The sequence below is a fragment of the Sus scrofa genome, chromosome 16 (assembly GCF_000003025.6).
Source record: "Sus scrofa isolate TJ Tabasco breed Duroc chromosome 16, Sscrofa11.1, whole genome shotgun sequence".
Taxonomy (NCBI): Eukaryota; Metazoa; Chordata; class Mammalia; order Artiodactyla; family Suidae; genus Sus; species Sus scrofa.
Genome location: NC_010458.4, coordinates 60215360 through 60276307, shown reverse-complemented (window position 1 = coordinate 60276307; position 60948 = coordinate 60215360). Strand labels below are relative to the sequence as shown.

General features: G+C 40.9%; 1 protein-coding gene across 2 annotated transcripts; it reads left to right on the top strand.

Annotated features, from left to right (window-relative positions):
- Nucleotides 2080–20767, top strand: MAT2B (methionine adenosyltransferase 2B). 2 transcript variants are annotated; one of them, XM_021076525.1, is made up of 7 exons: nt 2080–2392; nt 10263–10457; nt 12722–12836; nt 13027–13179; nt 18044–18237; nt 19199–19312; nt 19815–20767. In XM_021076525.1, exons 1-7 carry the CDS (start codon nt 2363–2365, stop codon nt 19983–19985), a joined length of 972 nt encoding a protein of 323 aa, XP_020932184.1. In that variant the 5' UTR covers nt 2080–2362; the 3' UTR covers nt 19986–20767.

The window sequence follows — 60948 nt, the reverse complement described above, 5'->3', positions numbered from 1 at the left end:
ATAAATGAAATCATATTGTTTGGTGTCTTGCTTCTTCAACTGAGTATAATGATTTGAGATTCATTTTTAAACAAAAATTAAATTAACAATTAAGTGAAGAAAAAAATTGGAGGAGTTCCCATGGTGGCTCTGCAGAAACAAATCTGACTAGCATCCATGAAGATGCAGCTTTGCTCCCTGCCTCACTTGGTGGGTTAAGGATCCGGTGTTGGCGTTGCTGTGAGCTGTGGCGCAGGTTGCAGACTGGGCTTGGGTCCTGCATAGCTGTGGCTGTGGTGTAGGCTGGTGGCTACAGCTCTGATTCCACCTCTAGCCTGGGAATATCCCTATACTGTGGGTACAGCCCTTAAAAAGAAAAAAAAAAGAAAAGAAAGAAAAAAAGGGGGAGTTTTATTTGAGCCACACTGAGAATTATAATCTGGGTGACAGACCCTCATAAAGCTCTAAGAACTGTTCTGCCAATTAGAAGTTGAAAGCACAGTCTCATATTTTTTTCTAGACAAAGGCTCATACATCAAAATGACATACTCATGTTTACATAAAGTTCACCAAAAACGATTTTTAAAAAACTACTGAGGAGATCTTGTTGTGGCTCAGGGGTTAAGAACTTGACTAGTATCCATGAGGATGTGGTTCAATCCTTGGCCTTGCTCAGTGAATTAAGGATCAGACTTGCCGCAAACTGTGGCGTATGTCACAGATGTGGCTTGGATCTGGCATTGCTGTGGCTGTGGCATAGGCCTGGGAACTTCCATATGCCACACTTGAGGTCCTAAAAAGAAAAAACACAAATTAAAAAAAAGAAAACGATTTTTTTTTTTTTTTGTCTTTTTGCCATTTCTTGGGCCACTCAGGCTAGGGGTCGAATTGGAGCTGTAGCCACTGGTCTATACCAGAGCCACAGCAACATGGGATCTGAGGTGTGTCTGCGACTTACACCACAGCTCATGGCAACACCAGATCCTTAGCCCACTAAGCAAGGGCAGGGACCAAACCTGAAACCTCATGGTTCCTAGTCGGATTCATTAACCACTGCGCCACAACGGGAACTCTGAAAACTCTTGAGTTTTAAGAGTTCTTACGTATTCTGAATATAAGTCCTTTTCAGATATATATATATATATATATATATATATATATATATATATCAAGATTATTTTTCCCAGTCTGTTTTATTTCTTCAATACTGTCTTCTGATGATCAGATATTTAAATTTTGATCAATTATGTGTATGTATATATAACATATATATGTTATATATTTTTTTGGGGGGCTGCACCTGTGGCATGTGGAAATTCCTGAGCTAGGGACTGAATCCGAGCCACTGCGGTGACACCAGATACTTAACCTGCTGAGCCTCATGGCAACTTCTAATGAATTTTAATTTATCAGATTTAAAAAAACTGTATTTTCTTAATCACTGACAGACCCTCTGCACGTGTCATAGTTCAACTACGTGCTCTGTACTTGAACTGGGTAAAATATAAAAAGTTAACTGATTTTTTTTACGCTCTATTTGAATGGCAATTTTTTGGTGGTTGTTCTTAAATTGTTACAGAGCGTCAATGCAGTGGTTCAAAATTTAACTGAGCATATTCATCACATTTTAAATCGTTAACAGTAGGATTGCTAGGTTCCATTCCTACAGAGCGATTTTTTTCCTGCTGTGCTGGCAGCTCCGGGCAGCTCATTGGTCTAGTAGTCCTTAATGCTCTGCCAAACTTGAGGCTACTCCATTTATCATTTCCTCAAACAGAGGGCAGGGCACTGTTAATGGAAAAAACCTATCAAGATTTAATTTTTGGTGCTGTTACTACCAGTGTGTTTTTACCATCCTTTCAAATAGTTAATTAGAAAGCCCTGGGGGGAAAGCACTGGAGACCTTTACCAAGAGGATTCTGTTGTAATAAACCATAACTCAATAAAATATTTCACAACAGGAATCAGTTGCATTGTCTGGGGTGCTTTCCAAAGACAGGCTCTTGCTTTTTTTTGCAAAAGAAAACTGCAACAAGTCTTCACAGACTTGTTGTATCTTTATTCCTTAAAAGAAAAAAAAAAAGTTGGTTCTCCTAATGGTTTTGATAATGGGCTCTCACTTGGCTGGCAATAAAACATGAAACTTCTCATTGGGTATTTTCAAGACTGCCACGGGGAATCAGCTGCCAGTTTACTGCAATGTGGAAAACTGCACGAGATTCTGGGATCGGACTCAAAATGCTAATTTCAAAGGTCGAATGAAGCTGTGGCTCACGTTTTCGTGTGCCTGAGCTCTCAGCAAGCAGAAGAACAAAGACCCAGCTCGAGAAGGCAGAGGCAGAGACCCATCTCAAATCTTTTTTCCTGAGATAATTTTGGAATCATGCCTGAAATGCCGGAGAATATGGAACAGGTAAGAGCTAGCTATTCAAGAAAAGAAGCATTCTGGAGTTAGAGTTTCCTTAAAAGCACCCCAATGAACAAATGATAAAAACCGAAAGGGTGTGTGAAAAAACAGAAATGAGTGTCATTCCTTTCTTTAAAACATCACTTTGGGACTTGACTTGGAAGAATGAAGTAGCTAATTATTAACCCTGTATGGAGAGTTCAGCTAAGTCTCCATTAAAAAAAAAAAAAAATCCCAAACAACAGTAGTTTCATTTACCAGATTAATGCAATGCTGTAGGTGAAAGTTATATATAAATAACGATTTTATCTTTCTTTGTTTTGGCATGGATTGAATCTGCTAACCTAAACTTTATCTCCAGATTACTCTTTTTAAATTTATAGTTTTAGCCACTAAGTGAACTTGGATATTGTCTGTATAATAATAGCGTTTTTATTTACACTGAAATTTCCATTTTTATAAAGAATGATTAAAACCCATATACGAGCATATGCCCCTAGGGATCATACCCAAGGTTCCCCTGGCGAGTATCATATCAGATTCTCAAATTTAGGCAAGTAAATTCCTTTATTCCTCTAGATAAGTCTGCTCTGAGAATCAAAATGCTAATTGCATATGCATATCCTTAAATCGTCTTCACGTTGAACAATCAATTTTTTTTTCTTTTGTAGAGATTATAACGCATCACTGTAAACTTTACAAAAAATCCTCAGTTTTTAAAGAGAGGAGGATCGGGAGAATCTTGAATCCCTCCCCCCAGTACCACCGACACCTTTTCTTTGTTGCAGATTATGCGCGGTTACTGTTGGGGCAGTCCTCTCTAGGACTCTTAACAGTGCTAATTGATTTATAGCCGGGATTGAAACAAAAATTGTAAAGTGTTGGGGGGGCCTCAGGCTCTCCTGCTATTGTTCCAAAGAAACCTGATGCTTACACAAATAAGGAAATGAGTTCTTGTGGGGGTTGGGTAGGAAAGAAAGTCACGGGACTGAGACGTGGAAAAACTTTTTTTAAAGGCTGCTTGCCTAGTGTTCAGCTGGAAGATGAAACCAAAAAAAGCTTTTATGCAATTAACGTCGTTTTAGAAGAATCCAAGCAGTAATCAACATTTCTGGGCGACTTTTATTAGAGTCTCTGTCTTCTGTGTGTCTGGACAAAAACACTCAGACTGTTCAGTGGAAAGCTGGTGAACCCTACACGGTCCATGCTCGGATTTTTTCTGAGTAAATTTCACCGGCATCCCGGCTGGCATGGGACGTTTTGGTTTTAAACTGAAAGAAAATACGGTTGCGTGCTAGGTCAGCTTCAATGCTTAGGGCTGTTTTAATTTGTTACTTTAAAAAAAAAAAAAAAGGGTGATACAGGTGGTAGAAGATCCGTTGGTCTTTTTCCCCTTTGGTTCCTTTCATTTTCCGAGGTAGCAGAGGCGCCGCTGTGTAGCCAAATGCTGCAGCCTGTAAGGCGGTGCTTCTCAAAGGGTGGTCTTGACTCCAGTTATATCCCCTAAAATGTGGAGCCCCAGGCTCTAGTTCCACAGCTCATACTGAAGTTATTGGTAAAGTACGAGAACGTACGTTTTAAAGTGGCACCCAAACAATTCACCCCCAGACTCCCACACCTTTTTATTTTTAACTAGTTAAAAATAGTTTGCCATTTTTGGAATTTCACACGTACTACCTTTGTGCATCCCAGAAAGACAAATGGGTTCTTCAGAGGCTGATGACTCAGATGTCAACACATTTATTTTTACTCCTCTCTTTATAAAATCTCTCTCTCAAAAACAAAGATCCCTCATTGCTCTAGGGATACATGTCCAATTGTGCTTCCTCTTCCCTTGCCTCATCCCTCCTACCATATCTTTAAAATGTTTTGTTCCACTTTATGTTTTACGTGCCCAGTTAATCCTTATGCACTGCGCACAGTCTACAAACTTGGAAGTCCAGGCGATCCAATTCAATTCTTACCTAGTCGAAAAGGGAAAACTAAATAAACATCCCCAGTTCCTCCTCCCAGCCCGCAAACAAAACTCAAGAGTCCCGGTTTAAAGCTGAGGCCTTTGTTTCAGGTAGCCCTTTAAGAGTCGGCGCGTGGGCTGGGAGCGTCCTGAGCGCGCCCGCCCCCTTTTTGGGGCGTCGGTGGAGCGTGGCCAATCAAGAGTGTCGGTCTTGGCGGCGGAAGCCGGAAGCGGTGGGAGGGGGCCGGCCCGGACCAGGGGAGGCGGGCCTAGGGCGTTGGAGCTGCGGCTTACGGCGTTCTTGGGCTGGAGGAAGTGGCGGACGCTGCGGCGGCGTCGCCAAGACGGCGGGCATGGTGGGGCGGGAGAAGGAGCTCTCTATCCACTTTGTTCCCGGGAACTGCCAGTTAGTGGAGGTGAGGGAATCGGCCCCGGGTCTGGAGGCGGGGTGGGGGGGGGGGACGTCTCGTGGGAACCGAGTGAGCGGAGGGGGACGAATCTGGTGGTGGGGCTGGAGTACTTTTCCAGACGCATTCAGTCGGAGCTGAGGCCCCGGGAGGCTGGGGCGGCGCCGCCGAGTTTGTTTATCTCGGTTTCTGTGTCTTTTCTTAGCAGCTGCGACAGGATAAGTTGAATTTCATTTTCAAGTTTCCTGTCTCCCCTCCCAGGAACGAAGAGGGGTTTTCGGAGATGTTTCGGTTTTGATTTTTTTTTTTTAATCTTTTTTGTTTTTATTCTCCGATTTTAATTCCTATCTCTGAAAAGGGGCCGGGTGGCCTTTCAGAAATAGGAACAGGATTGGAGATGAAGAGTGAGTTCTTAGTTTAAAAACATACAACTATATTATGCACTTTACGTACATTATTTACTTTAATCCTTATAACTGTGAGTTTCTAGTTTTGCTCCATTTTACAGGTAGGAAAACTTGGGGCTTAGAGGGCGAGTACTTGGCCCAAGTGCATTTAGTACGGTTGCATCCGGAATTCAAATACAGGTCTGTTTCCCAAGCTTTGAACCATTGCGGAGGTTGCATAAACGAAAGCTGTTAACTGTGTTTGGAGAGCCCCCTTCTCTACCGTTTCATTCCACGCCCCCCAGCATACACCAGTTCACAGAATATATCTAGCTCTGGGAATAAAGAGATTATTAATGCCCAGATCGATATGTCTTAGAAGGTTCAGGTGAAGGCTATCTCTGATAATGCAAAATTTTTACGCTTCCGGAATGTAGCATATTTAGTGTTTTCAAATCACTTTGGGACTTAGGGGGTAGAGTTAGGGTAGATAGCCTATTTTAAACCTCGATATTGTTTCTGTGTATCCCAAGCAATGCTGAGTAGTAACATTACATATCGTTTATGTGCATTCTCGCATATGAATGTATATGTGTGTATGTAAAGCTTGATAAGTTCTCACAGTAGGGGTTCAGTAGACCAGTGAAAATGGATTTTCCTTCGTTAAAATTGTAGCCAAAACTTGATGTATTTTTGCTGCTCTCAAAACCTATAAAATTGAACCTCACTCGTGAGAATGAAGACGAAGTTTATGTTAGAGAATGAGATGTAGTGGTTACTGGTAATAATACTATTTGTAGGGTACAGAAGGGTGACAGTGGATGTTAGACTGGTGTCACCTAGGTATCTTAAAAAGTTTCTTAAAGTCCAGGAGTATTTATTCAAAGATCTTTCTCAAGGGGGAGGGTTGTGAGAAAGAAATCAATGTGAAACTTTGCCACATTTAAGAGCTTCTAAAAATAGCCAAGTATAATTGTGTTTGCAACTAAAATTTAAGATTTCCTCTTTAGATAATTAGTGAAGTTTCACTCTTGACCTTTTCTAGGACTTTTTTTTTTTTTGTCTTTTTGCCATTTCTTGGGCCGCTCCGGTGGCATATAGAGGTTCCCAGGCTAGGGGTCGAATAGGAGCTGGAGCCACAGCAACTCGGGATCTGGGCCTGGTCTCTAACCTACACCACAGCTCACGGCAACGCTGGATCCTTAACCCACCGAGCAAGGCCAGGGATGGAACCTGCAACCTCATGGTTCCTAGTCAGATTCCTTAACCACTGAGCCACGACAGGAACCCCCCCTTTTTTTTTGTCTTTTTAGGGTGACACCAGCACATTTGGAAGTTCCCAGGCTCAGGTTTGACTCTGAGCTACAGCTGCTGGCCTGTGCCACAGCCACAGCAATGCCCAGATCCAAGCCATGTCTGCAACCTACACCACAGCTAACAGCAAAGCTGGATCCTTAACTCACTGAGTGAGGCTCACTTCCTCATGAATACTAGTCGCCACAATGGGAACTCCTTTGGGATACTTTTAGTAGAAGTTAACCCACATGTGCTAAAGTAGAAGTCACTGTCCCAGAGGACTTGTTGAACCATCTTGAAAGAACCATTTATCTCCTATTAAGTTTACAATTTGGTATTATTCCGTGTACACGTCTCCCATTATGTGTATGACTTCGTAGCATAAGAGCTACAGCTCTCTATTTATATATATTTGGTTTTTCAAGGGTTTTTTTTGGGGTGGGGGGCCTTTTTTGGTTTTTTTTTTGTCTTTTCTAGGACCGCTGCTGCGGCACATGGAGGTTCCCAGGCTAGGGGTCTAATCGGAGCTGTAGCCACTGGTGTACGCTAGAGCCACAGCAGTGCAGGATCTGAGCCCTGTCTTCGGCCTACACCACAGCTCACGGCAATGCTGGATCCTTAACCCACCGAACAAGGCTAGGGATCAAACCCGAAACCTCATGGTTCCTAGTGGGATTCGTTAACCACTGAGCCACGACGGGAACTCAAGTTTTTTTTTTTTTTTTTTAAATCTTTTTAGGGCTCTATTTGCGGCATGTGGAGGGAGTTTCCCAGGCTAGGGGTCAAATCGGAGCTATGTTGCCGGCCTACACTACAGCCACAGCCCAGCCACGTGGGATCTGACCTACACCACAGCTCACTGGCAAGGCCAGATCCTAAACCCACTGAGCAAGGCCAGGGATCAAACACTTAGCCTCATGGATACTAGTTAGCTTCCTTAGCCACTGAGCCACGAAGGGAACTCCTATTCCTTCCTTTGAATGAAGGAAAGTGAGAAACTCAGGAAACCAGATCACAGCTCTTTTATAGCATTTTCCCAGGAATCTTTTTGGTATTTAACTTGTGTAAATTGTTTTCTGATTATATCTCTACTAGACTTGGCATGTTTTAACCTCTTTACAATTACCGTCTTTATAGAGTTGTTTTCTTGCCAAAAATGTAAGAGAAAATATTTTGCTGGCTGAAATCCTTGTTTTCAGAGATCAGTTGGTATAGAGCCAAGTTTTTTTTCCAACAGAGAGCCTAGATGCATTTTTCTTCAACCTCTAAAATGTCTTGAAATTGGTTGAACTAAGGAGAAAATATCTTTAAGAACTGATACCGTCTCTGCCAGCCCTTTCATCTCCTGTTTTTCCTGTGATAGATATTATTGGGTGTCCTTTTTTTATTTTGCTTTTTAGGACTGCATATGGAAGTTCCCAGGCTAGGGGTCAAATCGGAGTTACAGCTGCTGGCCTACACCACAGCTACAGCAACACCAGATCCAAGCTATGTCTGGGACCTACACCACAGCTCCCAGCAATGTCAGATTCTTTTTTTTTTTTTTTGCCTTTTTAGAGCTGCATCTGAGGCATATGGAGGTTCCCAGGCTAGGGGTTGAATTGGAGCTGTAGCCAACGCAGGATCCTTAACCCACTGATCCTGAGTCCAGGGGTCGAAGCTGTGTCCCCATAGATACTAGTCAAAATTTGTTTCCACTGAGCCACGTTGGAAGCTTCCCCCCCTCCCTTTGTAAATGTATAGTCTGCTAGGTTACTCAGCTAAATTAAGGGCTAGAAAAAAATGTCTTTGGTTATTGTGTGCATATTTAAGGTTTTTGACAGCTCAGAATTAGGTGCCTTATAACAGCATTTGAAATATTTGAAATAAAAAGGCCTCAAGTTGATAAAATTTAATACATTTTTTGTTTTGTGTTTAATAGTAAATGTTGACTTCATTCAAGAATCTGTTAGGAAATTTGGTATTACCTGTTAGGGGAAGAAGGGAAATTTTTGAAACTGTGCCTTGAAAACATAGAATTTAAATTATTTCCTAAATAGTAGTTTCCTTTTAATTTCGATGTGAAAGGAATTTTTATTTTCTCACAATAGCAACGCAGAGCAGTTTAAAGTATTTTTTCTTATTCTCTATTAGTTTTCACTGGTCTATGTAGGTAAACTTATATTTACATAGATTTAATGCAGGAATGTTTACCAGTTTGGTTAAACTTTGAATATTAGTACTATAAGGACCAAATTTATTTTCTTCCACTTCAGTTCCTATGAAATGTAATTTGGAACTATCACGATATGATAAAATCATTGAGATTTGAAAGAAAACTTGGAGATAAAACTGAAGACCAAAAATGTCAACTTGTAAACATTACTGGTAGAGTATAGAGTATATCTTTTTGCCTTTTCTAGGGCCGCTCCTGCGGCATATGGAGGTTCTCAGGCTAGGGGTCCAATTGGAGCTATAGCCACTGGCCTACGGCACAGCCACAACAACTCGGGATCTGAGCTGCCTCTTCGACCCACACCACAGCTCACGGCAACACCGGATCCTCAACCCACCGAGCAAGGCCAGGGATTGAACCCACAACCTCATGGTTCCTAGTCGGATTCGTTAACCACTGCGCCACTATGGGAACTCCTAGCCCAAATATTTAATCAGGCTGTAAAGGAGTTCCTGCACAGGGGCTTAAGAATCTGACTGCAGTGGTTCTAGTCGCTTCGAAGGTGTGGGTTTGATGATCCCAGGCCCAGCACATTGGGTTAAAGGGTCTGGTGTTGCCACACTTGCCTCATAGGTTGCAGCTGTGGCTTGATTTTAATCCCTGACCTGGCAACTTCCATGTGTTGTGGGTTCAGTCATTAAGGGAAAAAAAAAAAAAATCAGGAAGTTCCTATTGCGGCTCAGTGGTAGGGAACAAGACTAGTATCTATGAGAACTTGAGTTCATGGTGGGTGTGGCCATAAAAATACAAAAATATAGTAAATAAATATAGCAATAAAGTCCCATTTAAAAAAAAAAAGGCCATGAAATAAGTAAGCTTAAAACTAATTGTGCCTTTTTAATAAATGTGAGATAATGCATTTCCTGTTTATTACTCATTTGGACATTATTGATCATAAAAATAAGGTTTTTTTCATTGCTACTACTTTTTCTTTTGGCCATGTGCTTGGAATATGGAAGTTCCTGGACCAGGGATTGAACCTTCACTGCAGCAGTGACCCCAACAGATCATTAACCTTAGCCATCAGGAAACTCTAGGCTTTTCATTATTAACACAGAAAATCTAAATCTGTTTGACTAGGTAATTTCTTTTTTTGTTGTTTGACTAGGTAATTCCTTTTTTTGTTGGTTTGTTTTTTGTTTTTTAGGGCCACATCTGTAGCACATGGAAGTTCCTTGGCTAGAGGTTGAATCGGAGCTGCAGCTACCAGCCTACACCACAGCCACAGCAACTTGGGATCTGAGCTATGGTGTAGTTTACGGACGCCGAAGCTTATGGCAATACTGAATCCTTAACCTCCTGGATGAGGCCAGGAATTAAACCTGGGTCCTAATGGATACTGGTGGGGCCCATTACTGCTGAGCCACAATGGGAACTTCTTGACTAGGTAATTCCTTGACGTATGTCTTAGGTTCTTTTTCTTGGGTAAGATTATTAAACTTAAAATGATACACTTGATGAGTTTGATTAATTTTTGTCCTGATGGAAGAATTGGTTTATAGATACAGGACATGAAGCAAACAACTTAGACTTGAAGTATTTAGTCAGTGGTGATGGTGACTAATTTTGCCGAAAGAATATTTTCCAAGCAAGTAGTTCTTTCCTCTCACCCTTTTAGGAGGAAGTTAACATCCCCAGCAGGCGGGTTCTGATCACTGGTGCCACTGGGCTTCTTGGCAGAGCTGTGTACAAAGAGTTTCAGCAGAATAATTGGCATGCTGTTGGCTGTGGTTTTAGAAGAGCAAGACCAAAATTTGAACAGGTTAATCTCTTGGATTCGAATGCAGTTCATCACATTATTTATGATTTTCAGGTATGGTTTATTTTAACATGTAAGTAAACTATTAAGAATTGTCTGAGTTGTATAAAAAAAGTTCTTATTCTCAAGGAAGTTACTTTAAACAACAATAATATATAGTGCACTTTTTTTTTACACGTGACAAAGTGTACATCATCCTTAAAAAAATTAGGTTGAGACAGAGATGACAAAAGGCAAAAGATGAAGCATTTTATAAAAAGCTTCTACTTGTGAATGACTCTTAAGTACCACTTTCTATGCACATTTCTTTTTATGTACCTACAACACTGCAAAATAGATACTGTCATTTCTACTGTAAAGATCACAAAGGCTCAGGGAGGTTAAACAACTTGTTAGCCATGATCACAGCAAAGTTAGGGAAAATTTAGCTGTTGTACCTCAGATCAAATCAAGAGTTCTCACATTCTTTTCAAAAAAGTGGTCCCGTGAACACCTACATTGAAATCACCTGGAAAACTTGTTTTTGGGTCTCATTCCTAGAGATTTTAATTCAGTAAGTTTGTGGTGGGGCGTGGGGCTTTCCATTTTAAGAAGTACCCCAGTTTATGCACATCCAAGTTTGAAAACAACTTTCTTAAGATCATGCTTCCTCGAGCAGTTGCTGAGAAGCAGGAAGTGTGGTATGTGGGTACACTAGCCTTGCCTGTCACTGATCTACATCTTAGCTCCGACTTGGCTTTTGTGGGAATAGATGTCCTTTCTCTACAAAGGACCCTCTGCATTTCTTTCTCTTGATGTTGGTCTTATATTGAAACAGTCTCTTCACATATCTGTTGTCCATCAGATTATGAAATCTTTGCTCTTTGCACAGTGCTTAACATACAGATGGCATACTGAGTGCTCAACTGGAATGTAATTTTCATGGATGGTTAATTTTCTTCAAATGATTGGATTAAGATTTAAATTTATGAATTTAGTTTGCAATTGATATTCCTCTCTCTTTACCATATGTTTATTAAATATGTAGGTCATGTTTTTGTTTTTGTATTTTGTCTTTTTAGGGCCGAACCTGCGGCATATGGAGGTTCCCAGGCTAGGGGTCTAATTGGAGCTACAGGTGCCAGCCTACACCAGAGCCACAGTGCCACAGCAACCCAGTGATCAAGGCCAGAAATCGAATCCACAACCTCATTGTTTCTAGTCGGATTTGTTTCCACTGCACCATGGCAAAAACTCCTAGGTCATGTTACTTTCATCAACAATTGCTCTTTTTTCCTATCCAAATTAGGGGATGAAGCTTATTTTGATTTAGAAGTATAGTTGTTGACAGTTTTGTCTGGTTTTGCCTTGGGATTGCTAAATTGCTCTTGCCTTTTTCATGGCCTATATATATTTTTAAGGAAGTTTGAACCTTGAAAAAGGGAAGTACGATGAAACTACATTAAAAGTTACAATGATTTTTTTAGTTGAAGGAAAGTCAGTTTATTTATTTATTTCTTTAGTCTTCTTAGGGCTGCACCTGTGGCATATGGAGGTTCCCAGGCTAGGGGTCTCATCAAAGCTGTAGCTGCCGGCCTATTGCCAGAGCCACAGCAACGCCAGATCCCAGCCGAGCCTGCGACCTACACTACAACACACGGCAACGCCGGATCCTTAACCCACTGAGTGAGGCCAGGGATCGAACCTGCAACCTCATTGTTCCTAGTTGGATTCATTTCCGCTGCACCCCAACGGGAACTTCCTGTTTTTTTCTTTTTTAAAATTTTATTGGAGTACAGTTGGTTTACAATGTATTAGTTTCAGGTTTCCAGCATAGTGAATCAGTTATGCATACGCATATATCCATTCTTTTTTCTCATATAGATTACTGCAGAGCATTGAGTGGATTTCCCCATGCTATATAGCAGGTCCCCTCTAGTTACCCATTTTATACATATTAGTGAAGGAATGTCAATAAATGTTTTTCTTTTCTTTCTTTTTTTTTTGGTCTTTTTAGGGCTGCACTCATGGCACACGGAAGTTTGCAGGCTAGGGGTCGAATCAGAACTGTAGGTGCTGGCCTACACCACAGCCACAGCAATGCCAGATCCAAGCCTCGTCTGCCACCTACACCACAGCTCACAGCAATGCTGGATCCTTAACCCACTGAGCAAGGCCAGGGATCGAACCTGCATCCTCCTGGATGCCAGTTGGATTTGTTACCACTGAGCCACAATGGGAACGATTAGCATTTTTCTATGAATGAATTTACTGTTGAAAGGCTGTAGTTCTGTTTTATTCCTTTTTGGGTTAAAAATACATCAATGCTTAACTTCCAGCCCCATGTCATCGTACATTGTGCAGCAGAGAGAAGGCCAGATGTTGTAGAAAATCAGCCAGATGCTGCTTCTCAACTTAATGTGGATGCTTCTGGGAATTTAGCAAAGGAAGCAGGTAATGATGACTTGATAAAATCTTCATAAAATATTAAGTGATCACCGAGTTTGTAAAGATTAAAGTTTTGTAGATTGTTTTAAGAGATTTGTTATATATATGATGAATAAGCTGTTACAAATTCCAGTGAAGAATGATGTCATATAGTAATTTAAAGATTCTTTTCTTTCTGTCTTTTTTTTTTTTGTAGCTGCAATTGGAGCATTTCTAATCTACATTAGCACTGATTATGTCTTTGATGGAAAAAACCCACCTTACCGAGAGGAAGACATGCCAAGTCCCCTAAATCTATATGGCAAAACAAAATTAGAAGGAGAAAAGGCCGTCCTGGAGAACAATCTAGGTAAGACGCATCTCTAGTATCTGGAGTTCTCCTGACTGTTTTTGAGGATTCCTTTTTGTTTATGGTGTGTGAGTATCTCTGTGTGTGTGTGTGTGTTTGTGTGTATTTGTGTGTGTATATATGTATATATATGGTTTTTTTTTTTTTTTTTCCTCTGCTTTTTAGGGCCACACGTGAGTCATATGGCAGTTCCCAGGCCAGGGGTCAAATCAGAGCTGCAGCTACCAGCCTACGCCACAGCCACAGCAATGCAGGATCCAAGCCACATCTGCGGCCTACGCAATCACTCATGGCAACGCTGGATTGGATCCCTGACCCACTGATTGAGGCCAGGGATTGAACCTGCATTCTTGGGGTCATTACTGCGGAGCCACAGTAGGAACTCCTGTATATATATTTTTTGATTTAAAAAAGGAATCAGTTGAGGAACATAAATCATTGGAGAAATACTAGGAAATGTAGTTTTAATAAAAAAGGAAAATAAGAATTTTAGAAATCCCAAAGAATTTATTAATCCTTCCAGACTTTTCTAGTAACAGTGTATAATGAATATTGTTAAAGATAGAAAACAAATCATGCAGTATAAATTTTTGTAATCTTTCAAAAAACAGTATCATTTTTCTTAGACTGTGGTATTCTGTTATTTATATTATTTTTCTTTTTTTCTTATGTGTGTTTATGTATATATACACACATAAGTGTGCTGATTATAAAAAGTATACCATCCTTGGGAAAGAATTAGAAAAAAATGTAAAATTGTAAAGAGTTCTCTTATAATGGCACCTCAAAGAGAGAATGTGGTTATGTATGGAAGCTATTTTTGGCGAATTTTTAAACGTGTGCATGTTGTTTTGTACAACATGTACATGCATTTCAATACAAATGGAGCCACCTCTAGAATATCTTTCCCATCAGTGACTTCAAAATATCTGATTTGATGATTCCTGCCTTAGATTGCTACCTCCTTGAGAAGCACCCCTAGTGTATAGACCATACTAACAGAAATTTAGCATTTTATTTTTGGATTATAAATTATCCTTCAGAAATCACCTTGAATATACATCAGTATACAACTAACCCTTGAACAATACGGGGATGAGGGTTGCCAACTTCTGCACTGTCAAAATCCATGTATAACTTTTACTTACTCCCCAAAGACTTAATTACTCATAGTCTACTACTGACTGATGCCTTACTGAAACATAAACAGTTGATTCACTCAAATTTTTTTTGGGTCTTTTTGGGCTTCACTGGTGGCATATAGAGGCTCCCAGGCTAGGAGACAAATCGGAGCTGTAGCCTCCGGCCTATGCCAGAGCCACAGCAATGTGGGATCTGAGCTGCATCTGCAAGCTACACCACAGCTCAGGGCAATGCCAGATCTTAACCCTGAGCAAGGCGAGTCCAGGGATCAAACCTGAGTCCTCATGGATACTAGTTGGGTTTGTTAGCCACTGAACCATGAAGGGAACTCCGATTTACCCATATTTATGTGTCATATAACAATTTTAAGAAAGTTATAAGAAAATGCAGTATTGTACTGTATCGCTACCATAAGTTTACTTACAAGATGAACTGCTTGTCAGTAACTACTGTGTTGTCTTTTTTTTTCTTTTCTTTTTAGGGCTGCACCTGGAGCATATGGAAGTTCCCAGCCTGGATGTCAGCTTGGAACTGCAGCTGCCAGCCTATGCCATAGCCACAGCCACAGCAACATGAGATTCAAGCTGCGTCTTCCACCTACACTGCAGCTCATGGCAGTGCTGAATCATTAACCCACTGAATGAGGCCAGGGATTGAACCTGCATCCTCGTAAATACTAAATGACTTTGTTACCTCTGAGCTACAACAGGAATTCCTTCTGTGTCGTTTTATATGATACAAGACACTATGGATATTAAAAGTATTGCTAACACTGCACAGCAAAAATGAAAAGATCTGAAAAGAAACATTTATTTACAGGTATGATTCATGCATTGATTGATAAGGAAGAAGTGTTAGTATGATTGCTTTATGGTAGCTTTGCATAATTTTTTTTTTTGTCTTTTTAGGGCTGCACCTGAGGCATGGGGAAATTCCCAGGCTAGGGGTTGAATCAGAACTGCAACTGTCAGCCTGCACAACAGCCACAGCAACAGGGTATCTGAGCTGTCTGTGAACTACACCCCACAGCTCATGGCAGTGCCGGATTCATAACCCACTGAAAGGAGCCAGGGGTAGAACCCATGTCCTCTGGATACTAGTTGGGTTCATTACCACCGAGCCACAACAGGAACGCCTAGCCTTGCATAATTTTTAAGGCATGCAGTACTATAGCCACATTCATCATACAGTGTTGGAAATACCGTTGCATATTTGAAAAGAGCACTTACCTGTATTAATAGGCTGACATGCAGTTGCTCCAGTTACGAGACAGCAGAGAGTCATGCTATATTATTATGTAATTCTTTGAAAACAAAGTTATGAAACAGAAAACTAAGACATTATTGATTTTATATTACTAGCACTCACTTTAGCCTTTGTAAGGATAGGCTATCCATTTCAATACAAGTCTTATACATAATATTCTACATTTTTACTTTTGTGTATTTATTGAAAAAAATCTGCAGATAAGTAGACCCACACAGTTCAAACCCGTGCTGTTCAAAGGTCACCTGTACAGTTGTCCAATAAGTTAATTTAAAATAGTTTTTGGGAGTTCCTTCGTAGCGCAGCTCAAACGAATCCAACTAAGAACGATGAGGTTGCGGGTTTGATCCCTGGCCTTGCTCAGTGGGTTAAGGATCCGGCGTTGCTGTGAGCTGTGGTGTAGGTCGCTGACACGGCTCGAATCTGGTGTTGCTGTAACTGGCGTAGGCCGGTGGCTACAGGTCGGATTAGACCCCTAGCCTGGGAACCTCCATGTGCCCCTGGTGCGGCCCTAAAAAGGACAAAAAAGAAAAAAAAATAGTTTTTGTCTGCTGCATAGCACTGTGAACTATATCTAGTCTTATGATGGAGCATGGTAATGCGAGAAAAAAGAATGTATGCAAGTATGTGTGACTGGGTCACCTTGCTGTACAGTAGAAAATTGACAGAACACTGTAAGCCACCTGTAATGGAAAAAAAAAAATCATTTAAAAATTAAAAAAATAAAATAGTTTTTGTTGAATTTCTGTTAAAATGTTATCTAGTCTGTTGTAATCCCTCAGTATCAACCAACATAAAATCAGAATACCTCATGATTTCGTTAGTGGTTTCAAGAACTATGTGGTGAACACTCCTATACCCAGTTATACGAGAGTCACCAACTATTTTTTCTTTCTGCTTTTTAGGGCCACACTTGAGGCATATGGAGGTTTCCAGGCTAGGGGTCCAGTTGGAGCTACAGCTGCCTGCCTATACCACAGCCACAGCAACACAGGATCTGAGCTGAGTCTTCGACCTACACCACAGCTCACAGCAACGCCAGGTCCTTAACCCACTGAATGAGGCCAGGGATCAAACCTGCAACGTCATGGTTCCTAGTCGGATTCGCTTCCTCTGTGCCATGATGGGAGAGTCACCAGTAGTTAATGTTTTGCCCTGTTTTATATATACAGTCTTCTTTCTTTCTTTTTTTTTTTTTTTTTGTTGTTGCTATTTCTTGGGCCGCTCCCGCGGCATATGGAGATTCCCAGGCTAGGGGTTGAATCGGAGCTGTAGCTGCCGGCCTACGCCAGAGCCACAGCAACGCGGGATCCGAGCTGCGTTTGCAACCTACACCACAGCTCACAGCAACGCCGGATCGTTAACCCACTGAGCAAGGGCAGGGATTGAACCCGCAACCTCCTGGTTCCTAGTCGGATTCGTTAACCACTGCGCCACGACGGGAACTCCAGAGAGTCACCAGTAGTTAATGTTTTGCCCTGTTTTATATATACAGTCTTCTTTCTTTTTTTTTTTTTTTTCTTTCTAAACTAATAGAGAATTAGTTGAATTTCACCCCAAAGCATGTAACCTTGTGTTTTCAACAAGGATATTCTTTACATAATTACTGCATAATGCAGTTAACACCCTCATGGAATTTATCATTAATAATACAGTACATAGTCTTTATAAGAATTTTCCCATTTGTCCCAATAATGTCCTTTACTGCATTTTAATTTTTTAAGCTAGAATTCAATCAAGGATCACTCCTTGAATTTAGTTGTCATGACAGTTTATTTATTTATTTGTTTTTTTTTTTTTTTGTCTTTTTGCCATTTCTTGGGCCGCTCCCATGGCACATGGATTTCCCAGGCTAGAGGTCGAATTGGAGCTGTAGCCGTAGCCGCCGGCCTACACCAGAGCCACAGCAACTCGGGATCCGAGCCGCGTCTGTGACCTATGCCACAGCTCACAGCAACACCAGAACCTTAACCCACTGAGCAAGGCCAGGGATTGAACCCGAAACCTCATGGTTCCTAGTCGGATTCGCTAACCACTGCGCCATGACGGGAACTCCATACAGTTTTATTTTTTTATTTTAATTTTTTTCGGTCGCTCTTGGGGCATGCAGAAGTTCTCCAGGCCAGGGATAGAACCCATGCCACAGATGTAACCATAGCTACAGCAGTGACAATGCCGGATCCTTAACTTGCTGAGCCAGTGGGGAACTCTGGCAGTTTTATTTTTAATAGTTATAATAATGAAGAATGCATATAATTAATATAATTATAAAAACACCCAAATGATAAAGACATTTAAAAATATTCAGGGTCACACTTGGTGAATAGGCATTATTACAAGTGAGCTGTGTCAGTTTGGTATATTACAAGTTTTCTGTTTAAATCTATTTACTTTGATTTTACAGCAAGACCTAAGAACCAGTCAGCTTTAAAATAATACTTTTATTAATCTCCAGGAGCTGCTGTTTTGAGAATTCCTGTTCTGTATGGAGAAGTTGAAAAGCTTGAGGAGAGTGCCGTGACTGTTATGTTTGATAAGGTGCAGTTTAGCAACAAGTCTGCGAACATGGACCACTGGCAGCAGCGGTTCCCCACACATGTCAAAGATGTGGCCACAGTGTGTCGTCAGTTAGCAGAGAAGAGAATGCTGGTGAACACCTATTGCTTTTTTTTTCCTTCTTTTTCTTTGTGTGGCTGCACCTGCAGCATAAGAAAGTTCCCAGGCCAGGGGTCAAATTAGAGCTGCAGCTGCATCCCTACTTTACAGCCACAGCAGTGCCAGATCCAAGCTGCATCTTCGACCTGCACCACAGCTCACAGCAATGCTGGATCCTTAATCCCCTGAGAAGTTCCCTAGGCCAGGGATTGAACCCAAATCTTCAGGGATACCAGTCATGTTCATTGCTGCTGAGCCACAGCGGGAACTCCACGACTAGTTTTTTAATACATTGAGATAAATTTTAAAAATATGTACTGTAACAGTATTTAAGAATATTATGACTAATCAACTCATCTTAAAAAATGGTTCTGTTAGGCTTCAGTTTTAGCTTCTTAGGATAATTAGAAATACTGATTAAATTGGCTTATGTTTCATAAAAAATCTGTAATCTTTTTCAGGATTCCCATAAATAAAATTGGAGCTTTTTTTTTTTTTTTTTTGCTTTTTAGGGCTGCACTGCGGCACGTGAAAGTTCCCAGGATAGGGGTCGAATTGGAGCCACGGCTGACAGCCTATGTCACAGCCACAGCACTGCGGGATGTGAGCCACGTCGTCCGACCTACACCACAGCTCATAGCCATGCCACATCCCCGACTCACTGAATGAGGCCAGGGATCATGGATACTAGTTGGATTTGTTTCCACTGAGCCACAATGGGAACTCTGAGAACCATTTTTTTATCCTCAAAAAATTCTCGAGGCTAAATGCTAGAAATTGTTTTTCATATTAGATTGGGGATGTTTATAGGAACTTGATATTTTGTGTAGAACATTCCAGAAAAGAGTGATGCATTTTATTCCCTGGACCTTTTAAAGTTAATTTTCATGTCATACCTGCCATTCCACTCAACTCAAAGTTTGAAATCGTTTTGAAATTTTTGTGTCCTTGTTAGGATCCATCAATTAAGGGAACCTTTCACTGGTCTGGCAACGAACAGATGACCAAGTATGAAATGGCGTGTGCAATTGCAGATGCCTTCAACCTCCCTAGCAGTCACTTAAGACCCGTAAGTGTATGGCCTTTAAAACCTTCTTACTCTTTGGAAGTCTCATTAATAACATTTTTCTTGTTTTTTGGAAGTGTTCGATAATTCCATTTTCTGGTACTAATCAAAGTGAACTTTGCTTGTATGTTGGCACTTTGTATTGTTAATTTTCTCTGGAATATCATATTTAAAGAAGCCCATGAGTATTGGTGAAATTTACAGAAAGAAGTATTGTGTTTTGTGTGTGGGGGGCTGTACCTACAGCATGCAGAAGTTCTGGGGCCAGCAATCAAACCTGTACCATGGCAGCTACCTGAGTTGCAGCAGTGACAATGCAAGATCCTTAACCCACTGTGGTGCCAGGGAACTCTGAAAAAGTACTGTTTTGATTATAGTATTTGCTTTTTTACCTGTCAAATCAGATTTCTTGCACAGAGAGCAAGAGCACAAAGGGAAGTATGGACTATAAAGCCTCCACATGTGGCTTTCCATTTATTTTTGATTTTTTGTTTTTGTTTTAAAGATAACTGACAGTCCTGTCTTGGGAGCTCAGCGTCCAAGAAATGCTCAGCTTGACTGTTCCAAATTGGAGACCCTGGGCATTGGCCAGCGAACACCATTTCGAATTGGCATCAAAGAATCACTCTGGCCTTTCCTCATTGACAAGAGATGGAGACAAACAGTTTTTCATTAGTGTATGTGTGTTGCTGTCTTTTTTTTTTTTTTTTTTTTTTTTTTTTTTTAATGAGAAGTTAAGTATGTGGCACTTTTTAAAAAAAAAAGGAAATAGTTTTGTATGAGTGCTCTTTAATTGTGACTCATGATCTTTCAGGTAAATGATGCTCTTGCACTAGTGAAATTGTCTAAGAAAACTAAGGGCAATAAATGCCTTGTTTGAAGTAATGATTTTTCTGTCCATTTTGTTCTGGCTTACCTTGCTCTTTGAATATAGTAAATTATGATTCTTAAATATTTGAAAGCCAGGATGAAACAGATCTGCTGTAGTCTTTTTTTTTTTTTTTTTTTTTTTTTGGATGAAATGCATTGTTCATTCCTATAAGTAACCTTTACATTTTCAGGACTTTTGCAACTGTTGATCCTTTTATGTTTTAAAGTGCGTTAAACGGTATAAAAATCATTGGTGTTCATTATTTGCTTTGCTTGAGCTCAGATCAAAATGTTTGAAGAAAGATACTTTATTTTTGCAACTTAAGTGCAGTTTTTATGCTTGAGATATTTCAGCGTGTTATGTATATTGGAACTCCTGCAGCTTGATGCCTCCTGCTTTTTGTAGCAGTGTATGGTGAGCAGTTGAGAGAGAGTATGTATGTGTATGTATTTTTTTAATATATATAAAACTGTCCTTTTCACTCCATGTCACTAAGTGGTATTTCATATGTGCAGTTATAGTAATGGGCCTTGTAAGTCTTTTGACCATTCATAAATAATAATAAATATATACTGCTGGCATGGTGATGCTTAGTTTTCTTGTATTTACTTCTCTGTTTTCATGTAAAGACTAGATATCTAAACTGTTATTTTGTTGCTTTAATTTTTTAAAGTTACCTTCTCATCATGCAACATCTGAGGCATACAAGAGAATAAAGTTAATATATATTGAGGTATAAAACACAATAATAAAGTGAACCCTGGTCAACCCACCACTTGAAATCTAGAATGTTAAAGATCCTTATTTGTGCCTTCTGATTTTTTGATTTAATGAAAAGTAAATCACTGTGTTCTTACAATATTTTTAGATAGAATGTTTCTTTTGAAGACTGCAGAGTGGAGTTCCCATTGTGGCTTAGCTGGTTAAGGACCCAGTGTTTCTGTGAGGATGCAAGTTCCATCTCTGGCTTCACTCAGTGGGCTAAGGATCCAGCATTGCCGCAAGCCACGGCAAAGGTCACAGGTGTGGCTCAGATCAGGCATTGCTATGGCTGTGGTGTAGGCTTTCAGCTATAGCTCCAGTTTGACCCCTAGCCCGAGAACTTGCATGTGCTGCAAGTTTGGCTATAGGGGAACAAAAAAAATGAAGAATGCAGAGCATTTGAGTGTGTTTTCTGCGCCAAGTAGTATTCAGGTTACCTTAGCCTCAATATTTTGGTCCTTGATAAGGAATCAGAGAGTTGGCTTTTTATTTTTGGCTTTTTAGGGCCACTCCTGTGGCATATGGAGGTTACCAGGCTAAGGGTCACATCAGAGCTGTAGCTGCCGGCCTGTGCCATAGCCACAGCAGTGTGGGATCCAAGCCACCTCTGCAACCTACACCACAGCTCACAGCAGTGTCAGATTCTTAACTCACTCAGCACAGCCAGGGATCGAACCCATGTCCTCATGGATACTAGTCAGATTTGTTAACCACTGAGCCACAATGGGAACTTTGAGATTTCACTTTTATTCAGAGTTCAGTGCAAATCCTGGTTTCACATTTTTCAGTTTCACTTGTGAAATATTCTTTCACTAGATTATGATCTTATTCTCTCATTGGACAGAAAATATTTGTTTCTAATTTCCTAATTTACTTAGAATTTTGGGTTTGCAGAGGGTCAGTTTGGGTGATTTGGTTAGAGCAGTGGTTCCCAGACCATGCCGTGTTTTATTATTCACTAGGGAAATCCTCCTGATACCTGAGTCCTATCCTGGACCCATTAAAATAGAAGTTCTGGAGTTGATGCCTGTTAATGTAGTTTGAAATGTTCCCCAGGTCCTTCTAAGGCAGCCAGCCTGGCACTTGTATTTGGCAACCACTGACACATTCTGTTTTTAAGTTATTTCCTTTCACATAGTGCAAAACTCAAGTTTTCAGAGTGAAAAAGAACCCTCCTAGCCATCTCCAGCCACTTGGTTTTTCATCTGCCAGAGAAACCAGCATATATCAGATTCCAGCCTGTTTCTAGAGGCACTGCCTGTATGAGTGTACTCTAACAGCGTATCTGTATGTGTTCACCTCTCACTACCCCCTCTGTTTACAGACGAGCACAGTACACATTTTTCTGTACTTTTTCGTTTCTTTTTTCATTTAATATGCCTTGGAATTTATATAAAGAATGTTATTTTCCTATTCATTTTGAAATTTCAGTTTCTCAGAAAAGTTGCCATAATGCCGTACAGAATGCTTGTATCTCCCCTTCCAGATTCCCCAGTTGTCAACAGTTAGCTATTCTATCGATTTCTCTATTTTTACATATATACACGTTGCATGTATTTTTTTCCTCAACTATTTAATAGTAAGTTGGAGTCACAGTGCCTAGTCATCTACTTAAATGTAAGCTTAAATGTTTGTTGTTTAAAAGTAAGAACACTTCAGAATTCTCTTATGGCACAATAGGTTAAGGGTCTAGTGTTGTCACTGCAGCAGCTCAGGTTGCTGCTGTGGTGTCAGTTTGATCTCTGGCCTGGGACCTTTCATATGCTGTGGGCCTGGTCAATAAATAAGTAAATAGAACAATTCTGGTATTGCTCCGTGGGGTCTCTTTTAGCTTCCCTGTTCTCCTATTTGTAGTTCCTTTCTCTGACAATAGGAGACCTAGCTCCCATTATTCTCAACATATTTACTCATTTGCTTGAGTCATCTGTAAGAATCATTCTTCTGATCACACCAAGGGCTCCCCTCCCTCCACCAGACAGGCCAGTTAAGCATCCCTAACTCCTGGGTTGTGGCCCTGATGCCACAGACCCTGTGGGCCACTGCACCTGGTCAAGGACAGCCCCTGACAGTACACGAGGCAGTGCACCAACAGCCATACAGTCTCCTGTGTACTAAGAGAGCACTGAAAAGGAGGTAGGTGTTTTATAGCTTTGTTTATTCTCTTGTATCAGTGAATGAATCAAAATTTATTTAATCAGTTTTTTCCTGGAGTTGCTGTCGTGGCTCAGTAGTTAACGAATCTGACTAGGAAGCATGAGGTTGCGGGTTCGATCCCTGGCCTTGCTCAGTGGGTTAAGGATCTGGCATTGCCGTGAGCTGTGGTGTAGGTTGCAGATGCGGCTCGGATCCCGCATTGCTGTGGCTCTGGCATAGGCTGGCAGCTACAGCTCCAATTAGACCCCTAGCCTGGGAACCTCCATATGCCACAGGAGCAGCCCAAACAATGGCAAAAAGACCAAACAAAAAAAAATCAGTTTTTTCCTGATGTGCTTTGGGTTATGTGGAATCTTTTATTTTTTATTTTTCATTTTAAGGGAGAACAATTTAAATTTTGTATTTATTTTGATTTTTTTTAGGGCTGCGCCTGTGGCATATGGAGGTTCCCAAGCTAGGGGTCTCATCAGAGCTATAGCTGCCAGCCTGTGCCACAGCCATAGCAATGCCAGATCCGAGCCTTTTTTCGACCTACACCATAGCTCATGGCAACGCCAGATCCCTAACCCACTGAGCAAGGCCAGGGATCGAACCTGCAACCTCATGGTTATAAAATAGGAATGAATTCTTAAAAAATGCATTACCAAGAGAGGAAAACTGCTTGAGATACAGACCTGCAATGTGTGAGGAAAATAATGCTTGTTAAGTATTTCTTAATCAGATTGTTTTTATGTTAACCTGCTTCAGCTAATACTGTCTTATCTAGATACTTGCTTAATGTCACATGGGTTGTAATCTGAAGTAATAATCACCTTAGCTACTTTCAGAAGGCCAGGAGGGAAACATCCAACTTACCGGTATAGCAAAACCTTTGGAATAAATTACTCTTGGGGTCTAAATTAAACCTTTCTCTTTGAAAACCTTACCAATAGCAATAATCTTCTACAAGATGAACACTTTTAATATTAGGAAGCAAATTTTAAAAGATTTTGAGGAAGGTAAATTTCTTCTGTAACCTTTTTAGCCTAACAACTTATGAAAGTTCTCTTCTGTATTATGCCATGGAAAAGCAAGCTGAATTTATATGCAAGTACTTGTATATCTGAAAGTTGGATGAATTAAAATTCATGTATTGACAAATGATTTATAGCAAAAGATGGTCATGGAGGGTCTGTTGTGGCTCAGTGAATTAAGAACCTAATATCCAAGAGGATACAGATTTGTACCCTAGCCTCGCATAGTGGGTTCAGGATCCAGCGTTGCTGCAAGCTGTGGCATAGGTCACAAATGCGACTCAGATCTGATGTTACTGTGGCTGTGGTGTAGACCAGCAGCTCTTTCACCCCCTAGTCTGGGAACTTCAATGTGCTTCAGGTGTGGCCCTAAAAAGAAAAAAAAAGATGGCTATGAAATTGCTCAGCTCATATTAGATTGTTTTGCTTTTCGTGGTTCCCCTCTTTATTCTCATTTCTGAAAAACATACTACATATTATTGAACTGTTGCGGTTTCCCCCTAGTTTGTTATAAAACTCAAAAAAAATGTTATCTTTGAAATGTAAACTTGGAGTCTTCAAAATGGTTTAATATCAGATACTAAAAGTTATCCAGAAGTCAAACACTTGGACATGTTGAAGGGTGAGGAATAATTTCTTTTTTTTTTTAATATAATGATTTTTTTTTTCATTGTAGGTGGTTTACAGTGTTGTGTCAATTTTCTACTGTACAGCATGGTGACCCAGTTACACATACATGTATAGATTCTTTTTTCTCACATTATCATGCTCCATCATAGGTGACTAGACATAGTTCCCAGTGCTATACAGCAGGATCTCATTGCTTATCCATCCCATAGGCAATGGTCTGCATCTATTAACCCCAAGTTACCAATCCATCCCGCCCCCTCTTCCTCCCCCCTTGTCAACCACAAGTCTATTCTCTAAGTCCATGATTTTCTTTTCTGTGGAAAGGTTCATTTGTGCCATATATTAAATTCCAGATATAAGTGATATCATATGCTATTTGTCTTTCTGACTTACTTCACTCAGTATGAGAGTCTCTAGTTCCATCCATGTTGCTGCAAATGGCATTATGTCATTCTTTTTTATGGCAGAGTAGTATTCCATTATGTATATATACCACATCTTACTAATCCAATCATCTGTCGATGGACATTTGGGTTGTTTCCATGTCTTGGCTATTGTGAATACAGCTACAGTGAACACGCAGGTGCATATGTCTTTTTCAAAAGTTTTTTCCGGATACTTGCCCAAGAGTGGGATTGCTGGGTCATATGGTAGTTCTATGTATAGATTTCTAAGGTACCTCCATACTGATCTCCATAGTGGTTGTACCAGCTTACATTTCCACCAACAGTGCAGGAGCGGTCCCTTTTCTCCACACCCCCCTCCAGCATTTGTTATTTGTGGACTTATTAAGGATGGCCATCCTGACTGGTGTGAAGTGGTATCTCATTGTAGTTTTGATTTGCATTTCTCCAATAATCAGGGATGTTGAGCATTTTTTCATGTGCTTGTTGGCCATCTGTACCTCTTCCCTGGAAAAATGTGTATTCAGGTCTTTTGCCCATTTTTCCATTGGGTTGTTGGCTTTTTTGCTGTCGAGTTGTATAAGTTGCTTGTATATTCTAGAAATTAAGCCCTTATCAGTTGCATCATTTGAAATGATTTTCTCCCACTCTGTAAGTTGTCTTTTTGTTTTCTTTTTGGTTTCCTTTGCTGTGCAAAATCTTGTCAATTTGATTAGGTCCCATTGGTTTCTTTTTGCTTTTATTTCTGTTGCTTTGGGAGACTGACCTGAGAAAACATTTGTAAGGTTGATGTCAGAGAATATTTTGCTTCTGTTCTCTTCCAGGAGTTTGATGGTGTCTTGTCTTACATTTAAGTCTTTCAGCCATTTTGAATTTATTTTTGTGCATGGTGTGAGGTTGTGTTCTAGTTTCATTGATTTGCATGCAGCTGTCCAGTTTTCCCAGCAATTTTTGCTGAATAGACTGTCTTTTTCCCATTTTATGTTCTTGCTTCCTTTGTCAAAGATTAATTGACTGTAGGTGTCTGGGTTTATTTCTGGGTTCTCTATTCTGTTCCATTGGTCTCTATGTCTGTTTTGGTACTAGTACCACACTGTCTTGATGACTGTGGCTTTTTAATATTGCCTGAAGTCTGGGAGAGTTATGCCTCCTGCTTGGTTTTTGTTCCTCAGGATTGCTTTGGCAATTCTGGGTGGGGAATAATTTCTTATTCTCACACTGTGTCACCTCCAAACTTTGTGTGCTTAGTACTTACTGAGTTGTTGAATAGTTGAAAGAGTGACATGCGGTCTTGCCTTTGCAACTGATTTTTTTTGCAGTTAAAGTTCATACTGAAACTAGAGGACGAGAATGGATGATGGAAAAAAATATGTGCTGATTGAGCTGACACCATATGTGATGGTACCAGGTACCATTATCTGTCTTTCTTGATGATGTGTCTCTTAGCAGCATGAGGGATAGTCATCTTTCATAATGTCAACCTCTAAACATTCCTAAGCTCTTAATGACTCATTACTTAAGGCTGCCAAGCCAATTTAAGCATCTCCAGCTACAGACCCAGGATAGTTTATCAGACCCAGGATAGTTATTTAAAATCTTGAAGGGTTAAGAAATCTAGCTGTGAACTTTGGTGAGTAGATTGGTTCTATCTCAGTTTTCCATTTTTTTTTTTTTTTTTTTTTTTCTTTTTTGGGTCATACCCACAGCATATAAAAGTTCCCAGACTAGGGGGAGAATCAGAGCTGTAGCCGCTGGCCTACGCCACAGTCACAGCTACATGGGGTCTGAGCTGTGTCTGTGACCTACACCATAGCTCACAGCAATGCCAGATCCCCAACCCACTGAGCGAGGCCAGGGATCAAACCTCCATCATTGTGGATACTAGTCGGATTTGTTTCCGTTGAGCTGCAACGGGAACCCCCCAATCTCCATTTTTTTTTTTAAGTACTTTTAATGGTGAAAAAAACCTATGTATAAAAGAGTGCACAAAATGTATGTATAGTTTAAAGAATAGCGATCCATAACTCAACCACTTACTACCACCCAGGTTAAGAAATTGAATGTTGCAGTTATCTTAGAAGCCCTCTGTATGCCTTTCCCTGTTGTACCTGTATTAATTAGGGTTCTCTAGGGAAGAAGAACCAAAATGATGTGTGTGTGTGTATATGTATATGTGTGTGTATATATAAAGAGATTTTTATAAGCAATTGGCTTGTGTGATTGTGAATACTGACAGTTCAAAATCTTCATGTGGGCCTGTCTTGATTATTATAGTTATTTACAATTTATATATGCATCTCCAACTATGTATTATTTAGTTTTGAAAAATGAGCAATAAGCACACAGGGAAGAAAAGGGTAATATGGCCAATGCCAAGGGACAGCTCCAAGGAGATGATTAATTGAGTGTCTCTGGCTTCAGCTTTGCTGAAGGTTCACAAAGCTTCTGGAGATTCAGTGGGCAAGGGCATGAATGAGTCTTGGGAAAATTGGGCCAACTACTGTCTTCTTAGTCTGGAAGGCCAGTAAGAATGTGGTAACAGGGCTTGGGTTGCTCTGTATTTTCTGCTTCTCAGTTCATTGTGGCCTACCTCTGCCTCTCTGGTGTATTCTTTGGAAGTAAGATGAGGATCCCTGGAGTTCCTGTGGTGGTGAAGCAGAAACAAATCTGCCTAGTATCAGTGAGGATGCTGGGGGTTTGATACCCGGCCTTGCTCAGTGGGTCAGGGGTCTGGTGTTGCCGTGAGTTGTGATGTAGGTCAGCAGCTGTAGCTCCAATGCAAGCTCTGGCCTGGAAACTTCCATATGCTGTGAGTGCAGCCCTAAAAAAAAAAGAATCCCACCGTTCCAGGCCTCAGCATGAAGGGCAGAGCAGTTATAGAAGAACCAGTTCGGCAGGGTTTAAAAAATAAAAGGTGGTAGGATTGCGGAAGCTGTCTTGGAGACAGTCCTCAACTTTCTTTAGTCATACTGCTCTAATCTGGACTTGCTGCCTTGTATTTTCTCATCTCTCTTCATTATCATCCTAGAATTTCCCCTCTCTTTTCTGTATTGAGTCTTCAGTTTCCTGTATATCATTTCTGTCACTTTATTGTGCTTTCTGCTTGTGGTTGCACATCCTTCAGTGGCTTCCTGAAAAGGGGTCCATAAGAAAAAATGTTGAGAGACTTGACTGCCTGAGTATAATGTAATGATTCCTATCATTTTGGAGTATTTTTTAGTAGAAATGATCTAAATATTCCTTGAGCTCCTGTGGACTTCTTATTACAGACTGCTGAGGCTAAGCTTTAAAATCGAGAACAATCAGTTCTCTCAAGAGCAGTTCTTCGGAGATGATTAAGGATCAGCATGGCATATTAACATTGTTGATCTAAAACAAAGCTAGTGATTTTAATATTTTACCCAATGTCCCAGTCAGTATTAATTTTGGCAAGCAGTATTTGAATTTCCATTACATAGGGTAGTACTGACTATACGCTAAATTATAATACAAGTAATATCAAATCTCTTGTATTTGGGCGTTATGAAGATGATCTCTGTATCAAAGTAGGATGTTGCACTTGAGACAGCATATTGGTTTTCTGGGTACCTTTAACAAATTAGCACTAACGTACTGCCTTAAACAACTCAAATGTATTATCTCATAGTTCTGTAGGTCAGAAATCTGACACAAGTCTCTGGGCTAAAATCAAAGAGTCTCCACCCTGTATTCCTTTCCAGAGTTTCTAGAGAAGAAGTTTCCTACTTGTTTGGGTTGTTGGTAGAATTCAGTTTCTTGCATCTGTGGGAATGAGGTCCTCATTTTGTTGTTAGTTATAAACTGAAAGCTGTTCCCAGCTTCTCAAGGCCATTACATTCCTTGGCTTGTGCCCCCACCCCTCCATCCTCAAAGCCAGCAGCATCGGGTTGAGTCCTCACATGGAATCTCTTCAAACCTTCTGCCTTTCTCTCTGATCACTGTTGGGAAAGGCTCTCCAGTTTTAAGGACACATTTAATTAGACTGCATCTCCCAGTGATGTAGAATAGTCTCCTGTGTCAAGGTCAGTAGCCTTTTTTTTTTTTTTTTCTTTTTTCTTTTATTACTCAATGTATCTTATTACATTTATAGTTGTACAGCGATCATCACAACCAAATTTTATAGCATTTCCATCCCAAACCCCAGTGCATTCTCCCGCCGGAACCTGTCTCATTTGGAAACCATAAGTTTTTCAAAGTCCGTGAGTCAGTATCTGTTCTGCAGAGAGGTTCATTGTGTCCTTTTTTTAGATTCCACATGTCAGTGATAGCATTTGATGTTGGTGTCTCACTGACTCTCTTAGCATGATAATTTCCAGGTCTATCCATGTTGTTGCAAATGCCATTATTTCTTTCCTTTAAATGGCTGAGTAATATTCCATTGTGTTTATGTACCACATCTTGAGCCACTCCTCTGTTGATGGTCATTTATGTTGTTTCCATGTCTTGGCTATTGTATAGGGTGCTGCAATGAACATTGGAGTACATGTGTCTTTTCAAACCATGGTTTTCTCTGGTTAGATGCCCAGGAGTGGGATTGCTGGATCAAATGGCAGTTCTATTTTTAGTTTTCTGAGGCATCTCCATACTGTTTTCCATAGTGGTTGCACCAATTTACATTCCCCCCAACAGCGTAATAGGGTTCCTTTTTCTCCACACCCTCTCCAGCACTTACTGTTTGTAGATTTTTTGATGATGGCCGTTCTGGCCGGTGTAAGGTGGTACCTCATAGTGGTTTGATTTGCATTTCTCTAATAATGAGTGATGTTGAACATCTTTTCATGTGTTTTTGGGCCATCAGTATGTCTTCTCTGGAGAACTGTCTCTTTAGATCTTCTGCCCATTTTTTGATAGGATTGTTTGTTTTTTTGGTATTGAACTGCAGAAGAAGGTCAGTAGCCTTTTTTTTTTTTTTCAGGGCTGCACCCTCAGCATATGGAATTTCCCAGGCTAGGGGTTGAATGGGAGCTACAGCTGCTGGCCTACACCACAGCCATAGCAACTCAAGTTCCGAGCTGCATCTATAGACTACACCACAGCTCATGGTGATGCTGGATCCTTGACCCACTGAGCGAGGCCAGGGATAGAACCCACAACCTCATGGCTACTAGTTGGGTTTGTTTCCATTGAGCCACAGTGGGAACTCCCAAAGTTAGTAGGCTTAATCACATCTATAGTTTGTTTTTCTCATGTAAGTTTCTAGGGGTCAGGATGTGTACCTCTGTGAGCAACTGTAATCTGGCCTACATTAGATACAGTTCTGTAACTGAAAAATGAAGTTATTTAGAATTGGCAGCTTGAAGACTCAAGGTAAAATGGATCTCCTAAAATAAGTGTTCCATCATTTGTTTAAATTGTTAGATGGTGGATGGCGGAAACATGGCCAGTTTTTAAGTTTTTTAATTTAAAAACAATTTTTAATTTTTTAAAAATTAAAGTGTGGTTGATTTACACTGTTGTGCCAATTTCTGCTATACAGTAGCTTGACCCAGTCATACACACATATACACGTTCTTTTTCTCATACCATCTTCTATCATGTTCTGTCCCAAGCGATCGGATATAGTTCCCTGTGCCACACAGTAGGCATTTCTTCTCCTCTCAGAATTTGGTTATTTTTGCTTTAATCTTTATTCAGTCTTTGGTTAGGATTCTTCAGAATAACAAAGACTATACATTTGTCCATTTGTGAACCATGACTGCATCTACCCCCAAAGTGACAGCCTTTGTCAAGGCTCAGATAAAAATGGAGCATTTTCTTCCTGTTATTCTTAGACACTGCCATTTATATGGAAACCAAATCAAGACAGAGATACTGAATGGTTTAAGAGGCAAATGTTGCCTTTCGTTGCTATCTCTTAGTCGAAATCTTCAGTGTGTGATCCTTAGACAGACTGGCAATATTGTCTACTGTCTTTTATCATCCTCCAAAAAGCAGTTGATTATCTTGGAAGGGCTTCAAAAGCAATTAAAAAAATCCCTTATGTCAAGTAACATTTCAGACAGGACAAATTAGATGTATGGGGAAATGTTCTGATAAAGTACTCAAGAAATAATGAATCTGTGTACAGTTTGTAATTGCTCCTAGAAAAAATTCGCAGCATAAAAGAGGCTGTTAACCTGAGACCGGAAGCTCAGAGATTTTTTTTTTTTTTCATTACAAATGCAAATGCCTTATGAAATTGAGCCCGGAGCTTTTTTAAGTGTCCAAAATGTAATTCAAAACGTTGTTTATTACATTTCTCTTCTGGCTCTTTACTGCATCGCAAGTGTCTTCATAAATGCTGGTTTTTAAGCCAGCAGGTCTGCAGTGAAAAAATGGCCAATGTGACTCATTAATGTGGAGCAGGTCCAAAGGGCAGCTGTGCTCCAGCACCAAGGGTAAGCGTTAGCACCAGTGCCACAAAAGGATGGTAATGGATGGTGATTGAAAAGACATTTAGTTAAGTGCCCATGAGATTACTGCATTTAGTTTCTACTTTATGCATTAGAGATAGATGATCGTCTATCAGCATAACCCCATCCCTGTGACTACAGAACAACACAGGCTCCCTGGATGGCCGATAATGAGTCAGTGGGGACAGGGGCTGGTGGGGTGCTGGCGGCTGGGAAAACTCTGTCAAAAATAGGTATCGGAGTTCCCATGATGGTGCAGTGGAAACGAATCCGACTAGGAACCATGAGGTTTCGGGTTCCATCCCTGGCCTGTGGGTTAAGGATCTGGCATCGCTGTGAGCTGTGAGCTGTGGTATAGGGCTCAGATCCTGCGTTGCTGTGGCTATGGCATAGCCTGGCGGCTAGAGCTTGGATTAGACACCTAGCCTGGGAATCTCCATATGCCACAGGTGCGGCCCTGAAAATACAAAAACAAAACAAAACAAAACAGGTATCATCTAGGTGGAATACTTTAATCACAATGCTGGGAAATTCAAGGCAATTTCCTTCCCTTCCCCTCCCCTCTGAGTAAAGTGAATTTCAACTCTTCCAAACTACTTGGATTTTATCACCCATTTCCTAACTTTTAAAGTATGGGTGTTTACCCGTTGCTAATTTTCCTACCGTGACAAACATTAGCAAGTGAGACGTTATTAGAGGGTTATTATACAATATTCATAAACCACTTTTATTTGTGAAGTGTTTGAAGGTCTCTTAAATATGAACTGTTTCCAAATAACCTTGGGCTCATTTTTCATCTTGATCCAAATCCCATGGAAGCAAACCAATCATGAAGCTCTCTAAAAAGTCATTGGAAGCCCCAGGCTCAGAACCCAGCTGTGGAGCATGAACTATTAGGTTCCATGCCGCTGGAAGCTTTGAGGAACTGAACCACAGGGACTGATGCTCATTTAAGAATTAAAGTTGGTACTTTGTTTCCAGAAGCCTTTGCCTGAGCGGAGGAAGGTAGACTAACTCTCTCATAGGAATACAAATTTCACTTTTTTACACAATTGCTTTTGAGATGGTTTAACAATGTGATGTCTTTTCTGTTTAAAGAATAAGGAATAATAACAGCAAAAGCAATGAAAAACAAACTTCAGGGTATTCCCATCCTCTGGACAACTCTGATTTCCAGGTTTGTCTTTATTAATGTTCTCTGCATTGGCCTGGGTCCATGTTCTCTTGGTAAGCTGTTCCCCACTCGCATCCTCACAAACCACCACAGGTCATAACTGAGACCTCCGCGTGGTTTCTCTTGATCTACCTTCCTCTGGTTTCTAGCTTTATCTTACTCCTTTCCATTTCTCATCAAAATATGTTTGTTCTGATTCTCTCCAGAGTCAGCATCTAACATAGTAATAGTATTGCTTGCTTACTAAGTACATTTTTAAGTGCTTTACTTGTATAAATCCACTTATGCTCAAAATAACTCTCTTGGGTAGTTACTTTTCTTGTGCTCATTTTACGAATGGAGGTAAGGCAGACAGAATGATGATAAATGAATAGCATGTTTAAGGCGCACAGCTGGCAGGTGGTGGAGTCAGGATTCGTGCCCAGGTGACCTGGCCCCAGAACCCAGGCTGTTCACCTCTGCTTTTCACATGGCTATCAGAATGGGGAGAACCATTTGCTGCTTTACGTCAGATCTTACAAGTAGATTCTGACCTGTTACTGGCTGTTTGACCTGGGGCAAGTAACTCACCTCTCTGAGCTTTCATTTCCTCAGAAGTAAAATAGAGTAATTTATGTGAAGAAAACAGAGATAATCCCCATAAACATTCATGGCTATGATAGGTCCTTGAGAAAGTTTAAAGTGTTAGCTAACCCTTTCTTTGCCATAACGTTCGCTCCTTAATGACATAATTTGCAAATGAAATCAGCTGATTGCTGATGTTGCTGGAGAAAGTGGTTTACCACATTGCCTATCTCTTTCGGTGACACCCAGCATTGTGCCTTTTCAGATGGACAGACGTAACACTTTAGTCCATTTAGGCAAGGGCTACATCTCTGAGTTGCACTAAGTCACATGGACATAGATGTCCTTGCTTTTTTTTTTTTTTTTTTTTTGTCTTTTTAGGGCCACACCCATGGCATATGGAGGTTCCCAGGCTAGGGGTCGAATCAGAACTATAGCTGCTGGCCACAGTCACAGCCATAGCAAAGCAGGATCCGAACCTCGTCTGCCGTCTACACCACAGCTCTCAGCAATGCTGCATCCGTAGCCCACTGAGCAAGGCCAGGGATTGAACCCGCAACCCCATGGTTCCTAGTCGGATTCATTTCCGATATGCCACTACGGGAACTCCTGGATGTCCTTGTTTTGGATCTGGAACTTTTTTTTTTTGGTCTTTTTAGGGCCACACTTGTGGCATGTGGACGTTCCCAGGTCAGGGGTCAAATCGGAGCTACAGCTGTGGGCCTACACCTCAGCCACAACAATGCCAAATTCGAGCCACTTCTGTGACCTGCACCACAGCTCTCGGCAATGCTGGATCCTTAACCCACTGAGCAAGGCCAGGCATTGAACCTGCAACCTCATGGACACTAGTCAGATTTGTTTCCACTGAGCCACGATGGAAACTCCAGATCTGGAACTTTTGTGTTTGCCTTTATGTGGTGCTCATTGATATGATCTTCAGGAAATGTTTTGGATGAAGAAATGAAGTGGAGCAGCAACCACCTGTTCGGGGGTTTTTAATCACGTCATGAAGAGCTGGTGGGCTGGTCTGGTGCTCAAAGGATGGCAATGACCCATGGAAAATGCTTCAGCAGCAGTCAGCATCTTCCCCAGGCCTTGGGGCCAGCTGTTTCCAACTATACAGTGTGTGGTGGGAAGTTCCCTTTCCAAGTTCCCTTTCTGGGAACCACACGGGCTATTAATTTTACAACGGCAAATATAACTACAGATGTCTGTGTGCAAGGCAGGGTTGCAGGGTAAACAAGATGAGTTATCCACTTTCTTGAGATGAAATGGAAAGTTACCTTTTCTGTTGCACTCATCCCAATAGCCAGAAGAATGTGCAGGCTTTTGCCAAATTTTAGTTATACTTATTTCTATGAGGTAAGAAGGGAACCTATCTAATATTCTGTGATCATCCACATGGGAAAAGAATGCATGTGTGTATTTGTATACCTGAATCACTTTGTAGTACAGCAGAAATGATCACAACATTGTAAACCAATGTGCTTCAATAAAACTTTAAAAAATGAAAAAAAAAGAGACTATGAAATGTTCATTATATTGTGTTTGAGTACTTTCTCAAATAAGTCCTCACATTATTTTCATCTTCAGTTTGGACGAATCTGTGTCTCCACCCCGTCTTTACGTGGCTTTACTGTATGTGAATCTGAGCTTGTTAATCCAGGGACATTTATTAAGATTCTACTGGGGGGAGTTCCCGTCGTGGCACAGTGGTTAACGAATCCGACTAGGAACCATGAGGTCGCGGGTTTGGTCCCTGCCCTTGCTCAGTGGGTTAACGATCCGGCGTTGCCGTGAGCTGTGGTGTAGGTTGCAGACGTGGCTCGGATCCCGCGTTGCTGTGGCTCTGGCGTAGGCCGGTGGCTACAGCTCCAATTAGACCCCTAGCCTGGGAACCTCCATATGCCGCGGAAGCGGCCCAAGAGATAACAAAACAACAAAAGACAAAAGACAAAAGACAAAAAAAAAAAAAAAAAAAAAAAAGATTCTACTGGGTATAATTTCCTGTGCACATGGGAATATCAGGAAGAACAAAGTGTGATCCCTGTCCTAAAGGATCTTGAAATCTAATAAGAGCCAAGAGAATCATGTAAAAATGCTACACAAACATATTAATATTTCCAGAACAACAGCTATTTGCAGACTACCAATTATTTAGATATTCTTCCACAGATAGCCTGTGCATAGATTGAATATATATTTATATGCATACTCTGTTTAAAAAATAACAGTTAAAGGGAGGTCCTGTTGTGGCTCAGTGGGTTAAGGACTCGACATCCTCTCTGAGGATGCGGGTTTGATCCCTGGCTTTGCTCAATGGGTTAAGGATCCAGCATTGCCACAAGCTGTGGTGCAGGTTGCCGATGTGGCTCAGATCTGGTGTTGCTGTGACTGTGGCGTAGGCTAGCAGCTGAAGCTCTGATTCGACCCCTAGCCCAGGAACTTTCATATGCTGGGGGTGAGACCATTAAAAAAAAAAAAAGGAAAAAAAGAGTTAAAAACATGCCATACATACTATTAGTAAGTTTCTTGCTTTTTCCCACTGGATAATGTTTTGTAGGTCATTTTATAACTGTACATGTGTATCTGCTCCATTATTTTTAATAGCTTAATAGGATCCCATTACATGGAAACTTATTATTATTTTCACAATAACCCTATAATGCCAGGCTTATTATCTTAATTTACAGACCATGAAACTAAGCCTTAGGTAGTTTAAATAATTTTCCGAAGATCACATAGTTGATAAGAGAGCCATAGTTAAATAGATGTCTGACCTCAAAATTTTATGCACATTAGAAAAATGACAAACAGGATAAGTAATCCATTTTATTTTCAAATGTATTTTCAAAACTCTACCTTTTTCTAGAGAAGTCTTGAGACCATACTTGTGAGTTGGGTGGAAGGTTAGAAGAAATATTGGAAAAATTAGAAAATGTTTTGGTGTTTGTGTATTATAGGCATGCAGTAGAACTCTAATTATATATGATACAGGAGGGCATGCCAATTAGTCTCAATATGGACTTCCTCTGAAAATAATTAACATTTGGCAGACAGTATGATCAAATAAATCAGATAACAGGCATTTTTTTCCAGTGGGATGGATACTTGGTTCAAGCCCTTGATGAACCTTTTTTTTTTTTTTTTTTAATATGGGAGTAGTTTAAGGAAAAGCAAACAGTAAGGCATGTTAAAATATCCATTAACTAAACACTCTGAAAGGGTATAAAAGGCCTCCAGCTGCCAAAAAACAATTAGGCTGCAAATATGCCTTTGGTTACCTAACCAGACATTCCCTAAACACTTAGTTCTAATTAATTTTCTTCATTACACAACAATGCCTCTTCTAATTACACTAGAGAAATTCTATAAACCTACTAGCTATTCAAAGTCTTTATTGCACAAATTATTCTGGTAGTTCCCTATTAGAAGCAAATCCGCACTCTCTTAATTTATACGCACCTCATCTCAGCGGACACGAGCTACTTAGTAAACCTTTGACAGCCAGGCAGATTCATCTTGTATGTGACATCTTCCAAATTAGGAATTTTAGTATGATGGAACATCAAGGCTGAATAATTTAAAACATACCAAAGTAAAGGTGAAAAGTAACAAGCTTTAGAAGCATGTAGTCTCTGAATGTATACACATGGTGCTGAAGTTTGTGATCCCTGGATCAGCAATAGAGACTGACTCAGAGCAAAAAAAAAAAAAAAAGAAAAAACGGTGCTTTCACTGAACTCAAGTGCAAAGGGTAGGCGGTGGCAATCTTCAGCTCCAGAAGCAATACGGCAAGTAAAATAATTGGACTGAACGGGTCTTAGAACTACAGCCTTTGAATGGTGGGCAAAGACTGCAAACCCATCACTCAAAATGTGAGGCAATCAAGGCCCAGTGAAGTGGTATGAACAGGGACTAGAATAGGAGTCCCAGGTCCCTGACCACGACTGTCTGCACAACACAGTGTCACTCTAGAGAGTTAGTACAGATTATCAGAGCCTATTAGCTAACTGGTGACAATATTTGTAAATTGGGCCAAAGACAGAATTCCCTCCTTTTGAAGTCAGATTTGGCTTCCTTTCCTAGACATGTGGAAATGTGTGATCTCAGGTATCCCGGTTTGGGAAGATGGCCGGTAGGCCAATCAGGAAAAATGCCTTCCCAGTACTCAGAGATCAAAGCCAACTGATGGCATTTTAGCAGCTTCGCTTTTTATGCTTGGAATGCACTGAGGAACCAACCATTTCAGCCTAGGCCTGGGGACCCTCTCTCTCTCTTTTCTTAACATATAAATATTCTCTCATGACATTAGATAAAAAAATAGTATGGAGTTTTGCTACTCAAAGTGTGGTCTATGAGCCAGCAGCATCAATATCACTTGCGAGATTTTTCAGCTCCCAAACCTGCTGAAACAATTTGCATTTTAACAGGAAACCCAGGTAAGTGATGTGTGCACTGAAGACTGAGCTCTATGGGTCTAGAGGAGTTGGTGCTCCAATTTTAGCATGTCTCAGACTCTTTCAGGGCCTACCCCATCCCCACACTTTCTGATTCACTAGTTCTGGGCTGATGCCGAGAATGTGCATTTCTCCCATCCAAGTGCTAACCAGACCCGACTCTGCTTAGCTTCCGAGATCAGACGAGATCAGGCGTGTTCAAGGTGGCATGGCCATAGACAAGAATGTGCATTTCTAACCAGTGTCTCAGGGGGCTTCTGAAACAAAATCTTGGATTCTGACATAGACTGTTTGCTTTGGCAAGGACTTTTGGAGGTTTTTTTTTTTTTTTTTTTTGTCAAAAGGTTTTGAAGATTGAATTGCTGGAGGTTTTGGTAGCCAAGGGCTCTACCCAAAAGTGTAGATTTGTGTAGTTTTTTTTTAGCTGATTCTCAAAATTCTACATATTTGAGGACAGCAGTAAGTCAGTGGTTCCCAACTTTAGAGGGAATTCCAGGTCCCCATCCCCAATCCCCCGCCCCTGAAATTAGTAGGTCTTGGATAGGGTCCAGAAAGTTGCATTTTTAATCACCATCCAGATGATTCTGAGACAGGTGGTCAATAGGCACACTGAGAAACCTTGATTTAAATGCTGAATATCTTAGGGAGCGAGCAGAATTTGTGCCCTCTCAGCAGCAGAATTGCAATGTTCTCCCAGTGCGGCAGCAAGTGCCTCTCATAATTTAGCAATTGAAGCAGTTCCAGGAAATCAGTCCACTGAGCCTTTCCCTCACAGAAGCCCCAGTAGAACTTGCTCACTCCTCCTTCTTTAATTATGTCTGGCCAGCAGTGAGCATTCCAGCCGCTCTGCTCTTTAATCTACTTATCCATCTTACAACTCCAATTAACCAGGTGCAGCCATCCATCTGGTTAATATGAGGACAAGCTGTTAATTTGTGAATGAAGAAAAGGTCCACAGACAACAAACAAACTAGCAAGGAGCTCTGGAAGATAGCATTTATCCCCATCCTTGCAAAACAGGGTGAAGGAATAGGGGAATTCATTTGTTATAATAAAAGAAGGAAATGCTTTTTGGTGGACGGAAGTGAATACAGAATTTAGGCAGTGCTGGGTAACCATGTGACTTGCCCCAGGTCATCTCTGAACATTGTATCTTCAGCTGTAAAATAGAAGGGTAATAGGACTTAATTTTCATCTCAAGGAAGTTAGGTGACTTCATGGAGATCAAAGGAGACAAAGCACTTTATAAAATGCAACAGAAATATTTTTGTGTGTATTTATTTTATACATGTATATGGGGGGCTCTTTTTTCATGCAAATTTGACAATGAATAGTGCTTTCTAGCAAATGGGTTGTATACTTTGATTACATGCTAGCTTTACTGTTTTACTGTCTTCAAGTGTTTTTTGTCTGTTTATTATTATTATTATTATTTTGTCTTTTTGCATTTTCTAGGGCTGCACCTGCAGCATATGGAGGTTCCCAGGCTAGGGGTCTAATTGGAGCTATAGCCGTTGGCCTATGCTGCAGCCGCAGCAAAGCGGGATCCGAGCCGCAACTGGCAACTGTGACCTACACCACAGCTCACGGCAACACCGGATCCTTAACCCACTGAGCGAGGCCAGGGATCGAACACGCAACCTCATGGTTCCCAGTCGGATTCATTAACCACTGAGCCACGACGGGACCTCCTTTTGTCTGTTTTTAAAATACATACTAGAACGATTTCCTCACCCCTTCCAACCCCAGTCTTAAATTTGTGTGCATTGGAATGTGTTATGGACATGTCCTCCTCAAACTCACTTGCTGAAATACTAACCCCCAATGTGATAGTATTTGGAGGGAAGGCCTTTGGGAGGTAATTAGATTAATTGAGGGTGGGGCCTCCGTAATGGGATTTCATGCCCTTACAAGAAGAGAGATCTTAGGAAAGGCCACGTGAGAATACATCAAGAAAGCAGCCGTCTGCTAACAAGAAAGAGAACCCTCTCCAAAAACCGAATCTGCCAGCACCTTGATCTTGGACTTCCCAGTCTACAGAACTGTGAGCAATAAATGTTTGCTGTTCAACCCCCCCCATCATGCCCCTGTCAGTCTGTGGTATCATGTTATAGCAGTCTTAGCTGACTAAGAATCAGTCCCTGGGGTTCTTGTTAAAACTCAGAGGTCTGGATGCACTGCCAGAGTTTCTGATTCAGTGAGTCTGGCAAGGGCCTGAGAAAGTGCATTTTTGACAAAGTCCCTTTAATTTGGCTGGTTGTAGACTGCAACCTGAGGCCCATTGCATTAAACCAAAATTTCCCCAGTATATGAAATAAAAGCTTCCTTTACTTTAAAAAGTTAATATTCTCCGCCTAATAATTCTACTCCTGGTCTCCAGTTTAAAAAGGAGTCATACTCCAGATTTAGAGCTGAGTGAAATTATATAAAATAAACACGTAGTGACCTTGGGTGCACTTTTGTCAATGGCACTGAGCTAAGCACATGTTCTCTTTTTCCATGTCATTAACAATTTTTTTTTAGAAGGCTTCCAACTTCCCCAAGAGTTTATGGCCCAGCTGGGGAGACCAAATATACCCTGTAAAACACTTTGCCAATAATTACTGAGCAAAATAAACTAAATGCAAAACAGCATTGCCTCAAGTTCTCAGGTGAGAACAACATCATATTCCTAAAAGGAGAAACTGAGATTTAAATGCTAAATGCTCAGAAAATCTACTTTATCACTTCGGCTTATTTATAGCTAGCTAGAGGCAAACGTCCTGACTTTAGTTCAGCCAGAGTTGGGGTAAAATTGTGAGACACTCCCCTAGGCCTCACTGCCCTGCGTCATTAGATAAAGTTTGGAAGCCCTGTTTCTGAGTGTGACCTGTGGGCCATCTACACCAGAATTGCCTTAGAAACCTATTCAACGAACAGATGAAAAATGACCTACTGGAGGAGTTCCCTTTGTGGCTTAGTGGGTTAAGGACCTAATGCTGACTCTGTGACGATGCGGGTGTGATCCTTGATCAGTGGATCAAGGACCCCATGATGCTGCAAGCTGCAGTATAGGTTGCAGATGTGGCTTGGATCTGGGGTTGCCATGGCTGTGGCATGTAAGGGTCTGAAGCACCAATTTGACCCCTTGTCTGAGAAGTTTCATGTGCCACAGATGTGACCATAAAAAGAAAAAAGGAAAAAAAAAAAATGACCTACTGAAAAGGAATCTTAGGAGTGAGGTTGTATAAACTTATTTAATTAGCTCCTCAGATGAATCTTTGTTTAGTTTGAGAGGATGCCGTCCAGGAACTTGTCCCCAGCTGACCCCATGCATCTAACTGTGGGATTACAACATTGCTCTTGAGACAACTCTATACAGCTGGCACACATGAACCTGACTCTGTAAGATGTTTAGTTTCAGTTTGAGATAATTCCTGGGGACACAGAAGGTCCTAGCAGGCACTCAATTTTACCAGTGACAGGAGTCTTCTCTTTGTACCTGCAAGAAGCACAGAGATCTGTAATGGACAAATGCTAGGCAAAGATGCCAAGCCTCTAATCCATAAAAATAAAAAGGTATCCAAAGGGAGAGAAGAGGATCAGGGTCTGGGGAGAGTCGGAAGAGCCATGTTGCTCTTGGCTAGGTCCTGGGAACTTGACAGACTAGGTTAAGAGGTAGATTTATTTTTTGTCTTTTTTTTTTTTTTTTTCCTAGGGCTGCACCTGCGGCATATGGAGGTTCCCAGGCTAGGAGTTGAATTGGAGGTGTAGCCACCAGCCTACACCATAGCCATAGCAACTCGGGATATGAGCCGCATCTGTGACTTACACCACAGCTCAAGGCAACGCCGGATCCCCAACCCACCGAAGCAAGACCAGGGATCGAACCCACAACTTCATGGTTCCTAGTTGGATTCATTAACCACTGAGCCATGATGGGAACTCCAGATTTATTTTTATTTGTTTTCTTAAGGAGTCCCATTTCTTAAAAAAGAATTGCTTTCATTTACCTATGCTGGCTCCAATGGGTAGATGATGATATGACTATGAGGTTAGTAAATGTAGTCCTGTGATGCAATTGTAAGTTTCAGGCTGAGGCAAAATCTTTCTTCTTGCACTCCGTGGAGCAACTTCTAATTATGAATTAATACATATTCAGTGCAGACACCTCTAAAAGCAGCAATGAGTGCAAAAAAGTCTAATCACAGCAAGTCAATCTAACAATGATTACTGAGTATATAGTGGTGTGGGATTTCAGATTATTAAATAAATGGAACCACATGATGCCTTTGCTACCTGCCATTTTTACCTAATACACACGCAGTCACTGTTTTTCCTCCTTGAAACATATTATGTTATCTGATATTTTAAATGGCCATATAGCTTCTCATTGTATTGGTATTACGGTATATATATGTTGTCACTGGTAAGATGTGGTACCTTTTGTAGTCCTGTCTATTTTACATCAGATGGCTTTTCCTAGATTTTGCCTAACAGTCAAGGACAATATTCTGACAGCAGTTGCATTTCCCTCCCTCCAGATCACTTACATTCTCATTTCATCTTTAGGAGCTTGCTGAAAACAAATTCAGTGATCTCAACACTATGTTTCATTCCTTAATTCATTGATTCATCAAATACTGAGGAAATGGTGTTGACTGCCTTTCAAGGGTTTGATTTTGGTGGCACAACTGAAAATAACTGAATAATTTAATACCAGGTAGTGAGAATCACTTAAATAGGTCTGAATCTATCACTTTTTTTTTTTTTTTTTTAGGGCTATACCTGTGGCATACGGAAGATCACAGGTTAGCAGTCGAATCAGAGCTGCAGCTGCCAGCCTACACCACAGCCACAGCCACAGCCACAGCCAACTGGGACTGGAGCTGGGTCTACGACATACAGCACAGCTCTTGGCGACACTAGATCCATAACCCACTGAGCAACGCCAGGGATCGAACCCTCATCCTCGTGAATACTAGTTAGGTTTGTAACCTGCTGAGCCACAGTGGGAACTCCCTAAATCTATTACTCTTAACTGGAAGGTCGTCTGTTATATTACAAATACAATGGTCAGCAAAGTCAGGGGAGCAAGATGAAGTCATGGCAGTCCAGGAGGGGTAGTAAGGACCCCATCTCTCAACATAACCACATTTCTTGCTCAGTCACTGATGGTTTTCCTTGTTTCCCCTTTTATCTATCTTTCAAAGAGACTATCTTATTCTTATCTTCATGGATGATAATTTTTAAGTTAGGCAGACAACATGAAGCCTATTTTCTAAAGCACATCATTTTATTTATAACAGTCTTGCCTTGGCTTACTGCCTATTGTTTTTGTGCTTGTTCCTTTGTTGTTGCCTTTTCTTTCTTTTTTGTTTTTTTTTTAAATCAGTGAAGAGCTTAGATTGGTGTGGACAGTGTTGGGAGTCTAGTTTTTCTTTTCAAGTTGAACAGAATGCTATTTATTGCGTATTTCTGGCAGTCAAGCAAATAATTAAAAGAGGCCAACAGAAGCCTGCCCTCCAGAAGGTACCAGCTCACTGAACGTACATTGCAGCAAAAGCTGGACTTTCATATATTAAGAAAAAGAGACAGACCCCCATAGTGACTGCCCTTTCAGACAACAGATGAAAAGAAGCCTGTCCAAAAAGTTGTTTTGGTCCCTCATTGAACTTTCAGATGTCCGTTCGTAGATGAGCTTCTAATTAACCAAAATCTGGCTCCCAGGAGGTCAGTAAAAATCTGACATTTTTTCAGAATTAGATTTTAGAGTGACTTTCTGGTCATTTTCCAGAGCGCTGAAGCATAAAAGCATTTTGCTTCCCAGTGAAAATTCTTTTCTGTTAGAGTCAAAGATAAAATCTCCATGATCCCTTCTGTGTTTCTCAGCATCACAGCTGAACAACTCAAAGAATTTTCCCTCAGTGTTCTTTAATTCAACCCTAAGTAGGCTTAAAGGGAGCAATCATGATATCTAGGATGGGCTTGTGCAGACCCAGATGGCTTTTGCATATTTTCATTACGTATTTATTTGGTAATCAGAAGAAGCTAGTTTGTTTCTTACATGTCCAGCTCCTCAGACAAAACCATCAAGTCAGAATAAAGTGAGCCATCGCATGTTAGGAATAGATCCTTATTAGAGGAAAATACCCTTTTAGCCTGAGCTTTATGAAAAGGGGATTAGGAAGTACAAGTTCAAAACTTGGAAGTCTGACCATTGTAGAATCGCTTTCCTTAGATTCTTGAATGTGTCATGGTTAAATTTTTGTGTGTTAAAAAGAGTGATGTGTTAATTGACTTGGGTCGCCCTAACAAGAAAATCACAGACTGGGTGGCTAACACAGGCATTGCTTTTTCTCCCACCTCTGGAGCCTGGCAGTCCTAGATCAAGGCACTATCAGGGTGGGTTTCAGGTGAGACCTATGGCTGGCAGATTGTGGGTACCTTCTTGTTGTTGTGCTTTCTGTGTGTAGCCTCTTCTCTGTGTGCACACAGAGACCATGCCCTGGTGTCTCTTCCTCTTCTAATAATGACACCAATTCTATCATATTAGGGCCCCAGCCCGTGGCCTTATTCAACCTTAATTATCTTCTTAAAGGCCTTCACTTCAGCAATCGTGGTATCATGGGTTCACCATATGAATTGGGGGGGGGGACGACAAAATTCAGTCCATATCAGATGGATCAGTTCCGAGGGATTCAGGTGGGGTCTTTCTGGAGGAGGTCTTCTCAAGTGTGAAAACCCTTGTAAGCACTGTCATTGAAATGGGTAGGGAAGGGAATGAGAATCTGAAATGAGAACTTTCACAAGTGGTGACAGAGTCTCACACCCCACCATCCATGGCCCCTGCTCGTTGATACTTTTCAATCTAGATACGTGAAGACACCTCCTCTCAAGCCTGGAGAATTTCCATAGGGTAGTGTGATACTTTAGCTCTCAAAAGTGCTATTTCGGCCAAGTTTAGCTTAATAACCTAGCCACTTTTTTTTTTTTTTAAACTTTGCTGTTAATCCACACCCCAGCAAAACACATACTTTGGAACTCTGGATTTAATGATGTCTAATGACCACTTTTGGCAAGGATTTATTTGGTCTTCCCTGCGCTTTTTGAAAAACACAGGCAAGTCCACACAATTTTTTTAAACCCCCCTCCCTCCCTCTACTTTACATATGTCAAGCTCTCAGCCTCTGTAAGGGTGTAACTGTGCTCTCTTTGGACATAAATTCTCTGGCTGTCAGTGAAAGCAGATCTGTGTGTTCAATTACCAGACTCTCTGGATGTCTACACTTGAACAGTACGTCTGATCAGTTTTGGGTCCTTTAATTTCCAGATGAAAGTAGCATGGCCAGGAGAAGAAAACTAATTTTTTTCCTGATTTAAAAAAAACAACAACAACAAGGATATTCATTCTAGAAAATGGAGGAAAAAAAGCAAAACCACACATAAAAGATAGCTCACAATCTTACCGAACAGAAAGTCATTGTTAACATTTGTCTTATTTCTGTCCAGTTTTTGTTTTAAATAAGGTTGACAAAATATTTGCCATGTACTAAGTACTTTGTTTTCACTGAGAGAGAGATTTTTTTGTTTATTTTTTGTGCGTGTTTAAACATTTTTTTTGAATAATTTTTTTTTTTTTTTTGCCACGGCATATGGAGGTTCCCAGGCTAGGGGTCGAATCAGAGCTGTAGCTGCTGGCCTATGCCAGAGCCACAGCAAAATGGGATCAGAGCTGCAGGATCCGAGCCGCGTCGGTAACCTACACCACAGCTCACGGCAAAGCCGGATCCTTAACCCACTGAGCAAGGCCAGGGATTGAACCCGCAACCTCATGGTTTCTCGTCAGATTCGTTAACCACTGAGCCACGAAGGAAACTCCTGTTTGTTTTTTTGATTGTTTGTTTTTTGTCTTTTAGGACCTCATATATAGAGGCATATGGAGGCTCCTAGCCTAGGGGTCCAATCGGAGCTGCAGCTGCTGGCCTACACCACAGCCACAGCAATGCAGGATCCAAGCCATGTCTGCGACCTATACCACAGCTCACGGCAACGCTGGATCCTTAACCCACTGAGCAAGGCCAGGGGTTGAACCTGTGTCTTCATGGATACTAGTCCAGCTTCATTAACCACTGGGCCATGATGGGAACACCTAAAAATTTTTTTTATTGTACTTGATTTACAATCTGTCAATTTCTGCAAAATGACCCAGTCATACATATATATATATATACATTCTTTTTCCTTTTCTCATATTATCTTCCGTCATGTTCTATCACAAGGGATTGGATATAGTTCCCCATACTGTACAGCAGGACCTCATTGCTTATTCATTCTAAATATAATAGTTGGCATTTACTAACTCCAAACTCCCAGTCCATCCCTCTCCCTCGCCTCTCCCTCTCGGCAACTGCAGGTCTGTTCTATATGTCTGTGAGTCTGTTTCTGTTTTATAGATAGGTTCATTTGTGACATATTTTAGATTCCATGTACAGGTGATATTATGTGGTGTTTGTCTTGAGCGGGAGATTTTGTTACCCTAAATTCTACTCTAAATTCCTAGAAAGCACTATGCCACTTGTAATGTAAGAGGGCAGTACACTCGGGCAGTTCCCATACCTCACGCCCGTTTGTGTGGATTCCTCTGGAGGAGTTTCTCTGTGCTTAATTTTGTTCAACATGATTTCATAGACATTTAATTGTGATGATAAACAATCTTTTAATATATCTAGGTCATTCTGTTTCAGGCTGTGAATAGAACATGGTGCATTTAATCACTTCCCTACTGTTGGCTTTTTAGGCCATTGGGAGAGTGAAGGGGTATTTATTTATTTATTATTATTTAATTTTGTATGTGTGCTCATGGTTTTTTGATGTTTTCGGCACATTTGTATGTTCTATCAAATCAGAACCAAAATGTCCATTTTCTGAGCCTTGAGTATTTACACTGGGCATTTTTTTTTTTTTTTTTTGACTATCTGGGAATTGTCTCGTGTGTGGGGTTATAAACAAACAGACTTTGAGCATTTCTAGCAATGGGGGAGGGGCAGTAAAACAACCCTTAAGTGTTGAGAACACACCTCAGAATCCTCAGTCCTCTGACACCGCAACCCCTTCTATCTCCTACCCATTTCATCAATTTCACACACATCTTTTGGGGGGTGTCAATGAGGTGGGTAACTTAAATTTTGATAAAATTATAAGTTTTCAAAATATGGGTAGGAATAATACAAAGAGGTCCTTTAAAAATACTTTAATAATTTTGGAGATGTTTTAGATTCACAGCAAAATTGAGGGGAAGGTACAGAGAGCTCACGTAGATCCCCCTTCCTTACACATTTACAGCTTCTGTTATTATCTCCTGCAAGAAAGTTGCCCTTGTTATAACTGGTGATTACATAGTCACCCAAAGACCAAAGTTTATTTAGGATTTGCTCTTGGTATTTCATAGTCTATGGGTTTTGGCAGTGTATAAGACAAATATCCATCATTACAGTATCATGCAGAGTAGTTTCATGATCTAAAAACCCTCTGTGCTCTGCCTAGTCATCCCTCTCTCCCTCCAATCCCTGATCTTTTCACTCTTTCCATGGTTTTTGCCTTTTCCAGACTGTCATTTATTGATCATTTTTTTCCCAAGACTGCATCCTCAGCATATGGAAGTGTCTGGGCCAGGGGTCAAACTGGAGCCACAGGTACAACCTATACCACAGCTTGTGGCAATGCTGGATCCTTAATCCACTGAGTGAGGCCAGGGATTGAACCTGTATCCTCATGGACACTATATCGGGTTCTTAACCTGATGAGTGACAATGGGAACTCCTAGGTGATTACTTTTAAGAATAGGGCACAAAAAGCTGGAGTGAGAGTAGAGGTTGTCAACTGTGAGCTTCACTGGCAATTTCACGAGGGTACCCCAATACCACTATTGTTACCAGTATTTCCTCTTTAGCTGATCAAATTCCATAGAAAGATCTTTTATTATATCCTGCTCAGAGGGTTTTATTTGGGGTGTCAATATTCCGGGCTCAGGTCGAGGAGGAAGCCTGGGAGTCTCAAGTTTTGGTATGTGACCTTTCTCCGATGCCTCCTGTTTTTGGTAGCGATCCCTGCCTTGGCCTCTCTGGTATCCTCACTGGTCCTCTGTGCAGATGAGGCAGGGACTCGGTGTACTCAACTCCTTATGAAACAGGCTCCCTCAATTTTCAGGTTTTCAGTCCCATCCTTAATCTACAACCCCAGAGATATCTAATGTGATGAACTCCTGTGCATGTTGTGTTCTGATGTCAAATGTGTTGCTTCTCAGATCTCCCTCTTGCCAGCTTTGGATTCTGTTTTCCCAGATCTGCTAAAACAAAGACCACTTTGTTTATTTCCCAGCTCTTAGCATTTTATTTTCATTTTTTCTTCGAGTCTTTGTTCTTAGGTGTGTATGCATTTTTCTTTTAAAATCCCTTTAGTATTGGTGCAGTGAGGTCTTGAGAGGGAGAGGAGATAATACATGTGTCCCATTGCCTAAATTTTATTGAAAGTCTTTCATGTAGGTGAAGCATACTATGGATTAAGAGGCTCTCCCAGTTTATTTTAGCATTTATGCACCATTCCCCCAACGACAAGCTCTGGAGGCAAGATGGATTGCTGTTGTTACCTCTGGGACCCTGGGAAAGTTGTTTCATCTCTCCACACCTCCATTTCCAGACTTGTCAAATGAAGATGAAATGGTGTTTGCCTCATGTGAGTTTTATGGATCAACTGAAAGGATAGCTTTAGAGTGTCATCCTGGTGCCTGCCACATGGTAGGTGCTCAGGGGATGGCTGCCCTTAACCTCTTGCTCATCCTTGAGTGAGTTTGTGATAGGGGCACAACATGACCAAAGGAGCTCTGGCTCTGACATTTTTAGGAACTGACCCTGTTTCTGAAATGCTGATTTTTGTAAGAGGTCATCTTTAGGTCACACCTGAATGGGCAGCTCTTGATATTCAAAACAGAGTGATCTAATCCAGAGTGAAAGCCATAGCAACCCTAATCCACCCACCCATCCATCCATCCATCCATCCATCCACTCATTTAATAAAGAGTGCCCACTGTGTGGAGCAGTTTAAGGGAAATCTTATATATCTTAGCAGTGAATCACAAAATACCATAAAATCTTTCTCAAAAAGGGATATTGTTTTGTAATAAAACAAGAGAATTAGGACAATTATTTTTAATATTATTATTAAAATCACTTTATTATAAACTTTTTTCCACAATTGCCCTGTTTATTGATTTGATTTCCAAATGTGGTCTGTTTGGTTTTCTGATTCTTAAATTTCAGTTTTCCCTCAGCTCTACCTTTTCCTCTCTAGAACACTCCCCTTTCCTTTCTTCCCCATGTATTTGCTTGTTGAAGAAACATTCTGGGTTTGGCTGAGGCTTCCTAGCAGTGCAGGATAACACTATTCCTCTAGCTCCATTATTCTGTGTTAGAGAAGGAAGAACTCAAGGCAAACTTAATTCTGCATCAGTTCATTTTTCATCTGTTTTGAATGCTATTGTGATGCCCATGTGGTTTACCTTTTATCATGTCATGTGATATGTAATGTTTGGTTGTTTAGCTTTTAGTGATACCAGTATTGTTTAGTGGATTCAGGTGGTGACATTTTCATCTTTTCAGTGTTTGTTTCCCATCAATATTTTATTTTAATTAATTAATTAGGCCACACCTGCAGCCTGTGGAAGTTCCCAGGTTAAGGATGGAACCCGGACCCCAGCTGTGACCCGAGCCACAGCAGTGACTATGCCAGATCCTTAACTTACTGAGCCATCAGGGAACTCCATCCCATCAACATTTTATTTAATCTATTTACGTTCTCTTATTGACTATTATGCACTGAATTGTGTTCTCACCAAAAGACAGGTTGAAGTCCTAACCCCTGGCACCAGTAAATCGAATCTTGTTTGGGAACAGAGTCTTTGCATACATAATCAAGTTATTAACATGAGGTCACTGAGGTGGGCTTAAATCCAATATGAGTGGTGTATTTGAAGAAGAGGAAACAATATTATTTTTCTCTTCTTGACTTACTTCATTTAGTAGGAGAATCGCTAGTGAATCCATATTGCTACACATGGCATTATTTTGTTCTTTTTTAATGGTGAGTAGTGTTCCATTATGTATATGTACCACATCTTCTTAATCCATTCATCTGTGATGGAGGATAATATGAGAAAAAGAATGTATATATACATATGTATGTATGACTGGGTCAGTTTGCTGTATAGCAGAAATTGACAGAACATTTTAAATCAACCATAATAAGAAACATTTAAAAAAAGGGAAATTGTCAGAAAGTCAGAGACACACAGGAAGAACACCATGTGATCACAGAGGCAGAGCCTAGAATTATAGAACTGCAAGCTAAGGAAGCCAAAGATCGGTGGCACCACCACCCAATTGAGGAAGCAGCAAGAGGGGGTCTATCTAGAGTCTCCCAGGGAGCACAGCCCTGCTGACATCTTCCTTTCAGAATACCAGCCCCCAGAAGTGTGAAAGAATACATTTCTCTTGTTTTAAGCCACCCAATCTGTGGTACTTGGTTTCAGAAGCTCTAGGAAATTAATGCAATGACCATTGCCTGAATTTGGTTATTTCATTAAAGGAAGTGAAACAGTGATTTTTTTTTTGAAGTCTATCCATTCTTTGGCATTTATTAGCTAGACTGCTTCTAGATCGAAAAACTTTCTTTCCTTCACTAAAGCTGTCTTCACTGCGTTAAGATATGTCCAACCTAGAAAGGCCGAGTATATGCTGACTTCTTTTTCCTCTTTTAATTATGAAATTTCAGAGTCATGTTTTGGTTCTCTAGCAACCCTTAGGGACATCCAATAAGTTTATTTCATTCTCCTTTTCCTTTTGAATATATTATGGGCTTACAAAAAGAGCTTATTTAAAGAAAATGTCATTAACAAATTATTCTGAGCCTCTGGGCTTCTCCCAGTTGTAAATGAAATGTAGGATTGATATCTTGCCCTCATAGACACTAAGAGAAATGGCTCTTAGGATATCCAAGAGAATATCTTTTGCTGACCCAATGGGAGACTGTTTAATTTCCAATAGGGTCAAAGTTGAGTTTGGTTCAGATTATTCTCTGAGTACCAGTATACTGTTAGGTAGGATTATATTACTATTTTTTTTCAGTTTAATAAATCTTATCTTCTTGGAACTGGTACCATTTTGACTGGAAAAATTAAACTTAGGTGCACTCTCAGAATATCTCTCTATCCCAAAACCATTATAAGATATGACTAGAATTTCTCTTTCTATGGGCTAGATGAACACCAGGATTAAGAGTTGCATTATAATAACTGAATGGAGATTTGTGTTTGACTGAAAATAGAAATTTGGGTATGAGAATTAGTGTATTTAGGGAAAAGGACAGATTACTTAAAATTGGAAAAATCTTGAAAAATCCGGTATTATAGCCCTAGCTATGTCTCATAGCTCCTCCAGTGCAAGAGCATGTCTAATTTATCTTGATATTCTCAAAAACTCAGTATAATGTTTTCACAGAGTAGGTGCTTCATAAGTAAATGAACATCATTAGAATTCAGTGCAATTAAAGTTTCTCCAAAGAACAATATACTTGAGACAAATTTAGAGCAATGAACATCTTGTGAGAAGATGAAATGCATCCAGTTGCCATAAAAATGACACATTAACTGTATAGAAATTGATGTGGAAGTACCTTGATAAAGATGCCCACAATATAAAACAACTTATGGTATGACATACTGTCCCATTGTTACAAAGAAAAATGGTAGGCGATTTTTCAATATGAATTAAAAGAAACTTAGAGGAATATATAGTATATAATGGGTTTTGTCAGTCATGTTGCAATTAAGCAAAAAGTAACTCTACAAACTATTTCAACATAAAGGATTTGATGTAAAGAAATACGAGGTTGGAGTGCTACCAAAGCAAGGAGGTAATATTGAGATATCATGAAGATGGTAACTGGGAAGCAGACAGCATATCTAGGAATGAGAAACAGGATATTATCAGAAGCTCAGAGAAGGGCTCAGACCTCTGAGAAGGGAATCTTTCCTGGCTTCGGCTGGTACCCTTCCAATGGGGACCATGAGGATGGTGCTAGGAGGGCAGGAAGAAGTCAGAGGATGAAAGTGGAAATAACTGCACTCCCGGGCTGCCTGCCGATCTCCCTCTTGCGATGATGATTGTGATGTGCAGAGTCCCAGTCAAAGCATCACAAGGCAGATTATGGAAAAGGAGGCTCAGAGCCCAGAGTCAAGAGTTTAATAACAGTCACGCTGGGAAAAGGGAATGTAAACACTTACTCTCACCTTATGTGTACTTCTGCTTTGTTTGAAGTGTTATGGTGATTTAACTTAATTTTTTATTTTATTTTTTAACTTAATGGCTGTAGCTGCAGCATATGAAATTTCCCCAGGCCTGGTACTGAGTCCAAGCCACAGCTGCAGCCTACACTGAACCTGCAGCAATGCCTGACCCCTAATCCACTGCACTGGCCAGGGATTGAACTCATACCTCCACAATGACCTGAGCTGCCCAGAGTCGGATTTTTTTTTTTTTTTTTTTTTTTTCCATTTTTGCGGCCTTGTGGCATATGGACCTCTTGGGACAGGGATCAGAAGATCCAAGCCACTGTAGTGACCTAAGCTGCAGCTGTGGCAACACCAGATCCTTAACCCACTGTGCTGGTGGGGATTGAACCTGAGTCCCCGTGCTCCCAAGATGCTGCGGATCCCCTTGTGCCACAGCAGGAGCTCGCGCAGGTGGATTCTTAACCCACTGTGCCGCAGCGGGAACTCCAAGCCTTATTTTTTGAGATATATTTCACACGTCCTTTTAAAGTATATAATTCAGTATTTTTTAGTATATTCAGAGTTGTATAATTATTACCACTATGTAACTCCAGACTATTTTCATCACCCCCAAAGAAATCTCATACCCTTTAGCTATCATCTCCCTATCCTCTTCCTTCTCCCCATCCCTGGGCAACCATTAACCTACTTTATGTCTCTATGGGTTCATCTATTATGAAAATTTCATATACATTCATACAATCTGTGGCCTTTTTGGTTTGACTTCTTTCACTTAGCAAAATGTTTTTGAGGTTCATCCATGTAGTAGCATGTATCAGTACTGCATTTCTTCTTCTTCTTTTTTTTTTTTGTGTGTCTTTTTGCCATTTCTTGGGCTGCTCCCGCGGCATATGGAGGTTCCCAGGCTAGGGGTCTAATCCGACCTGTAGCTGCCGGCCTACGCCAGAGCCACAGCAGTGCCAGATCCGAGCCACATCTGTGACCTACACTACAGCTCACGGCAACACCGGATCCTTAACCCACTGAGCAAGGCCAGGGATCGAACCTGCAGCCTCATGGTTCCTAGTCAGATTCGTTAACCACTGCGCCACGATGGGAACTCCTGCATTTCTTCTTATTACCACATTTTGTTTATCCTTCATCATTTGGTAGATATTTGAACAAGTTTTTGGCTATTGGATCTAATGCTGCTATGAACATTGATGTACAAGTTTTTGTGTGGCCATTATGTTTTCAATTCTATTGGGTATAAAACAAATAGTGGAAGTGGTGAATCATACGGTAACTCTTGTCTAACATTTTGAGGAACCACTTAACTGGTTTCTGTACCAACTGCACCATTTTACATCCCTATGTGCAGGGTATGAAGGTTTCAGTTCTGTACATCCCCACCAAGTCTTGTTATTGTCTCTCTTTTTGATCAAACCGACCCTAATGGGTGTGGAATGATACCACATTATGATTGTTTCTGTCAGATGAAATTACACTTTCTTAATAGCCCTACCATTTTTCATGCGCTTGTTGACCATTTGTATAATTCTTTAGAGAATGTCTATTCAAGTCCTTGACTCTAAATTGGATTTTTTATCTTGTTGCTGTTGAGTTGCAAGAGTTCTTTATATATTCTGAACATTAGACCCTTATCAAATATATGATGTACAAATGTTTTCTCCTATTCTGTAGGTTGCCTCTTTAGTTTCTTGATGATGTACTTTGATGCACAAAAGTTTTCAATTTTGATGAAGTCTGATCTATTTTTCCGTCATATTTTTGGTGCCATGTTTCAGATTCCTTGGTCTAATTCAAGGTTACAAAGATTTAATCTTGCATATGTTTTCTTTTAAGAATTTTGTAGTTTTTACTCTTATATTTAGATTTTTAACCTATTTTGAGTTAATTTTTACATGTGGATGCCCAATTGTCTCAGCATCATTTGTTCAAAAGCCTATTCTTTTCTCCCACTGAATTATCTTAGCGTCCATTCCAAAAATTAATTGACAGTAAATGTATGTGTTTTTTATTCTGGATTCTCAATTTGACTCTGTTGATCTATATGCTTATCCTTTATGCTAGTATCCACACTGTCTGTTCTTGCTTTTGTTGTTTTTTGGCCATGCCTGCAGCATGCAGAAATTACCAGGCCAGGGGGCAAACCTGTGTACAGCATTGACAATATCAGATCCTTAACCTGCTGGGCCACAAGGAAGCACCTAACCTACATTGTCTTAATTATTGTAGCTTTTTAGTAGTTTTGAAATTAGGAACAAACTTGGTCTCACTTTTCAGTATTGTTTTGTCTATTCACAGTGCTTTGTCTTTCCATATGAATTTCAGGATCAGTTTGTCACGTTCTACAAAATAGGCAGCTGGGATTTGGATAAAGATTGCATTGACTACCATACCTTACTTTTAGCAAAAACATTTCCACTTTGGCCAGAGAGTCTGTGTTTTTTCAAGAGGCTTGGTGGTATGAAATTCTTATAAACTGCATTTAATTACCTCAGACTAGAATCAAGATGTTTCTATCTTTTAGAGGAGTGAATAAAGAAGATGTGGTACATATATACAATGGAATATTACTCAGCCATTAAAAGGAAAGAAATAATGGCATTTGCAGCAACATGGATGGACCTAGAAATGATCATGCTAAGTGAAGTCAGTCAGTGAGACACCAACATCAAATGCTATCACTTACATAGGGAATCTAAAAAAAGGACACAATGAACTTCTTTGCAGAACAGATACTGACTCACAGACTTATGATTTCCAAATGAGACAGGTTCGGGGCTGGGGGAATGAACTGGGGGTTTGGGATGGAAATGGTATAAAATTTGGTTGTGATGATCATTGCACAACTATAAATGTAATAAAATCCATTGAGCAATAAAAAAAGTTAAAAAAGATCTTTGTGTCTTTTGTAGGACATATCACATTGATAACTTTAGATTTATTGGGGTGCAATAAATATTTATTGGGGTGAAATACATACGTGTATGACTTTATGGGGACAAGGACTATAACTAGTTTTGCTGATCACTGAATCCTGAGGCTAAACCCAGAGGCTTGTATGTAGGGGTGCTCAGAGTGGTTGAGAAATGCAGGCATCTTCTCTAAGAGGCTAGAGAACAAAAGCAGAAGGGTGTATGGTCTTTTTGGGCTATCCAAAGTGATGGCCAAGGAACTAGGGTATGTAAGAAGAACTTGGCCAGACAAAAGGGCATGCTTTGTATAATTTTATTTATATGAAATATTCAGAAGTCTGGGGCATGGGACTGTGGAGTGACTGGAAATGGGTACAAAGCTTCTTTTTAGGCGGATGGGAATATTCTAAAATTAAATTGTGGTGATGATCATACAACTGTAATTTCTCTCTCTCTCTCTTTTTTTCCTTTTCAAGTCTGCACCTGCCGCATATGAAAGTTCCCAGGCTAGGGATTTTATCAGAGTTGTGGCTGCAGGCTATGCCACAGCCTCTGCAATGCCAGATCCGAGCCACATCTGTGACCTACACTACAGCTTGCAGCAATGCTGAATACTTAATCTACTGAGCAAGGCCAGGGATTGAACCTGTATCCTCATGGGCACTACATCTATGTTGGGTTCTTCTTTTTTAAAAAAAAAATTATTTATTTTATTATTTATTTTGCTTTCTAGGGCCGCACCTGTGACACATGGAGTTTCCCAGGCCAGGGGTCCAATGGGAACCACAGCTGTCAGCCCATGCCACAGCCACAGCAATGCAGGATCTGAGCCTCGTCTGCGACCTACACCATAGCCTACGGCATGGCCAGATCCTCAACCCACTGAGCAAGGCCAGGGATGGAACCCACAATCCCATGGCTCCCAGTCTGACCCGTCTCCGCTGCACCAGGATGGGAACTCCTATGTTGGGTTCTTAATCCTCTGAACCACAGTGGAAATTCCTCGTAAAATGCTAATGTTACTATTATTCATTTAATTGTACATTAAAAGATTTTTTTTTGCTCATTTTTTTCCTCATTGGCCATAACTGAACGTTATCCAGTATATTTTTTCTTTTGCAGATGGCTTACTATATTTTAAATTTTATTTTATGACTGTACCCCTGGCATATGGAAGTTCCGGGGCCAGGGATTGAAGCTGAGCTACAGGGGTGACTACCTTAACTCACTGTGCCATGGTGGGAACTCCTAATTGCACATTTAAAAGTGTATATTTAAAGACATGTAATTTCTATCGCAATAAGATGTAAAAAAACAAAACAACAAAACAAAACAAAACAAAACAAAAACCCTCCAGCTGGAGACTAGGGTCTCAATTTCAGTTTTTATCAGGGAAGATGCTGCAGATGAGGCAAGTCACATGGACTCTATCTCCCTGGCAAAAAGAAAAAGTGGAGCTGGAGTGATTGAAAGGAAGATCAGATCTGCACAAAGCATCGGGGACTGAAGCTCACGGAAAAGGTAATGACAGATCAAGGACCAAGATGCCCATTGAGAACTGTTCTAAAAATGGGGCCGGAATACCAAGTAGAGAATGGACACTATGTTGAAGGGAAACCAGGGACTGGAAGCTTAATCCATCTGCCCAGCTTTCGACAGTGAAGAAACAAAGGAGGTCAGGGCTTGCTTTTCAGAGGCCCTAGGGGGACCGCATTAGAAACACTCCAGGGCAGGGCTGGTCACCCTGGTGTGAAAAGACTACAGTAGCAGTCAGAGCAAGCAGCGTCGAAAAAACCTGCTAGTTAGGAGGCATCACTTGACCATTCACCCTTGTCAGCCCAGCCGCTGGGATGGCTCAGAGGGGAAGGAAGATGATCGATAGTGGTCCCTGACAGGTTGCAAGGGAAAGAGTAAATGTTCAACAAATGGCTGCAGGTCATGTTGGCCAGGCTGTCGGACTCCCAACCTTGCCCTTGATCTTGATGCTGGAGCGTCTGCATCCCTCGTAGTTGCTGGGTCTAAATCACATCCAGAGGCTTTCTGGCTTTGATACTTTCGCTCACTCCAAGCTAAAATTCACGCTGCCTCCAAAACCTGCTTCAATTTTTGACAATGCCACTTCTGCTACTATCATCTAATAGGTGTCATGTGCCAAGCAGGCATTCATTCTCATGTCTACCCAGTGAGTCTGGGACTGTTATCCCCATTTTACAGATTAGGATATAAACTCAGAGACATGGATTACCTCGCTGAGATCACACAGCCGGTAAGTGGCAGAGGAGGGGTGTATTGAGCTTGGGTGTGTCTGATGCCAATGGTTGTTTTCTTAGACACTGCTGTCTGGTCGTTCTAATGTGAATCTTCAATAGCCCATCCTAGTCATAGGTCTGAGGAAAGATTAACTTCCTACTTCTCAAGGTGGAATAAGCATATGGCAAATTTATTTCTACTAATTGAGTGGGCCCTCACATGGAGCAGCAGAGAAGCCTGATAAGAATGAAACAAAGAGCAGTCCCTTGCTTATTAGCTGGGAAGTGAAAGTCCCATTCACTCTTGGAACAGAATCTGGGGCAGTGACTGCAGATGAGATGGAGTGTTGGTCACAGCAGCCTGTAGCCCTCAGAGGTGCTCAGGGTCCAGCTGGTTAGGACCCAGAAGGGTGGGCCACTTAGCCAGCAATCCTAGCACTGCCTGCAGCAGCCCAGACAAGGCAACTCTGTTGAACTCCTCTGGGGGCTTGGAAGTTTCCTCCTTTGTAGCCAGTTGGAATGGTTTCAATCATTGCTGGGAGCAACCAGGCCTTCTGTGGTGCAAAACTCAAGAAATCCACTTAGTTTGCAGATTATCATCCAAAAAAATAAAAAAAAATTTTTTTGTCTTTTTGTCCTTTTAGGGCCACACCCATAGCATATAGAGGTTCCCAGGCTAGGGGTCTAATCCGAGCTGTAGCTGCCGGCCTATGCCACAGCCACAGTAACTCCAGATCCGAGCCACTTCTGCAACCTACACTACAGCTCATGGCAATGGCTGGATCCTTAACCCACTGAGCAAGGCCAGGGATCAAACCCACAACCTCATGGTTCCTAGTCGGATTTGTTAACCACTGAGCCATGACGGGAATTCCACATTCGTGAAATTTAAATCTAACACTTGCATCTTAGTTTGAACTAGAATGTTATGCTTAAAGCCTGTAGGCTTTGCCGGGTCTTGGAGATACTTCAATACCCCTCACTCCATAGGGTGATGGTAAGGATTAAATAGATGTTGTGACCCCCATTTTACAGGTAAGAAAGTTGGCAGATTATCATCCAAAAGAATCAAAGACCTCTGAGGGGTCTCTGCCCTGTGTGCCTGCCAGTTTGTTTTATTATCTTTAACTTATTTTTTCTGAGGCCACACCTGTGGCACATGGAAGTTCCTGGGTTAGGGGTCCAATCTGAGCTGCAGCTGCCGGCCTACACTATACCCACAGCAATACCAGATCCAAGCTGCATCTGCAACCTACGCTGCAGCTTGCAGCAATCCCAGATCCATAACCTACAGAGTCAAGCCAGGGATCAAGCACACATCCTCACAGAGACAACACTGATTCTCATCCCACTGAGCCATAATGGGAACTCCGAGCCACCTTGTTTCATAGTCATAGATATTTCATTTAAATTATTTGTTCATTGACTGAATCAGCCTATAGTCAGTGGAAGAGAGAAGAAAACAGAAGTATCATTTATTTAGTTTTAGGTATAATGTTGTCTCTGTTCTATCCAGTTCACATGCTGAGGAAGTTTTTGTAGTCCCTGTCTGGGCACTGAATTCTTGCCACTCTGTCAGAGGATGCCTACTCAGGAGTAGTCTCTGGTATATTCGAGTCCATGGACTTGAATGGTGCAGCCACAGGTGGTGATATCAATTAATGGCGTGGAGCCAATAAATAAGAGTGGGAAGTAAAAAGTCTCTGCTTCCCCCGCCCCACCCCTTTGCAGAACCATACAGGGAAGCAGTGAGGTGAGAAGGCAGGTAAGGGCACTGTGGCAGGGAGATGACTGATGTTGTCATTAGGTCTGAGAGTTTTCTTCACCCTTTCTATCCAGCTGTTTCCTAACGATACTGGTTTCCCTTGATTTTCTCTCCTTTTTTGTAAGAAAGCTCAAGAGTGGAATGAAACTCAGGATCCAGGGTCTGACTTGAATGGAGGTTTTAGTATAAGTGATAGTTGCATTTTTTTTATAATGATTTTTATTTTTTCCATTATAGCTGGTTTACAGTATTCTGTCAATTGTACAACAAGGTGACCCAGTCACACATACACGTATACATTCTTTTTTCTCACAGTATCATGCTCCAGTTGCATTCTTTAAAGTGAAAATTTCTTCATCTATTGTCCCGTTATAATTGATTTATATTTACAAGAAGTATATTTTGTAGTCAATCTTGTACACTTCCTTGTTAAAACAGCTGCATGATATCTTTTGACCACACGAGGGCAGTGGTGTCACATGTAAAAGATGCCCACCTTCTGCATTCTGAACAGATGGCACATTTGTTAGATTTCATTGGATGTATTTTTCCTTTATTGAAGCACAGGGGAATTTCACATTTGCAGGTAGAATGGGGGAAGATAGTTAAAATTTTATACCATATTTTTATCTCTTTGTTTATGCTGATAAAGGTAGCAATGGCAGTTGATTTATCCTCCTTTTTGCTGTTTTGAGGGATTGGTGTGCTAACAAGCTGGGGTGAGCACTCATTACCACGGTGACCCTGGCAGAAGATGTTCTGTTGATTTTGCATTTAATTGGAAATGTCACAAAGATAATACATAAGCCCATCCTTCCTCCAAACCCTCAATACCCTTAGATAGGACTTAAATCCTGCTGTTGCTATCAGAAAACTTTTGCATTTAATCTTTCTCCACACCTATTAAATCGGCAGAATCCAGCCAGCTTTCTCTGAAGATGGAACCGTGTGACCTTCCTTAACCTCATGCTCATAGAAACTCTGAAGTGTCTTTTTCACAGGTAGCTCTAGTCCTGCTGGGTTCCTAATTTCCCCTGGCCCCTTTGGATGCAGGAGGTCTTAACTTGGAGCTAATCAGCTGAATTTCCTAAGGTAGGACAATGCAGAGGTTGCAGTGGCAGATGGTTCTAGCACCTGTCCTATGAGCATATTGGATTTGTCCAGCCGTGTGGGCTGATACGATATTTAATATATATATATTTTTATTAGTTGCCAACACTTAAATGCAAAGAGCTCTTACTCAAAATCCAGGTTTCTTGCTTTTCTTGAAACACTGGACAATTTGGTCCAACTAGCCTGCACCACCCCCTGGTGACAATGGGCAACAGTCACCTTTGTGGCTGTTAATAGTTCCTCTACACCCAGGTCTCCATTTTGCTCCCCTGACACTATGGAAGGTGCCAAGTGAAATTATTTTGCACTATTTTTGTTACAATAAAAACAAAATGAGAATTTAATACTCATGTCTGTCTCAAAGTAGAAAAATGAAAGATACAGTGAAGGCGCCATGTCTCAAGAAAAATGACTCTGAATATGGACCTCCCTGCTTCTGCAGCAGTTAGAGAAACTGGTAGTCTTGACAGCATCTTGAATTTCACACCCAGGAGAGCTCTGTTTTGAAGGCGAGGCCTGGCATTGAGCTTGGGTAGAGTACCTCACTCTGCGGTCTTTTGATCCCTTTGCTTAAATGGGGATAATCACATTTAACCCCCACAGCCGCCCAGAGAGGTAGCCACTGCATGGCACAGGACCCCAGGAGGTTGCCTCCTGGCTGTTTGTTGGGTTCCTCTTGGGAGCCTTGGGTGTTTGCAGGCTGGTGATTCAAGGAGCCTCCTAGCCAGCACTCTGGCGAGTTGCAGATCCACTGCCTGACGGGAGAGGGGGAGGAAAGGGTTAAGGGAGCAGCAGAGCCGGAGAGGAAAGCCCTTTGGCA

What these genes read in the sequence shown, in the direction of transcription:
- MAT2B (XM_021076525.1), top strand. Translation starts at nt 2,363, where the DNA reads ATGCCTGAAATGCCGGAGAATATGGAACAG. An exon ending in ACATTATTTATGATTTTCAG is followed by an intron (nt 10,458 to 12,721) that starts GTATGGTTTATT and finishes CTTAACTTCCAG; the next exon opens with CCCCATGTCATCGTACATTG. An exon ending in TAGCAGAGAAGAGAATGCTG is followed by an intron (nt 18,238 to 19,198) that starts GTGAACACCTAT and finishes TGTCCTTGTTAG; the next exon opens with GATCCATCAATTAAGGGAAC.